Source organism: Cibotium barometz, chromosome 59 (genome assembly GCF_041138505.1).
Source record: "Cibotium barometz isolate CiBa-2024 chromosome 59, ASM4113850v1, whole genome shotgun sequence".
Lineage (NCBI taxonomy): Eukaryota > Viridiplantae > Streptophyta > Polypodiopsida > Cyatheales > Cibotiaceae > Cibotium > Cibotium barometz.
The window spans coordinates 7,655,059-7,727,147 of record NC_141104.1 but is presented as its reverse complement, the minus strand read 5'-3'; the positions used below and the strand labels follow the sequence as shown (position 1 = coordinate 7,727,147).

Sequence of the window (72,089 nt, the reverse complement as noted above, 5' to 3'; positions counted from 1 at the left end):
CTCTTGGCTGTCCAAATGAGTGAAAATCAGACCTTGACAGTCCCTACCACTGCACACAACAGTCCCGGACAGAAAATTGAGCAAAAGCCCCTTGACTGCAAGTGGATTTCTGAGTGTTCAAGGCATAAAAGTCTTCCCTGCTGCTTTGCCAAGCTCAACAAGCACAAAATCTTGAAAAGCCCCTTGATTCAAGATTAATTTTTGATCATGAATGGTACATTAATGCACATGAAGGCATCCAGAGTCTTCACAATGCTTCCCCCTGGCCACATATACATCCAATACATAAAAGCCCCTTGATTCAATGGCACATTGAGTGCTTGACAGGCATCAACACATTGCCCAAAGCATCAAATGCCAGTGCCTGCATGCAAATCAACCCAATTGGCACAAAAGCCCTTTGATTTGCACTCCAATTTCCTGCAATTTTGCCCCAAATGTGAGATTGCTCACATCATACAACATGTATGAATGCCCAATGGCACAATTACATCAAAAGCCCCAAATTTTGACATCCAATTTCCTGCAAATTGACGCGGAATGTGACCAATGTCACCTAATTGTTGCCAATTTTGCTCAAAATCTGAGAAATTTGGACCTGTACTTGCTCAATTGATAATTGTACCTGCTCAATTGCAAATCCCAAAAAAAAATTGAAGCAAATACCTCTGAAATTTATCTGATTTCTGTTGCAGAAAAAGGGGGGGGCTTCGTATTTGCTGCTTCGTGTACTGATGATGCTGCTGCTCTGCTGACTCGTGCTGATGCTGCATTCGTGCTGCTTGCTGGTCAGGCTTCTACAGTTAGTGCAACAGGGCACAGGTAGGTCGCTGCAAGAGCCACAGGAGGCAGCGACAGTCACAGCTGGCGATGGTGTTGTCAATGGGCGGCGAAGGGCAGCTGCCGTGTATTCGCGTATCCGCCCAACGCTTGCGTGCGCTTTTGCTTTAAGCTGCAAGTGGGCGTGAAAGCACCGGAGACGCCGACGACGATGACTTTCTTGCCGGCCGCGTTGGAGTGGATGGAGTCGAAGTCACGCCGGCGCCAGTTCAAAAAGGTGCTTTTACGTGTTCGCCTGAGTATGGACACCCTCCTGCCTGCATGCGCGTATCCACCCAGTTGAAGGGACTGGATGGCGGCGGCTCTAATATCGCTATTGGTCCTTGCTTGTTTAAGCGCAGACAGGCTGGCGCACTTCTCCAATGCTGGCGTACCTCGAGCTGGTTTGCCCTGTTCTGCACACAGCAGCTTCACATGTGCCTTAGCACCTACACAAGCTTCTGTCCACGCAGCACACCCAGGCGACCAGTTCTGATGCAGCACGCAGGTCCGTACAGTACACGCAGGCTCTGATACCAGTTGATGGGAGAGAATTAGGGTTTCATGTGGGAGACATACACAGAGAAGAAGGGAGAGAGAGAGAGAGATGTGGGGATAAGTCAACTCACAAAGTGTGAGTGTGTGACTCCCCTATCACACATGTATATTTGCTCTAGTACACATAGTGCACTTAGTACATTAAAAGTACTAAGTGTACTATGTACTATAAAACTTATGGGCTTGTACACACTACACGGGTGGGCATAATGCCTTTACCCTAACAGGTACATCATCGCTCGGCCTCCTGTCTGCCAAGAGGGGGTCTCTATGGCTCCTGAGCTCAAGTAGAAACAATCCGAGGCATCTCTGATCCTCAAACTCCATGACCCTGCGTAACAGCCCAAAACCCTCTCGGAAGAGGCAGTGATATCTCCCTCGGATCTCATAATAGACTGTACATCGGCAAATGTAGTGTTCCTCTGTCTCTACCTCCTGGTAGCATAGCTGACAAATGCGGTCATCCAAGATCTGATGCACATATCGCCCTGTCTCAATCCGCAGCTGGTGTGATGAGGTCCGGATCTATCCAATGGCACAACGTATCCCATGTGATAGGTGTACATCCATGTACGCCGGGCGGGTGATAAAATCATCCGGTGAGAGGTGTAGAAAATGGCTCTTGTAATGAGTCATTTTCGTGCCCAAGGCCTCAAGGGGGCTAGTCCATGTCCTCTCTGTGTCCACTCTGATGATATCCATCCTGATCACGTGGTTTTGCTCTGAGCGGGTGAGATCCAAAAATGGACAATCCAGACTGTACTGAAAGGGTGGTAGTGCCTCTATCCGCAAACCATGAAGGTCAAACCATGATCTCATCTGAGTGTACCAACAATGAGTATCTCCATCCTCTGTCAACTATATGGATGAGGTTAGTGCCAAACGGGAGTACCTCTGCTGAGGGAGCTCCCATAGCCGATGTAAAAAGGTAACTACCTGGAATAGGGCCTCGGTTACTACTGGTGGAGCACCCAGCTCAGCCCGAACAATCTCATGTGGTACTGATGATTTGCTCCGAATCATGCGGGCAATCATCATAATCAGTGGTCTCTCCATTTGCCTCCATCCCTCATCTGTCCCTCTCTGAGATTTGTGATGTATACTGGGCCCCCAAATTGGAGCTCCGTACAGGAGGGTCGGTGTGACAAGCGTATCAAATAGCCACAATTTGGTGCGTGGCTCTTGAAACTGTATGTGTGCACACTGTCTCTCAAGTGCCCCCAAGGCTGCATGCCCTCGAGCTAATCTAGCTGCTGCTGCCTCCTTCAGCGAGAAACGCAGTCCTGTGAAAGTAACTCCCAAGTAGACATATGACCTGACGTACTCTACCGGCTCCCCTCGGAAAGTGAACTGAGGCTCTGATCTCGTCACCCATGCCTGTGTGGTGTTAAACACCATAACCTTGGTTTTCCCAAGGTTCACTGTCAGATCTCTATCCGCAGTGAAAGCCTGTAATGCATCCAGGTGTCTCTGTAGTCCTCCCGGAGAGTGAGAGATTAGAACAATATCATCAGCATATAACAAGATGGGTATCAACACCCTTGCCAGGCATGCCCCTGGGCCTCCCAATCTGTCTACATAATCAGAGACCGCATCAATGTACAGTCCAAAGAGGGTGGGCGATAGCGGGCATCCCTGCTTCACCCCTATCGTGCTGGTCACCCTATCAGATAGTCCGCCTGGAGTTGGGACTCTGCCTGTCTCACAGACTCATACAAAGCATATATCCCCCACTGCATATCCTCGGGTACCTCAATGCTATGCAATCTGTGCATAAGCCTGGCACGTGGTACGGTATCGAAGGCTTTGCGGAAGTCCACAAAGCAGCAGTATATCCTTCTCTTCTGTGCCCTGCCCTCTTCAATAAGTGCCCGAAGTGTCAGTATGTGATCCAAGGTAGTAAATCCTCTCCTGAAGCCAGCCAGTCCATGTGCTCGATGACCATGCCTCTCTGCCCATCGGCTCAGCTCCGACTCCAATATAGAGCCATATAATTTGGCCAAGTAATGACCAATCATGATCGTCTTGTAGTTGCCTGGTGCCATGGGGTCCCCACTCTTAAAGAGTGGTACAATGATATGCTCTGTCCAGCTTGTCGGGAAACCCTCACAAATGGCACGATTAAACATATGTACGATGAGCGGAGCCAAAGTGTCTCATGCATATGAGAAGTGCTCTCCAACTAGCCCATCATGATCCTGTGCCTTTCCATTCTGTAACCTGTCTATCGCATCTAGCACCATCGGCATAGTGAAAAAGGTGCTGCTAGCCGGTCTAGCTCCCAGTGGAGGGGGGGTGGGGGGCTGTCCTGGTGCATCATATAGCTCTCTAGCATAAGTATGCCCTCAGGTGCAGTAATGGGAGTACCAAGCTGTCTCTCCTGAAACATCTTCCATGCCCTCTTGCTGTCCTTCCCCAGGAAGAGTTGGTAGATTTCCTCCTCTAGCTTAGCCAGATAGGCTCGTTTCTTCCTCCGCACAAGGCGCCGAAAGATCATCCTGGCCTGTCTATGTGTGTGAGACCCAATGGCAATCTCACGATGTAGCTGTGCTCGTGTCTCACCACACTCATCATCATACCAAGTGTTCTGTGGGGCAGTGCTGTGGGGGTGGGTGGAAGGGATCATAGTGCAGGGAAACACATATGAGGCGGATGCATGTAGAACACCTGCCAATCCTCTCGTGATCTAGTCCAGAGAGCTATGCGGGTCTAAAGCGAACAAGCCATCAGATACTGCATCCCGATAAACCCCAACTATCTCACGTGTAAACTGATATCTCGGGTACCTAGGTAGATGAGTGGCTGGCCCATCTCTCGGGGATCTACCTACTAGTGTGAAACTCAGGTATGCATGATCGGCTACTATGCCAATGGGCCTACTGAAATCGTGAAACCCCGCACATCAGGTATCAATGAAGGAGATCCCATCAAGTAGTCCACTGTGCTCGCTCCCCCTCTAGAGTTCCAGTGTGTGAGAGCATCTGATCCTTGCCATCTCAATAAGCCATTGTATATGACCAACGCGTGTGCACTCCCGAGTGTGAGAAAATGCCTGCCATAATCTGTAATCTCCCCCTCATCCTGTGTTGATCTCTGCAACCCTACATCCTCTGCCGTGATCTCCCGGTACATAGCCTCTTGAGTATCATACAACTCTGTCTGCTCTGTGCCTACATAGCCTCTTGAGTATCATACAACTCTGTCTGCTCTGTGCCTGTATGTGCATTAAAGTCTCCCAATAGTAATATGTCTCCCATGCTGGCAAACCTCATGATATCATCATATAGTGGTATATAGGGCGACTCTCCTGATGGTGCAAACCTGGAGGGGGCTGGGGGGAAGTAGCATACCGCCACAGATAGCTCGCGGAGCCCCCCTCTACATATTCGGACCCACATGTACCTCACATCTGCATCTCTATGTACCACATGTATTTTGTCACGAAGCTCCTCCCTGTAAAGTATTGCCACTCCTCCAGATCCTCTGGTACCTCCCACTGTGCGTGGCTGAGGGCAGAAAACTCCCATCTATAACCCCGTACGTCAGGAAGCCTCTTGTTTGTGCACTGATGGGTCTCTGTATACATAGCAATATCACTGTGTCTGAAAAGTATCCTCAAAGTATCTTGCATCTGTGGGCTCCGTTGCAATTCCACACCGTGAATCGGAAGGTCTCATAGGCCGCGCACCGTCAAGCAGGCCTCCTCTCCGTAATGATGACTCGGCCATCTCTATATACCGCCCATTTCCCGTCTTTCTTTGCCTCAAGCACACGCGGCATGTGTTCCTTCCGGTGTGCTATTTGTGCCGGTGTAAGGTCCTCATCCAAATAAATCTTTTCCCCCTTAAGGGCCATCCTTTTGGAGAGGAAGGCCTTCTTCTTCTCCAAGTCACCAAACCTGATGATCAATATCTTCGCCCTCGTTTCATCTCTGCCTACTCGCCATGCTTGGGTAATGGGTACATTAGTGGCTCCAATTTTTGTTGCAAGAGCTTTTGCATCCTCTTGGGGATTTCCCTTATCTTCCCACCCAACTACACGTACATGTAAGGCACGTGCCCGTCTCTTGGCTTCCTCTGCCAATGTAGCATTCATCACCTCTACTTTATTGACTGGTGTATCCTTCTGTTTTTTTACTACTTCAATCCATGGGTTGACTTCCTCAATTTGTTTCTTTGTGGCAGTGGCAATTTCAGCCCATGAATGCATTTCCTTCTCACCTGCAGCCACTTTTGCCTTACATGAATCCAAAGTGTTTTGCATTACTGTGATGTCTTTTTTGCGGTCAGCCATACATGTCTTCAAAGTGCCTTCGTACGATGCAACTGTTGTGCCAATCTCTCGGAGCATGTCATCCTTCCATTTCTGCATCTCTTTTTTCATTTCCGTGTGCATCAAGGCTTGGGCTAATTCCATTTCAACCCGTACTTGGGCTTGCATTTCTCCCCTCAATTGGACATATATCTCTTCCTTCAGCATTTCGTATATCACTTTCCTTTGGGCATGCATCTGCTCGGTCCATTCCTTTTCAAGCTCCTGTCGCATGGTGTTCATCTCTGTCCTTAATGTGAAGCTGTAGCTCCTCATAAAGGGCCTCATCTCGTCGGGCCATCTTCGTAAACCTTCGTGAGCCAAGGGACATGATTCCTTCCCTCAGTCTTCTGCGGTAGGCATTTGGTGCCTTCGTGGGGGTGTGAAAGGTTGTCTCACCATCCTGTTCCCCCTCTAGTGGTTGAGACATGTTTTCCCCTACTAGTTGCTGCCTTGGGGGACCTGAGCAAGGGTGGGTTGGAAAAGGAAGGCAGATGCTGTACCTTCTGCCCGACTGTACCTCCTGCACCTTACTGTTTGCACATGCGCAACCTGCCAATAGGCCTCCAGCCATCCATTCTGCGCTTTCTGCAACTACCTTCAAACCCAGGCGCCTCCTGCAATTCTATTTGCCTGCAGCCCAAACTTGGTAAGCACCTGCGCAGAAGGTGTGTGTGTCTGTGTTGGTGGTGTTTGAGTGAGCGCTATCGCCGCCACTGTGCATCACCGTGTCTGCTGACTGTGCAGCGCCGTGTTTGCTTCTGTGCGCTCACGTCTACAAGAATATCCACCAACCTGGACCGCACATATGGCGAAAACAGCAGCAAGGCAGAGGGCGAACACCTAGGACTTGTTGCCCATCGCTGAGCGCGCCCCTTGCTGCCACTTGTGCCTGCCCATTGCCCTGCTGTTGGTGTCGCACGTACCCAGCTACGCTTATTGTCGAAGAGAAATGAAATGTTATATTAACGTCTTCAAAGGCCAAAGTGACCTATGAGACCAAAGTTACAACCATGTGACATCTGATACACTGTCTGGAAAAGAGAGAAGATGTATGTTGTAGGCAATTTTCATCAAAGAGAGAGAATGGGCAGCATAGTAGTGGAAAAGTGGATGTGCTAAGGAGAGGGAGGGTGTTTTTTGTCGATGAGAAATGAAATGAAATGAAATAATATATTAACGTCTCTAAGAGGCCATAATGGCCTATGAGACCAAAACTGAGAGTACATCTGAAGTTGGTGTCTCATCAAAGAGAACAATTAAATGAGACTAAAAAGCACAATAAACTGATTGTCCTACAATTATAAGAACAGAACCGTAAGACTCCGAGATGATACTGAGTAGAAAATACTGGAAAATACTGAAAAATGTATATCAGGTAGATCCATGTATGTTGATCAGTTGAAGTGTTGCCCTCGCCTTAGATCAAGTATCTCCGCCATGGGACTGTCTAGAATGGAGAGGTCGTAGAAGCGAGGTAGGCGCCTCCGATGCCGAGCAATAATGGCTCTGATCTGCTGGCGATGGTGAGGATGCCGTGGTCGCGATCCTGGTGGGCGTGGCTGCTCTATGAGTGGCGACTCCGTGGGAGCGTGGTCGGTGCCCTGATGGCCCAATGGAGGAGGTATTAGGGTGTGGGGGCTGGGTTGCTGGTGCTGGTGCCAAAGAAATCTGTCAGGGTCCTCTGTCTAGGTACATCATGGCTCGGCCTCCTGTCTGCCAAGAGGGTCTCTCTGTGTCTCCTGAGCTCAAGTAGAAACAATCCCAGGCATCTGTGATCCTCAACTCCATGACCCTGCGTAACGGCCCAAAACCCTCTCGGAAGCAGGGATTTAATATTCACGTGATCACAAGATTTTTTGTGATAATAACACATGTGAACAAGTTATTCACATGTTCTCATGTTACCGTTCACAAAATAACAGGTCACTTGCCATTTGGGAACCCCTTAAAAGCTTGGCTACACATGGGAATAAGCTATTCACATGTTCTCATGTTACCATCTTCACATAATAGCAGGTCAATGGGCACCTAAGAAGATTTTTTATGCCCGACAAAGTTAATTTTTTTAGGCCCTTGTGAAAGCTTTGTGAATATAACATGTGATCACAAGATTTTTTATGTTATTAACATATGTTATTAACATGTTCACATGTTTTCGTTTACGTCAGTGAAATCCCTGCTCGGAAGAGGCAGTGATATCTCCCTCGGATCTCATAATAGACTGTACATCAGCAAATGTAGTGTTCCTTAGTCTCTACCTCCTGGTAGCATAGCTGACAAATGCGGTCATCCAAGATCTGATGCACATATCGCCCTGTCTCAATCCGCAGCTGGTGTGATGAGGTCGAGATCTGTCCAATGGCATAACGTATCCCATGTGATAGGTGTACATCCATGTACGCCGGGCGGGTGATAAAATCATCCGGTGAGAGGTGTAGAAAATGGCTCTTGTAATGAGCCATTTTCGTGCCTAAGGGCTCAAGGGGGCTAGTCCATGTCCTCTCTATGTCCACTCTGAGGATATCCATCCTGATCACGCGGTTTTGCTCTGAGCGGGTGAGATCCAAAAATGGACAATCCAGAGTGTACTGAAAGGGTGGTAGTGCCTCTATCCGCAAACCATGATCTCATCTGAGCGTACCAGCAATGAGTATCTCCATCCCGTGCCAACTGTATGGATGAGGTCAATGCCAATCGGGAGTACCTCTGCTGAGGGAGCTCCCATAGCCGCTGTAAAAAGGTAACTGCCTGGAATAGGGCCTAAAGAAAGAGAGATATATTAAGTGTCTAGTAAAGACCCAAGGGGCCTATGAGACCAAAGTGATTAAATAATGTCCATGGCATATCTCATCATGGAATGGAAAATAAAACAGAAACAAAACATAAACATAGCTATCTTACTGAGGTGATACAAAACTGTCCATGAAAACTCATCATGGAATACTAGGAACACAGAAACATAAGAGGAGCATTAGCTCCCAGTAGATGGTATACCACTCTCCAAAATATCAAGCATGAGGCTAATGAGTATGGCCGAGAGGGCTCCCTTAGCTACGTCACATGGAAAGGTAGCTTGATGGCGGTGGAGCATGTCCTGGATCTGGTGCTAATGAGGGGATCATGGCTGACATCCGGGGGGCCGGGGGAATCGTGCACTCTAGAATGCGGAGGCGTGGTTTGAGGTAACTCCTCTCGGGCGAGGTGGGTTCGGAGCAAGTTGAGGTGGGTCCACAAGATCCTCTGTATCGGTGTCCTCCACCTCTTGGGTCCAAAAGAAACTGGTGACGGTTGGCTGCCGACGGAGGGGGCAGCGTGGCTAGGGCCGAAGCTCTCTCAAGGTGTTCCTGTGTCTGCGGAGCTGAAGCAGGAAGAGGCCTAGGCAACGCTGATCCAGGAAGCCAATGATCCTGGAGAGTGGACCAAATCCCTCACGAAACAGGCAATGAAACCTCCCATGGATCTCATAGTATACTAGGTAGTGGCATATGTAACGCTCTTCTGTCTCAACCTCTGTGTAGCATAGTTGGCAAATCCTATCCTCTCTAGGTCTCCGTATGAGCTTCCTGGCTTTGAAGACACGCTCAACTCTACCTGTCTCCACTCCGAGGCGGTGGGACGAAACCCGTATCTGGCCAATCGCAATCCGCATGGCATGGGACATGTGAACACTCAGGTAGCCTTGCTGCTGCATGAATCCATCCTCATCCCGCAACACACCACCCTCGCCTTCGGCTATTTCTTCATCCTCGCCAATAGTTGTTTCTACCCTCTCCACCATCCGATCCTCAACAGTAGCTGTTTCTACCCTCTTCACCAACCCATCCTTGACATCAGTTGTTTCTTTCTTCTCCACATCCCCTATTTCCCCACCTACATCATTCTCTTTTGCTCCATCAGGTGCTCGGGCAACATCCTCGATGTGGCCGCTACCATCCTTGCCATCACCTCTACGATCTCCTTTGGAGGGCCAGCACTGTGTGGCCCCTCTCTCGGATCCCCACATGAGGTGATATTCTGTGTTGATCGAGAGGACACGGAACGCATCGAGCTTCCTGATTCCCCAGTCTTTTTTTTTTTCCATGAAAACATCCTTTCATTAGTTATAAAAAGAAAAAGGCCCAATGGGCTACAAACCCTCTCCTGCTCATAAGAAGGCAGAGCAGAGATCCAATCAAGGCAGCTAGGGAGACTCTCCCTAGGTGCAGAAAAGTACAAATAACTGAGAGGCTATATCATACAATAGGAGGGGGGGAAATCCAAACAGGTGGTCTATAGTGCCAGCGGGGGGTACCCGCGTGTAGAGTATAGAAAGGGCCGCTGCGCCAAGTGGTGTGGAAGGCCTGGCGTCGCAAGATCGCTTGATCCGAGTCGCCCCGGATGCGGTCATACTGGCCTCGCAGGGTGTGAATCAACTCCTACCAGATAGCCCGAACAGTCTCTGCTGGTGGCTCCAGTCTCCCCTCAAAGGCCTTGAAACAACGGGCTCTCCAGGTGAACCATATGGTGAGGCTGCTGACGAGCTCCCATCGTAAATCCCTCTCCTGTGTCCAGCCGCCTGTCGAGAAATCCGGTGAAGGAACAAGGCGAGGCTGGCCCCCAATGAATCTGATGGCCTGGCTGGCCTGCTCCGTCTCGTATCCCAGAGCTAGCCCTGACGAAGTCAACCAAGCAGCGGCTCCCCACGTATACATTCCCTCTGGAGAGAGGGGGGCCAAAATGCGCAGAATCCTCAGCCAAATCTGCTGTGCCTGTGGACAGTCCCATAGGCAATGTCGCTGTGTCTCCAATGGGTGGCCGCATCGGACGCAGGCCGGCGGAAGGCCACTGTAGACAAGCCAGGTGCCAACTGCAGAGCCCCTGTGGGCAACCAGCCACACCACTGGAAAGCCGAGATCCTGCGTGCATGTCTGCTAGCCCAGAGCCTGGTCCAAAAATCCTCCAGGAACTCCTGTGAGAGTCCCTATAGCCGCCAATGCTCCGATGCAGCCGGAGAGACCGTCCTCCTCGCAGTCAAAATATGCCTCCCCAACCGAACAGTGTACTGGAAAAAGGTGATCTCTGTGGCCTCGGGGGACGCATAAGGATCATGCCACTCGTACTACTCGCCAGGGTCCCACTGGAGCCGGGCCAAGGGACGTGCAGCATATGCCCATATGCACCAATCAGAGTCCACATCTGCAGGGTCTGGGTCAATATGCCACTTCCGAGAAGCAGTGGCCACTACCCGTATCCTCTAAAAGATGCACTCTGCAACCAAAGGCGACTCCGCCTCCACTCTCTGAAGTCTGCCCTCATCCTGTATCTCATAGTAGAGGCATCTACCATCCTCAGTGCAAGCTCTGACAGCAATCAGGATCTCCAACTGTGTAAAGGCTCCCATCCACCATGGGGCCGCTGGCTCAAAAGGCGTGAACCACTCCTCAGTGAGAGCCTCCTGAATGTCATCCCTCATAATCAGCCCCCCTCTGAAGTGACTCAGCCTCTCCGCCTGGATCTCCTCCGGGAGACTGCAAAAGGCCTGCCAATCTCCAAAACTGCGTGCTGGGCCTGCCGCCAATGGTCCCGAGGCTAGACGAGGACGAGAACCCAGCATATGACCCTGCTCTGTGCGTACTGCGGGGCTCCAGATGAGTGGCTGTCTGGCCCGCTCCTCATCACAAGTGGGGGGTCTCTGAGAAAGCCCCGGTCTTAGCAACTCCCAAGCTCGCAGGATACTCAAGGCAAATCTGTCCTCCCATCCTCTACTGAGGCCTGTCCTCCTCATCTCTGTGAAGATCCACCGTATCTCTGGTGCCCAAGTGCCCCCTGCTGGGGGAGCTCTAGCCTGCAGCCGCTGAAAAAGAAGCTCCTTCCAAGGCTCAGCGCCTGGAAGCAGCCCCCGAACAATAAGCTTCCCCAACAAGGCTCTACTCTGATCAGCTGGATCTATAATGCCCAAGCCCCCCCCCGGGCCAGCGGAAGAGTAATAACTGCCCAAGCAACCTTAGCCCGGGCCGGCTGACCATCCCGCCCAGACCAAAGAAAGTTCCTGATCAGCCTCTGTACCTGGCTGATGCAAGAGCTCGAGAAATTCCAACAAGACGTGATATACCACATAGTCGCTAAAAGCACCTGATTTGTCACCACCACCCTCCCAGCTAAGGAAAGCCAAGCTGTACTCCAATATAAAAGCTTCTTCCGAATACTCAGAAGAAGCGGGGCGATCTGCTGCTCAGGCGACAAATCAAGTCCAATCTGGCATCCCAGATACCGCACTGCTGTGCCAAGAGGAATCCATCTAAAACCCGGGTCTGGGCTCCATGCCGGAGCGGGGGCGCTACTGATCCAAAAAGCCACTGTCTTGCGCCAATTGATCAATGCTCCTGAATCCACACCAAAAACCTGTAGAGATTGCTCTGCCCTTTGTAGATTGGCCTCTTGGCCATGCAAAAACAATCCCGTGTCATCAGCAAACTCAGAATCAAGCAAGTCCTCACCCCGGATTGGAAGCTGGAGTCCTCTCAAACCAACCTCCTCTGCTGTCAGATACATGCTCATAGCCTTTGCAAAGAAAAGAAAAAGGAACAGAGCGAGAGGGCATCCCTGACGGACTAATCTGGTCAACTCAAAACTCGGCCCCTGTCCTCCTGCCATCAACACCTGGCTACAAGCTGTGGAATATAGAGCCGCCACCCCTCGAATCCAGTCTGGCTCAAAACCCAGGCGAAGCATAGTGCCCTCTAGAAAAACCCAGTCGACTCTATCGTATGCCTTCTCAAAATCGAGAAGCATAATGACCAAGTCCTCGCCGAGAAATCTAGCTCGGGCCGTCGCCTCCCAGAAGGTGAAAATGTTGTCAAGGATACTGCGCTCCTTGACAAATCTTGTCTGGGTAGCATGAATCAAATCCCCAAGGAAGGGCTGGATCCTCAAACTCAAGGCCTTGGCTAGGACCTTGTAGACAGTATTAAGGATCGTAATAGGCCTCCACTGCCGAATTTCATCTGACACTCCCTTCCCCTTGGGGATAAGAAAGATCAAGCCCTCTGAAAAACTCTGTGGCATCACCCCAGTGTCCAAAACATGCTGAAAACCCCTGCGGAGGCGTGGCCCCAAAAGGTCCCAATAGCGCATAAAAAAGGCAGGCGTCAATCCATCCTCCCCAGGGCAACTATGACGCGGGAGGGCCCTCAAAGCCTCGCCAAGCTCATCCTTTGAAAGGGGCTCACCCAAAGCTGTGCGCATACGATCTGTGACCCTCCTTTGAAAGGGGCTCACCCAAAGCTGTGCACATACGATCTGTGACCCTCCTTTGAAAGGGGCTCACCCAAAGCTCATCCTTTGAAAGGGGCTCACCCAAAGCTGTGCGCATACGATCTGTGACCCTCCTCTGCACATAGGCCCACACAGTCTGTCTGCAAGCATCACGTGCCTCCGTGGCTGGCTCCGCTGAAAGCAGGTCTCTGTAGAACTTAGTGGCAATAGCTCTAATCTCCTCAGGCTCAGTGGCTAACGATCCGTCCTGCCTCCTGAGCTGGCGTACTCCTACTCGAGCATGGCGGGGTCCGGTGATCTCAAAAAACCCCCCAGTCACTCTATCACCAAGCTGAGTCCACTGAGAGGCCTGGCGAAGATAGTAAAACTCGTGTCTCTGCTCCTCTGCCTCTCTAACCTCCTGGCGTGCCTGGCTCAGCTGGGACGCCACCCACTCACATGTAGGCTGCTGCCAGGAAAGCAAACTGTGACATGGAATAGGCGCTCTCCCTGCTCGGCCGCTGCTGGGTCGAAACCATGCTGCCAATGTCTGAAGAAGGCCCGACCGCCCGTGATGTCAAGGGGACTCATGGCTAGGACCTGGGCCACGCTCTGGGTTGTCTCGAACTCAATCTGGTAGTGTCCGCGGCCCAGTAACTGAATGTCCAGGATCTTGCCCACATTTGCAAGAAGGCGGGCCTAGAGAAGATCCTGGATCTCCCCTCTGCTTGGGCGAGTGCCAACTATATGGCAGATGGTGGAGTGTACCTGGAGGCGTTCCACCTCTGCGGCGAGGCTCGCTTCCTCTTCTGGCGAAAGAGAAAGCCTGATGGGGGTATCCTCAGGGGCGGGCGAGGGGGCTGCGGAAGAGTCCCTCTAAGGTGAGGCGGGAGGGGCCTCCATCAGAGTCTGAAGCTGAGTCGAGGGCGAAGACGGAGGGTCCTGCAAGAACCAAGCTGCACGAAAACGGGGGGAGGCGCGGGATCGCACCTTTCAGGCTGCTGACACCATCCACGGTCTCCAGGTTCAGGTGTCCACATTAGAGCAGCGCGTACAGGACACAGACACCCACCTCCGCTCTTTATCTTCCCACAGCACTGACGAGAGTGGTGGGATTACGTGATCTCGTGCAGCAGCAGAATCGGGAGCTGGTCTCTTTACGGGTCCAAGCAACTGAGTTGGATTCCCTCCAAGCATCTCTCGGCCCTCCAATCTGGTGTTCCCATGTCTTCAGCCTCGACCCATCTTGGAGGACATCCTTATCCTGCATCCCTCACCATCATCCTGAAGGACATCCTTCATACCACTTGTACCTTGTGTTTTGTCATCAGCTTGAGCTGTGTTGACCTCTGCTGAGTGTGCATGGTATAGTGAAGGACATGTATCAGTGTTCTCTAAGTAGTGCATGTCACGTGCACATCCTAATCCGGTGCCACGTAGACATGATTATTCCTTCAGCTACGTCAAGAGCAAAGTTAGAGGTCGTATATGGGCAGTTTGGAGCCAATTTGGTGGCCCTATAGGTGCCCAGAGGCGCCCAGGACATGCACCAATGGTTGGGACATATTATTGGCACAATATGAACACATTTTTGATGACTTTTTATGGCTTGAAAAGTGAAAACCGACCTGATTACGACTTGCTATCACTTTATAAAGGCAGGTCATGGGTCATTCATAATCATTCAAAGGCAGAGATTGCAGAGCCAAGACCAAGGACATGCAGTCTTAACTGTTTGGATCAGCCAATTACATCTCCAAATCAGCGTTTTCCATTAAGGCACAGTGGAGGACAGTAAGAATAAGTTCATTCATAGCATTCATAGTCACGATAGAATAGGGTGATTAGGGTTTAGCATGCTTTTGGAAGCCCTCATATAAGGAGTGCGGTAAGTCAGTGTATGCTAGGATTTTCACCAAGGGTAGATGTAGATGCATGCCTATGAAGGTTCATAGACACCCAAAGGCACATGACTCTTGAGAATGATCAAGACGGAACGAGAAGGCAAACTAAGGACAACACAGGACACTGACGGAAATGGGTGATGCTTGGGATAGGGGTGTTGAAGAAATCGTCCATGAAGACAAAGAAATCAGCCATGCAGAAACAAAAGGATGTGTTTTATGAAATCAGCCACAAATACCTAAATCCCATATTCGATGAGGCTTCTGATCGCTGTGGAGAAACCCCGGGGTACCCAATACAGCTACCCTTTGATCCCAGGGCTTCTATAGGGGGGAAAATGGTTTAAAAACCCTCCATGATCCTTGGTTGACAATTCACTTGGTCCCAATGGACAGCACAACCCCCACACCCCCAATACGGCTTGCAAGGTAATTGCTTTGTTGATAAGAGAATGAAGTTACAATGGATGACTGTCACTCTTTTACCTCACCATGCTCTCTGTGCATTACCAAACTGGAGACCACTGCAGAATTCTGCCCTCAGTCCAGTTCCATCCACACTTACAATCTGCTTTCTTCTCTAACTTTCCTTTTGGATCCGTCTGCTGTAAGGACGTCTAGGACTGCTCAGAAGGCTCTGGTAGATGTGTTTTTCTCAAGAGTGGGCTGACGTCTGGAATAATAATCAAATGAGGGTGGGGGACCCTGTATGTGCATGAATGATGCGTGTCAATTTTGGTTCTTTAAATGATCTTTTTTCATATTTACATTGTGTAAGTAGCGGATTCCACCAGACTCTCTGAGGTATGGCAAGCAGCCTAAAAAATATTTTTGTTTCTCTTTAGTTAAAAGGGCGTAACACAACTCTGTCCAAGGCAGTGAAAAAGCGAAGCAATGAAGGGAGTAGCCTAAACATTCTTATTGCTGCCACTGGCTTTAGGAATTCTTCTACGCGCATTTGCAGGAAGTGATCTTTTCTTTTTTATCAAGGAAAGCGACTTTGCTTCATGCAAAGCAGATGAAACTACTTGGCTCGTCTCTAGTCTTCTATCTTCCAATACACCTGTTATGTTCACACTCCCAAACTCTTAGAGATTAGGGACTACAAGATGTTTTGTTTGTGATGAGATTTAAATCTTTGATGATAAAGTATTAGCTAGGCTCAAATATACCCCTTTTTATGATGTTTAATGCTTTGCATGTGCAGGCATTGAGGAACGGATGCATATCTTATGGGATGTCATGGTGGTACGATATCAGCAATTTTCTTATGCAGTTTTGTACCAATATATGAACTCCATATTCTTGAACAAAGCTATTTTTTAACATGTGTTTTTTTGACTAGCACGCCTGTATGCATGTGCATGTGTATTTGCGCCAACTGAGACTTCCATAATAAGCTAAGAGTAGTATTTCTTATCCGGAAAAAACTCCTTCCATTAGTAAGAAAATAGGGCATTGTCTCATAAGCAGATGTCACCGGCCTGGATAGTTCCAATGTGAAAAGGGGTTTGGTGAATTCCGGGATGCCCATATATGCATTAATGTACAAAAGATCAAGTGCTTGAAGCTAAGAGTAGTATTTCTTATCCGGAAAAAACTCCTTCCATTAGTAAGAAAATAGGGCATTGTCTCATAAGCAGATGTCACCGGCCTGGATAGTTCCAATGTGAAAAGGGGTTTGGTGAATTCCGGGATGCCCATATATGCATTAATGTACAAAAGATCAAGTGCTTGAAGCTTGCCCTAGGCGTCTGAGATGGTTTCTTGGACACAGAAATGGGCATTGGAGCTCAAGTGTCAAGTCGAAAGCATGTCTGGCAAGCTCCCGAGGATTTGGGCGAGATCTAGCATTGAAACATGTTTCTACATGGTGCTCACATACATTTCTTATAAGGTGGAATATAAAGAAAGAGACTCCTAAAATCTAGGAGGGTTGGAAGCTTTACGCTTCCATAGGGGCATCCTTTGGCCAGGTTCTAGAGGTACCAATCCTCTCGAGCTCTCCCGCCTCAGCTCCCGCGGCCGTTACCGCCACTCTTGATAGTACGCCGCCAGATCCTCAGGAAGGCTTCCTGACGCCTACGCATGTGGTCTGAACGACCATGAAGTTTCGCCCACTGGCCACGTGTCCCTTTCTCGCGAACACTGGTGGTGAGCCTGCTTGGCACTATAGACCACCTGGTGGTTATTTCCCCCTCCCCCCATTGTATGAGAGAGGAATACCACCCACTTGCGCTCTTTCCAGACCTGCTCAGACCCGCTGGACATCCATATTTACTCTTCATCAGTAACAAGAGTTCCCTATGGAGATTGCAGGCAGACCTGACCAGTGTCGGATTTGTCGTCGACAGGGTCACATTGCTAGAGATTGTCCCAGATCGAGGGGCCATGCTAGGAGGCGGCGTGGTCCTGCCCATCAGAGGCCTTCTGCAGATGCCGAGACTCCAGCTGCTCCTTTGCCACAGCAGACCACACAGCGTTGGGTTGTGGTTAGGGATGGCCGGCACCCTCGGACCCCCGTACCTGCCCCTTCACCCACACTCCTTGTGGAGCACCCTAACCCCTATGCAGCTCTTGCCTCACAGGATGTTGATCCTTTTTTGGAGGATGAGGCCTTGCAGGCACATGATCTGGATCCCTCACAGGAGGATGCTGCATTACAATTACAGGATGATTGCACCCTTGAGGATGATGTTGCGCATTCGCATTGTCATGGTACCTCTCCAGTTCTGAGGACTAGCCCTGGCTTTTCCCCGGAGTGGGAGAGAGAGGTAAGGTTTACATCGTCAGATTTTCCCTCCCTTACCTATGCGAGACGTACTTCCGCCTCTAAAGGGGGTCCTTCGTCGACCACAAGATCTTGTCGTTCCCACTTTGAGTCTTTATGAGGATTGTCTCTTGGAACATTCAGGGTCTTTGGGGTTTTTTTCCGCGTCGACGGAAACAAATTGTAAAAACCGAGCTTCATTGTGCAGTCACAGGTGGACCTATGGATATATTGCTCTTGCAAGAGCATAAATTGGATGCTAGTCAGTGTGGGAGATCAGGCAAGCTTCTCTTGGGACACCTTTTGGTCACCGGCTGTTGGTACCAAGGGTGGTGTTTGTATCTCTGTTTCAGCTTTGATCTTGCCTTGCATCATTGGACATGGTGTCATTTTGCCTGCGAGAGCGCAGTGGATCCTTCTTATGCAGGGTACTACACGCATTCGTATTCTCAACCTCTATGCTCTTAACCATTTTGCAGGATGTTATTCATGATACCCAGAATGGATTCTTACACGGCACGAGCATCTTTGATAACATTTTCTCGTTTTGGGAGGCCGTCGAATGGGCTAAAGCGAGCAATCAGTCCTTACCTATTCTGCTCTTGGATTTTGAGAAGGCCTATGATAGAGTGGATTGGGACTTTCTTGGGGGTACTCTTAAGTCATACGGGCTTCTCTGAGAGATGGATCAAGGGAGTTTCATGCATGTATCGTGATGCCCACAGTAGAGTTCTTGCTTGCGGTGATAGAGGAGAGCGGTTTCAGATTTCTCGCTCAGTACGACAGGGCTGCCCATTAGCCCCTTTATTATATATCATAGTTGCAGAGGCCATGATCATCTTTCTCCGCTCCACTATTGGTATTTCAGGATTGAGGTTGCCTCTTCGTAGTCATGAGGAGTTGGTTGACTGTGAGTTAGCTGATGACACAACCCTGTTTTTGGAGGCTTCACATATATGCTTATGTTCCTTCTGGGTAGCACTAGAGGAGTTCTGTTTGGCACCAGGGGCACTCATTAATTGGCACAAATCTGTTGGTTTTTGGGTTAGTGATTCACCGAGAGTTGATTGGGGTGCAGAGCTTGGTTTTACTTGGAGCAGCAGAGGATGTACTGCTAGATATTTGGGATGCCAAGTTGGGATTCATATTTCTCCTGCACAGCAATTTGCTCCGGTACTTATGAGTATCCGGAAGAAGCTTCTCTATTGGAGCTCCAGGAGATTAGATTTAGCCTTTAGAGCTTTGGTGGCTAATCAGGTTTTGCTTGCCTCAGCTTGGTTTATTGCCTCTTGTTGGTGCTTCTCTCGTGCGTGCATTGGCCAATTGCGGAGATTGATCCGAAATTTTCTCTGGTCGGGCTTGGATGGCACCTCAGACACTCGTGCCAGGGTAGCTTGGCTCACAATTATTCAGCCCAAACGAGAGGGGGACTTGAATATTATCGATCCGGATGTTCAGTGTAGGGCGTTGCTCTGCAAACTTGTGGTCAGAGGTTTCCTACCAGGCGTTGAGCCTTGGAATGATTTTTCTTGTCTCAGATTTCCGGATGTACACCCAAGGTCAAGAGAGACGGGATGCCCAGCACGATTTTTGTTCACAGAGGCTGATATCAAGGCACCATCTTCCCCTCTTATTGTAGCCATTGTTAGAGCATGGAGAAGCATGAGATCTTTTTTGCAACAAAGGTTTCCTAGGTCTTTGGATGAGGCTGACCGACAACCTATTATGTGGAACGAGCTCATCAGGGATGAGGCTGGTCGGCTACTTGGTGCATCTCGTTATATGCAGTGGTCAGGATGGGAGAGATGTGCATACACAATTCTTGCTTGGAAGACCTTTAAGAGTCTTTCGGAGGATCGGAGAGCTGCATCCATTCAGCATCTTAGGGGCTCTCGTATTCGTATTGATCAGATTGATGCAACTATTCCGCATGAGTGGCTTTCTGGGACCTTTCACGGAGACTATCATCCGAGTTGGCTGGGAGTTTTTTCGAGGATAGGCATACCTCTGCAGGTCATTGCTCTGCCAGGCCAGGAGGATACAGATTTCCTCATGTATTCTATCATGCCTAGTGGGAGATTGACGAGATGTAGTATGGAGGAGATCATACCAAACACTAGGCTTAGTCCAGTGAGGATTGTTGGTCGCTCGGGGAAGCACTGGTTCATTGACCCTTCTCCTCAGATAGTGACTCATGGTTCTTGGTGTTTGTGGCTATATGGTGGCAGTCCTATCAGATATCTTCAGTGGGATCCAGGAGAGTGGGAGAAGATTGATGTCTTCGATTCTTTGAAAAGCCTTCCTTTTTTCAGTTTCACTGTTCGAAATGCCAGGCTTCTCCTCACTCGACAGATTACAGAAGGAGCCAGATCTCTCATTTCTTTTGGTTATTCTTACATGGTGGTCTCCCCACCAATCAGTGGAAATCAGTTTTCGGTGTAGCACCTTCCTGTCCTAGATGTGCGGCAGATTCTGAGTCCGTACAACATTGTCTATGGGAGTGCAGCATTGCACAGCAGATTTGGGGTCCTGTAGCCCAACTTATGGGCAAATTAAGTGGCCGAGCCATGCATGTGACTTGGGGGGCAGTTGCTTGGCTCTCCGAGTCCGGTCCGCAACTTTTTTATGAGAGCAGTGGTACAGATTGTGTTTTTTTCATTCATAGAGATATTGCCCAGCATGGTTTATTGCAAGATGTTCCTCACTGTGATTATGCACCCCCTAGATAGAGGATTGGCACCAGTTGGGAGATTATTGCCAGTATTACAGCATGGTAGATCTGGAGAGCTAGATGCACGGAGGCTATTGAGGGTGTCCAGATTTTTGGGTCTCAGTGCATTAGCACTATATGGGGTGATATCATCCACACTCTTATGGCTACTTGGGCTCGCATTCAGGGGCCCTCTCGTTCTGCGCAGGCGAAGCGTGTGATATTTATGCGGGAATGGGACCATGGCATCTTCTTTTCCTCTAGTACCACAGGTCTTACATGGCATCATGATGCTCCTCAGTGGTTGAAATCACCTTACATATTGGGGTGATTCTATTCTCTTCCAGCTTATAGCTGTGATTGTTGTATGTTTTTCTCATACTTAATAAAAGTCTCTTTCTGAAAAAAAAAAATCTAGGAGGGTTACTATTTTTGGACAATCCCCAATGGAAATTCCACTTGAGTCATTACGTCTAAGCAAAATGGGGGACTTGTTGAAGCACCTTTGACAGGCTTTCTAGGAGTTGAGATATTTTTTTAGAGATGAAGTTGGGGGGGGGGGGGGGGGATCATCTCTTAAATTGGGACATTTGGCAGGACAATGAATCAAAGTGAGACAAGTGGCCTCACACTCGTGACCTTAGTTCTCCACTTGTCATTATATATCACATGCACAGATGTGGACATACTTAACTCTCCTATTTTTTTTTGTTTTCCAGTAAATTGATCCTTCTATTTGTTACCAAGCAAAACAGCCATAATGGTTAAATACAAACTTAGCTCCATAAAGGGGGGAGAATGCTCTTCTCCTCCGGCTGGCGGCTAGAAGAGGTGGTTTACTGATGTTTTAGATTTATTCTCCCATGAGGAGGGTAAGGCTCTCAAAGCTTGTATATATATTTTTCTCCTAGGTAATAAAATACTCCAAGGGGGGGGGGGGGGTGGCCCATTCCGGCCTCTATGTGGTGTCAGATGTACACCTCTCTTTTTATTGTTTTGTGAAACTCGTGCCCCACAGAGAGTGTTGCATGACTAGGGGCTTGATAGATTGTGGATTCTTGAGGCTCGAGGACCACGAGAGCTAAAGTTAGAAGAAGGTCTGGATCAAGGAGTTTATGGTGGCACCATCATTCCCACAGTTTCAAAATCAACTTTCCCTAAGGAAGGGGATGGCATAGTGCTTTACACAGAAGAATCAGAACTACAGGACTGCTAGAGGCAATAGGTAGTTTGGCTTGCTCCATGGTACAGATCACTGCACTCCCAAGGAGCCTCCCCACAAAAAGGAAACCAAAATATAATCTTTTAAAGCCATTGGGTTGGGAGAGCCCACCACGGAAGGACGGCGTGTCAAGAAGCTTCCCCATATCCTATCACCTCCCCATGGCCAAGCCTAGGGTAGGATGAGTGGAGGAGCATAGAAACGCAACACGTGATGATGATGTCAAGCATGATCAAGAGTAAGCCATCTGAACCACATGACATTAGATATGTACATAGTTCGGGGTGGCAAGGGTGCTCACTTGATGGGGGTGTCTAGCTCTGTCCTAGTCTATGTGTCCCTATGAATGTTGTGGAGGCTCAGTGTTAGCAAGGGTACTTTGTTGGGGGCCCAAGATGTCAGTGATAGATGTTTGTGCAATATCCCACATGTCGTATTGTTGCGTCAATAGTCTTTGTCTTTGTAGTGCCTCAACTCTAATAGGTCTAGTCACAAGCATCTCTGATCTCTGTAATGCATCAACCATGACCAAGGGCCCAAGCCCCTCCCTAAAGAGATAGTGATAGCATCCGTGTGTCTCATAGTAGACAAGGCATTGAAGTTTGTAATGATCCTGAGACTTGATCTCCCTAGTACTACATATCTTGCAGACTCGTTTGTCTTCTTTGTGCTTTGCCTGTCTCAATCGGAAGGTTGTGTGACGAGACCCTCAGCTGACCAATGGCAATCCTCATGTCATGGGACGTGTTTGTGGAGATAACTTGGCCTCTCTTTGAAATTATCCCTAGTGACCCTCAAGAAATGCTCTTTGTAAAATTGAAGCTTTAGGGAAAGCTCGGCCGGGGATATTGATGTCCGGACTATATGAAGTCTAGTAAGGTCTAGACGAATGATGTAGTTGATCTCCTGCCATGAGAGATCAAGGAAGGGGAAGTCCAAGCTGTACTCAAAGGGAGGCGAGGCGGTCCATCCCAAAGCCATGTGATTAGACCAGTTGGTGATGCTTGCATAGCAACAACTTCTATGACCCTCCTATGCCAACTCTCTAGAGGACTCCAAGGAGGCGATCTCTATGTAGTGTGTAGATGTACTGCTGTATGTATGTGACGGCTTGGAAGATGGCATCTATGACAACGAAGGCTGATCCGAATTCAGCCAATACTATGGCATCTGGCACTGATGGCTTACTCCTAATCATGTGTGAGAGCATCTATGACGATAGAGGCTGACACGAACTCGGCCAATACTATGGCATGTGGCGCTGATGGCTTAGTCCTGATAGGTTCCTGGAAGTGGGCTTGAAACATTGTCTCTCCAAATGAGCAAGGGCAGCATATCCCCGCACCAAACATGCCTGGACTGCCACGTGCATGATAAAAAGCAAGCCAGTGAAAGCAGATATACATATGATTTGACCAACTCAACCTCATCTGCTCTCTATGTGAAAGATTATCTGGCTATAAATGGATAGGAGGTGTTAAAAAGCATAAACTTGGCCTTTCCAAGATTTACTATGAGGTCCCTCTCATAGTTGTCAGGTACGAAATGACGGTACTAGTACGGGACTTTTAAATTTTGGAAAATAAGTTCGATTGAGGTACGATCCACTTTTAAAAACACTTGAAAAAAAGATATTTGTACACATTTAGAGATGCAAAGTCTAGAGAAGTTGTAATTTGTCATAAACTAGTACAAAAACTCAAGAGTCATGAACAATGAACACTGAACATGCCATAAATAAGAGTCGTGGCCCACGGCCTACAATAGGAAATACAAAGAAGTGTGTTGTGACTAATCACAACACTAAGTACAAAAATCTCCAAAGTCTAGACTCTAGAGAGTAGAGTCTAGACTCTAGTCCTCCTCAGAGAAATCACTAGGGGAAGGAATGCCCTCGCTAGAGGTGCTCCCATCATCACAGGCCAACCCAAAACTACCCTCACTAAGGTCATTGCCCTCGTCATCGTACTTGGTCTCTCTGATGCTTGCAATAGGAGCATCCTCTTCTTCAACAATAGGTGCTAAAGTGCTCCTCGAAGTCGAGCCGGAGCCACGCCTCACATATGTAGCCACCGGGGTCGAAGCAGGGCTCCGAACAGTGCATCTATGGCCTCCTACTCGTGTGCCATCTCTAACTGCGCGACCTCTACGAGTACGAGAAACTTGACGGTCAATCTCCTCTAGCTCCTTGTAGAGATCGGCATATATGGCCTCATCTGGATCTTGCTCCTTGTGGACACTCTTAAGAGTATCCACTATCAACTTGAACTCGTCGACATTCACCTGAAAGCAAAGTTCAAACATTTATAAGTTATTGGACTTTAGTCATGCATTTATAAATCATCATTAATGAGTCAAACTTTGAACTCTGGAGATCTCTACCTGTTTGGAGATCTCCATGTCATGCATCTTCTCCACCATGTGCATGTTAGCACGGTAATATACAAGCCGCTCTAATTGCATGGTGCTGAGACAGTTTTGTATCTTTGTGTGTATGAGTGAGTAGGAATTCCAGTTCCTCTCACATGCCCCCGAAGAGCAATCCTATGAAAAACAAGAGAGTTAGAAATTAGAATGTAAGAACTAGCCAGTAGTTACGACTCTAGAGTATATACTATAAAGTTATAAACTTTAAAGTTAAGTCTTATTTGTTGGTCAGGACAACACAGCTTACTCATGGGCACTTTTTCCCTGTGGCTGGACACAGGTTTTTTCCCCGTGTGAATGTGAACACACTTATGTGTGTTGGGCACTTTGTCCTAGGCTATATTTTGTACTCATAGTACTTTTGTACAATCATTATCATAAGAGTACTTTCTAGCAACTAGCTCTCACTCACGTATGTGGTTCAAGCTTTGTGTGTGTGTGTGTGTGTGGTGGTGTACAGGCATGCTCTCCCCAACCCCAACATTGGTATTAAAGCCATTTAGGGTTAGGGTTTCACCCACCTGCTCTGTCAGGTTTAGGATTAGGGTTTCTTCATCTTGCTGTTTGGATTAGGGTTTCGTACACTTTTTTGCCCTGCATTAGGGTTTCGTACGCTTAGTACTGAGATTCACGCCGCCTTACATCAGCTCAGATCTGCGCCACCCTGTTCGCCTTGCCACCGCCCTTTTTCGCCCTGTGCCACCCTGCTGCTGTCCTCTGCATCTGTTCGCCGCCTCTGCACTGCCCTATTCGCTTTGTGCCACCCTGTGCTGCCAAGTTCGCTCTACGCCGCCCTGTTCGCCTTGCGTCGCCTGTACCTGCACCAGATCTACTACAGCGCCAACGCCCATCCTCTGAACCAGATTTGCACCACCGTACATGCCTTCGCCGCTTGTACCTAACTGTGTTCACATTCGTACAGATCCAGATCTGTGTCTTCCACGACTGCAATCGACTCCTCGAAATCAGTGCCACCAGTAACCAGTAAAGTTTTTGCTACTATTTCTAATTTTTGTCAAGCATTACAGAAATTGCTAAAAGAATTAGCAAATTGACAGCATTAATTTTGGGGCTTTTCATCATTGAGCCTGAAATTGCGACATTGGCATTGATTTCCTCGGATATGGTGCATAATTGCACTAAAAATTTGGGGATTTTTCAAAAATTAACACTATTTGCAGGGTTATCAGAGATATTTGCAGGCATTTTTGCTATTACAGGTACATTGCTTTGGCATTGGGACATTTCTCCCTATTTTTTGGGTGTTACAGCATTGGAACAGGTGATAAAGACACAATTGGGGCATTTCCGTCCATTTTTTGTGTGTCTCAGCATTGGATTGCAGATTTTGCCTTGATTCAGTCATACTACCTGTTTGTACGCATTTGTGACAGCCATGTCTGGGAATACTAGTGATTTGTTTGGTATGCTCTCCATTGATGATAAGTTGGATGGCACCAACTATCCTATGTGGGCATATATGATGAAACATGTACTAGTTGCAAAGAATTTGTGGGTCTATGTATCAGAGCTGATGTCAGGCCTATTGTACCTGCACGAGCAGCAAGTACTTTAGGAACCATTGATGCAAGTGATGATGTATCTTCAGGTGGTGCTACATCTTCTGCATCTTTGCCACCCACTCCAGAACAGCTCAGATGGGATGCCAAGGATGCTTAGGCACATGCTTTGATTGCCCTTTCATGCAAAAGGCAGGTTATACCGCACATTCGTTCATGCACTACTGCCAAGGTTGCATGGGATGTACTTGTTTCTTTGTATCAGGTTTGCAATGAGGCTCGTGTTGCCTATCTTTTCGCAAGAAGATTGAGTCTGAGCATATGGATGAGGGTGATTCAATGGACAAGTTCCTTACCCGCATCAAGGATTTGCGAGAGCAGCTCATCAACATTGATGAGGTCATTCCAGATGGTTCACTTGTATCGACAATGCTTCAGGGTTTGCCAGAATCCTATCAAGGTTTTGCTACTACTCTTCGACCACTCATGAAGGGTAATCCAAACTTGTATACCTTTGATGAGTTGGTGACTCTCTTATTGTAGGAGGAGCAGTCTCGTTCTAACAGGACTACTATGCTTTCTGCTAATCAGGCATTTGGTGCTTTTGATCGAACCATCTGCACCTACCCGCCATCATCGCTTCTCCAGCAGGCAAGAGAGAGGGTCGTCTCGCTGTTCCTCTGAAGAAAGGGGTAGTCGGCTGCAGTGGGTGTCTAGAGAGAGCCGTTGCCTGTTCTTTTTGGCAGTTGTATGTTCTTGTTGTGCAGAGAGCCGCCGTCACCTTTTCTCTCTGTCTATTTTCTGTTCCTGTTGGGTGTCGTTTTCTTCCTACTGGCTGTCGCCTTTTCTGGCTTCTTCTTCTACATCTGTTCTATTCCCACCTACTTGCTGTCACCAGTCCTTGTTCATAGCCGCCTTTGCTTCTGCTCTGCCTCTAGGCTTGTGTGTGTGTGTGAGAGAGAGAGAGAGTGTGTGTGTGTGTGAGAGAAAGAGAGAGGCTTTTGTACATGGATTTGGATGACCCGACTGCTGCTGTTGGTGGCATGGCTGCCAATAGCCTTAACATGGATCTTATTGAGGAGATGATCGAGAAGGATGTGGATTATGCTTCAGATGCCTCGGAGCAACAAAAACGTCAAAGGCTTGATGTTGATGCAAGCTACACTCCGGTGAATGTTGGAGAGAATGCAGAGGAAAGTTCTCAGGTACCTTCTCCGGAGTTTGCACGTTTGCTGCAGATCACTGGTGAGCTTCTGCAAGAATATGTGAAGGCAAATAGCGTGCAAATGGCTGCAGTAGATAATATGCAAAATATTCCTGCCATGCACAAATCCATATTGATATGGATGAATAAGAGTAGGAAGCACCTTCTGCAAGCGATTAGAAAAAATCTTTGTAAAGATTTTATACATAATACCCATAAGTGAGATCGGACGCCATTGAGCCAAAGAAGTAGGCGAAGGGACTTTGGGCAACAAACGAAGTATGCCCAACTTCCAATCGGCAGGCATATATCCCTCATCCCAAACCCTTTGACAAATAAGCGTCAAAGGCTCTGCAAGCTGATCAGCATATTTTCGGAAAAACTCATTTGTCAAACCATCCCAACCAGGGCTCTTTCCCTTGGGAAGTTTGGAGAGAACAGCTTCCACTTCCCCTTGAGTAACAGGAGCATCAAGCTGAACCGCCACATCAGGGTCAACTTGATATCGTAGCCGGCGAGACATCCTCTCGAGGGGCAAGCAAATCTTCATAAAACCTGATGCAATGCTGAATAACCTCAGAAGGTTGAGTAACAAGGTTGCCTTGGGCATCCATCAGCCTAACAATATTCTCACGCATATGTTTTTGATGCAACTTATCATAGAAGCGATGAGATTGACAGTTAGCATCCCGCAAAGCATCAAGACGTGCAAGTAGTTTAAAGCAAACATATTGTGCTTCCTGCACCCTAGATAGCTCCTTTTTCAGCCATTCTATGGCATCCACAACTTCAGCATCCATAGAGTCAGTAAACATGAACGCCTGCAAGCTCTTTAAAAGCGACTCAAGAAGAGCCACATGCTGTTTTTGTATAGAGGCATTAGCAAGACCATAATGCCGCGCTAATTTCCGAGTGTTGGTAAGGAACACTGGCCAAGCATGATAATCAGCCATGGACACTCTTGTGGAGAAATGTCGTATTAACTGACGCATATAAACATCAAAAACTTCATGCTCCAAAAAAGTGTGATTTAAGCGCAAAGGTAAGCCTCCCAACAAGCCTTTGTATGCATCCACAGGATGATAGACCATTTCAAACACAAGCGGCCAATGATCCGAGAAAACCTATTGCTGATCAACCATCATAGTAAGAACCTCTGGCAAAAAGAGATCTTGATGTAAAATATGCATCCTATCCAATCTAGCATAAGTGCCCCGAAACTGTTGTGAGGCATAAGTGTAATCCCTTTCATCTGGATGCAACCAAGACCACATGTCTTGTTTTAGCGACCTTGCTGCAAAAGCTTCCCACGCCATTCTCTCCGGGCCATCCATTACAGAATGAGGCGACGTGGCTTGCTCCCTGGAGACACACATATTAAAGTCTCCCATCACAAAGCCAGGATGAGAGATTGAAAGAGCACACAAGTCATTCCACAGCAAACGGCGTGCACGAGCATTATTTGGAGCATACACCCCTAACAACCATAAAGGCGTATCATCCCAAACAATCTGTATCACTAGAAATCTTCCATGAACATCTTGAATCACAAGAGAAGGCTGAAACTGCGAACGAACAGCAAACATAACACCTGACTCTGAAGCAGGATGTCCGCTGTAGAAAACATGAAACCCCTTATATACATAGGCTTTGCCAGCCAACTTATGCTGCTTATGTTCAACTGCACACAAAACATCCCAACCATGACAAAAAGTTGGCTTTGCCAGCCAACTTATGCTGCTTATGTTCAACTGCACACAAAACATCCCAACCATGACAAAAAGTTGTACGCCAAAGCTTGAACTGCTTTTGGCGCGAAGAAATACCCTTTACATTCCATTGTACAATTTTCATAAGCCTTCCCAGAAAAGGAATCAACAAGGCCGTGTACTAGGCCCAGGACAATCTGCCAAATCACGAACCTTTTGAAGCATTGCATTTTTAGACATGGTATTTGTGATCTCAGACTGCCCTTGGAGTTCCCGAGCACGTGCCAAAGGGTAATGACCATCCCATGGTGAGATGACCTCACCCTTCGAACCAAACACAAGAGGCAATTGTTGTTGTGCTTCTTTTGTTAGGCGACTTCTAATAGGATAGTGTTCTACTCTATCCCCCCCAAGAGCCCCTGTACCCTAAGAAAGTTGGCCTCCTGGCCTCTCAATCCTGGTGTGTTGCTGGGCACCTGAATCCAAAGGGCGACGAGCATATGTATGTAAGGGCCCCTGATGAGTACACAAAGGCCCCCGCCAAACAGTATCTGAGAATCCCCCCCGCGGGGCAACAAATCGTGTCTTTTTACCACGTACTTCCACCCATGGCTGCTCAACCTCATTCTGAACATCCACATGTACATCCATGTGTTGGGCATCATGTAAAGGAGCATCATGCTCATCTTCCACGTTTAACTGCCCATCAACGATATCCTTGGTAGCAACAACTTGTTCTTTCTTAGGACATTCGGAGACAAAGTGGCCCATCTCACCATATTTGAAACAGTGGCCAGAAAATGTATCCCACCTCAATTCATACATTAAAGGTTGCAACCCAGCCATATTGACACGCAAATGTGTCAGCCTAGGTCTCCCGGTATCCCACAACATGCATAGACGATTTCGGTTTCTAGATGTCATTCGAGGCACCACCAAGACATCACCGATACTTCGCATGAGACCTGGTAAAACACGCCAAAACATTGGTGGGACTTGTTTCACTTCAACCCAAACTAGGCAAGCCTGGCGCAACATATCTTGGTACCATAGTTTCCACGAGTTTCGGAAACGGGGGTGCGGAGCACGGCGGGAAACGGAGTTTCGGAGTTTCGGCCTTCGGGAAGAAACGGGGAAACGGAGTTTCGGTTTTAGGGTTTAATACATACATATATAATTAATAAAAACATTACAAAAGCTTGAAAAATACATCTTTGCTTAAGTTCAATGTCAAAGACTCAAATGATAGATCAAAATTCAGAAATGACAATTGTAGGCTCAAGGCTCAAGCCTCAAAAGAGTCAATACAAAACAAGATCCATCATCCATCATCCATAATCCATAATCCATATGTATAGACTATAGTAAATACAAAACATGATCAAAAAATATCCATGTGGCTGGCAGGCTGGCAGCAGCTGCTGGCATGACAAAATCCTAGAGCTAAGTGCTCCAAAAATCACTCATCAAGATCATCCATGGAGGAGTCATCCTCCGACTCATGAGAGTCAGGCTCAGATGAAGAAATGGTAGGATCATGGTCCTCTGCCTCTGCTGAAGTGGAAGCGATGGATCCCCCCCTCTGCCTCTGAGAATGGGTGGTGCAGCGGGTGTTGTGGCTCGGCACTGTCAGCTCCTCATAAAGCAAGGTGTACATATCACGCTCATTCCGTGGGATCTCTGGGATGAACCTCTCCCTCATGATGTCGATCCAAAAAGGATCCGGAGTCCGAGCCATGTTACTTAACTTACTTGTGCGGTTCGAGGTCGGAAGACTCGGAGAGATTCGAGAAGTGGAGGCTGTTTTTCTGGTCCTGCAGGCTGCGAGCAAGGTGTGACTCCTTCTTGCTTGGTAGAGCTTAGATGGCAAAGGTGGAGGCCCCAAGTAGAGAGGTAGAGGGCGTGGTAGAGGGCTGATGTGGAGGTAGAGGAGTAGAGGGCAAGGTAGATGGGTAGAGCAGCTCCAAACAGGCGGCGGAAAGAAGGCGCAAAATGCCGGCGAAAGAGAGCACGCGGGTTTCTAAACCCTGGAAAAAATGAAACTTGGAAACGCCGTTTCCGTTTCTGGAAACGTTTCCGAAACGTTTCGGTGGTCCAGAAACGCCGTTTCTGGAAACTATGCTTGGTACTCTGCCATAGGCTTCCACGGAACCACATGAACCAACTGCCCATCCAAAAAGAGTGGCACCTGCTCCAAGACTGCCCTACGGGCTTCCGAAGTGCGAAAAAGTATTTCATAAAAGCCTCTCGGACCATCATAAATCTCCTCAAGTGCCTCTGGCGACACCAAGCAGCCCAACCATGCTCTAAGACGGGGCAACAACGGAATACGTCCAGTAAAGAAGAAGATAGCAGCATGATCATGAAAATCTGCTAGCTGTTGCAGCAACAAAGGAGTCTCCATGCATACATCAGCCACACCACCAATATTCTTAATGTTCAAATTGGAGTCTCCTTTCTTGGCATGAAGTTCTACTATTGGCTCGGTGTGATCCTGGTCATGAAAGACTACTTTTGAACTCTTTGCAGTTCGAAACATTTGTGGAGTCGCGTGTCATTGTTTGGCTAGACAGAGATGCTTCAGGCATACGACTCAACCGCATGGTCAGGTTAGGCTTGGTTAGAATCCGAGATGCTGTGATACCTGGTCGTGAGACAGGCCATATTCGTTTCGTCGTATTCGGCAGCACTTTAGGGTTCCTCGGACATTTTAGCCACTATGGGTTGACATCATGCATGCAGTTGAGCCTTTTACTCCATTGCCTCGGCCATCTGCAGATCAGCCTTGGCTTGATTGGGCACTATGTAAATCTGGTGACTTGATATCACTTTTTTTTTTTTCCCGAGAAAAGATCCTTTCATTAGTTATGTAAAAACGCCCGTAGGGCTACAAAAGATCTCTCCTGCTCCTAAGAGAGAGAAGAGCAGTGAATACATCATGGCAGCCCGGGAGACTCTCCCTAGGTGCTGCAAAATACAAGCATCAGTGTAAAGAACTGAACGGCTAAATCATACAATAGGGGGGGGGAAGAGCCAAACAGGTGGCCTGTAGTGCCAACGGGGGGATCCCGTGTGTAGGGTGTAGAACGGGCCGCAGCGCCAAGTGGTGTGAAAGGCCTGGCGCCGTAAGATCGCCTCATCCGAGTCTCCCCGGATGCGGTCGTACTGTCCTCGCAGGGTGTGGATCAACTCCTGCCAAATCCCCCGAACAGTCTCTGCTGGTGGCTCTAATCTCCCCTCAAAGGCCGTAAAGCATCGGGCCCTCCAGGTGAACCAGATGGTGAGGCTACTGAGGAGCTCCCATCGTAAATCCCTCTCCTGTGTCCAGCTGGCGGACGAGAAATCCGGTGCCGGAACCAGGCGAGGCTGGCCCCTAATAAATCTGATGGCCTGACTGCCCTGCTCCATCTCATAGCCCATAGCAGGCCCTGACGAAGTCGACCAAGCAGCGGCACCCCACGTAAACATACCCTCTGGAGAGAGGGGGGCCAAAATACGTAGCATCCGCAGCCAAATCTGCTGTGCCTGAGGGCAGTCCCAAAGGCAATGTCTCTGTGTCTCCATAGGGTGGCCGCATCAGACGCAGGCCGCCGGAAGACCGCTGTAAACAAGCCAAGTGCCAACTGCTGAGCCCCTGTGGGCGACCAGCCACTGAAAAGCCGAGATCCTGCGGGCCTGTCGACTAGCCCAGAGCCGAGCCCAGAAATCCTCCAGGAACTCCTGTGAGAGTCCCTGCAATCGCCAATGCCCCGCTGCCGCTGGAGAAACCGTCCTCCTCGCCGTCAAAATATGCCGTCCCAGCCGAACAGTATACTGGAAAAAGGTGATCTCTGTGGCCTCAAGGGATGCATAAGGATCATGCCACTCGTACTCCCCGGGGTCCCACTGTAGCCGGGCCAAGGGGCGCGCTGCATATGCCCATATGCGCCAATCCGGGAGCACATCAGCAGGGTCGGGGTCAATATGCCACTTCCGAGAAGCGGCAGCCACTACCCGAATCCTCTGAAAGGTGCACTCTGCAACCAAAGGCGACGACTCCTCCACTCTCTGGAGTCTGCCCTCATCCTGAATCTCATAATAGAGGCATCTGCCATCCTCAGTGCTAGCTCTGACAGCAATCAGGATCTCCAACTGTGTAAAGGCTCCCATCCACCGTGGGGCCACTGGCTCGAGAGGTGTGAACCACTCCGCTGTAAGTGCCTCCTGAATATCATCCCTCATAATCAACCCCCCTCTGAAGTGACTCAGCCTCTCCACCTGGGTCTCCTCTGGTAGACTGCAAAAAGCCTGCCAGTCTCCAAAACTACGAGCTGGGCCTGCCGCTAAAGGTCCCCAGGCTAGACGAGGCCGAGAACCCAGCATATGACCCTGCTCCGTACGAACCGCTGGGCTCCAGATGAGCGGCTGCCTGGCCCGCTCCTCAACACAAGAAGGAGGCCGCTGAGAGAGCCCCGGTCTCAGCAGCTCCCAAGCTCTCAGGATACTCAAAGCAAATCTGTCCTCCCATCCTCTACTGAGGCCTGTCCTCCTCATCTCTATGAAGATCCAGCGAATCTCTGGTGCCCAAGTACCCCCTGCAGGGGGCGCCCGAGCCTGCAGTCGCTGCAAGAGGAGCTCTTTCCAAGGCTCAGTGCCTGGAAGCAACCCCCGAACAATAAGCTTCCCCAATAAGGCTCTACTCTGATCGACTGGATCTATAATACCCAAACCGCCCTGAGCCAGCGGAAGTGTAATAACTGCCCATGCAACCTTTGCCCGAGCTGGCTGACCGTCCCGCCCAGACCACAGAAAGTTCCTGATCAGCCTCTGTACCTGGCTGATGCAAGAGCTCGAGAAAATCCAGCAAGACGTAATGTACCACATGGTCGCTAACAGCACCTGATTTGCCACCACCACCCTCCCAGCCAAGGATAGTCGAGCTGTACTCCAATACAATAGCTTCTTCCGAATGCTCAGAAGAAGCGGGGCAATCTGCTGCTCAAGTGACAAATCGAGGCCAATCTGGCATCCCAAATACCGCACTGCTGTGCCTGGAGGAATCCATCTAAAACTGGGGTCCGGGCTCCATGCCGGAGTGGGAGCACTACTGATCCAAAAGACCACTGTCCTGCGCCAATTGATCAATGCTCCAGAAGCTGCACTAAAAACCTGGAGCGACTGCTCTGCCCGAATAAGATTGGCCTCTTGGCCATGCAAAAATAAGCCCGTGTCGTCTGCAAACTCAGCATCAACCAAATCCTCCCCCCGGACTGGGAGCTGAAGTCCTCTCAAACCAACCTCCTCTGCCGTCAAATACATACTCATAGCCTCCGCAAAGAAGAGAAAAAGGAAAGGGGCGAGAGGACACCCCTGACGGACTGATCTGGTCAGCTCAAAACTCGGCCCCCGACCTCCTGCAATCAGCACCTGGCTGCGAGCTGTGGAATACAAAGCTGCCACCCCTCTGATCCATCCTGGCTCAAAGCCCAGGCGAAGCATAGTGCCCTCTAAGAATCCCCAATCAACTCTATCGTATGCCTTCTCAAAATCGAGAAGCATCACGACCAAGTCCTCGCCAAGAAACCTAGCTCGGGCCGTCGCCTCCCAGAAAGTAAAGATGTTGTCAAGGATACTGCGCTCCTTGACAAATCCTGTCTGAGTAGCATGAATCAACTCCCCCAGGAAGGGCTGGATCCTCAAACTCAAGGCCTTTGCTAAGACCTTGTAGACAGTATTGAGGATCGTAATAGGCCTCCAATGCCGAATGTCATCTGATACTCCCTCCCCCTTGGGGATAAGATAGATCAAGCCCTCTGAAAAGCTCTGCGGCATCACCCCAGTGTCCAAAACATGCTGAAAGCCCCTGCGGAGGCCTGGCCCCAAAAGGTCCCAATAGCGCATAAAAAAGGCCGGCGTCAGTCCGTCCTCCCCTGGGCAACTATGTCGCGGCAGGACCCTCAAGGCCTCGGCAAGCTCAATCTCTGACAGAGGCGCACCTAGAACTGTACGCATATGGTCTGTGACCCTCCTCTGCACATGGGCCCACACAGTCTGTCTGCAAACATCTCGCTCCTCAGTGGCTGGCTCCGCTGAAAGCAGGTCACTATAAAAAGCAGTGGCAATGGCTCTGATCTCCCCGAGCTCAGTAGCTATCGATCCATCCGGTCTACCAAGCTGGCGGACTCCTGCTCGCGCATGACGGGGTCCAGTGATCTCAAAAAACTCCCCAGTCACTCTATCACCAAGCTGCGTCCACTGAGAGGCCTGACGACGATAGTAAAACTCATGTCTCTGCTCCTCTACCTCTCTAACCTCCTGGCGTGCCTGGCTCAGCTGGGACGCCACCCACTCACATGCAGGCTGCTGCTCCTGAAGGCGCTGTAGCGAAGCAAGGCTGCGTCTCAGCCGTTGCTCCCGCTCGCGAATCTCTCCCAGTCGTGTCAAAGCTGCAGCGTGTAGAAAAGAGCTAAGATCAATGAGTCCCTGGGCACACTGGCCCGCTGCATCCTGGTCAGAGCACTGACTATCATGCCAGATCCTCTCAATGTCCTCAGCGAGACTGGGATCTGCAAGTACCCTCTCTGGGATCCTCAACTGCAAGCTGGGCTCCCGTGTCCCCTCCTCCAATGTCAATATAACTGGCACAGATGTTGAGCACACCCAATAGCTCATCATGCATCCTCAGAATGACATACTGTGCTCTACCAGGCACAATGATCCCTCGATCCACAATGGCGTGCCACCATACATCTGCAATAACCATGCATACTCCTCCCTGTCCACCCAAAGGACCAAACCCTGCAGACCAAAAAGTGTCCCATCTACCAGGCATCACCGAACCATATCTCCGGATCCTGCTCTCACCCAAGTGGTGCTCCTGCATCATCAAAATGTCAATGCTGCCACCAACCAGGCATCTCTGAAGCTCCTGCCTCAAGCAACCTCGATAGCGTATAAAGTGCGCTCCGCCAAGGCCCTATACATTCCATGAGATGATCCTCATGGATGCCCTGCTGAGGTGGATGCTGTCTCAGCCGTACGACGGGCCTTCGCAAGCGGCTTGGATGGAGAGTAGTCCCCATCCGAACGGCTGCGAATCTGCCCACCCGGTGTACTGCAAGAATCCCGGATCAGGCGCCAGTGGCTGTGGCCCATGGCGACTGCCTCCTGCTCTGACAGAGAAACCTCGTGTATACTCACATATCCAGGGTCGCGTGCCAAGTCTGCCACTATGCGCACGACCAAATGCCGAATCCCTGAGGTATCCACACTCCCGGGATCCAAGAAAAAATGAGCCAACTCCCAAAGTCGGCCTATCACATCAGTCACCTCCAGGTCGCTCATGTGGTGAGAAAACTCAACTGCTTGAGTCTTCAAAGTGCTGAGAGCGAGCTCTAGAGTCCACTCCCGATCACAAGGTCCACATAGAGGGAACGAGAAGGCCACTGCTGAGTCTAGTGCCTCCTCCCCGCGGGCCGGAGGTATCACTACATGAACTCGAATGGGTGCTGGCTCATGGGGGCCCTCTGCTCCAAAAAGCCGTGTAAAGGTATAATCAAAGGCCTCCGAGCGCTGTCTAATGCCAAGGCGACTCAGCCGACTGCGGATAGATGAAATCCGTGAAGCCCTAATCGGCATAGGTCTCCTCTGTGATGCTCGAGCGAGGTCAGTGCTCAGCGCTCTCCGGACTGCAGGTGAGCGCCAGGGAACTGCCAGGGTCTCCCGGGAAGGTGGGGCGGGCGGAGGGGGAGGCGAGGGAGGTGGAGAGGGAGCCGCTGCCGAAACCGGAGCGGGGGCGGGAGGAGGCGAAGGTGGAAGCGAGGCGGTGGGAGGGGACGGGGGTGGGGGGGGTGAAGGAGGGGGAGCTGGCATCTCCTGGTCCTCGGTCGCTGCAGGGGTCTCCTCCTGAAGGGGAGCAAAGCTGTTCCTCACGGGAACCCAGTGAGGCTGAGACTGTGGCTGCTGTTGCAGCGGTCTCTGTGCGTGCTGCTGTGGCTGTCTCCCTCGGCGGCGCCCCTGTCCAGGCTGCCACTCCGAGGTCTCTGTGGCCTGAGCAGGTGTCCCTGAGGCTGCCTGCCGAGCCGAATCTGTGGGCGGGCCATCAGTAGCCTGCTGCTGTGGTGAGGGTCGAGGTCTCCTGCGAGGGCAGGCCTTGGCCAGATGACCGACCTGCCTGCAAATGAAGCACTGGTTCGGGAGCCCCGAGAACTCCACTCTCTGATCTATCCACCCCCCCCCTATCCTAGCTAGCTGAATGACCTTAGGAAGGGAGGAGATGTCAGACACCAACACTCTGACCGAAGGTAGCCCCGCTGCTCTGGCCACCACTGAAGCTGCTGAGGGGCCCGTCTCTAGTACCGAGCCCACCAATGCTCCGAGCCTGGAGAGGAGCGGAAGATACTCCCGGCGGAGACCAGGGAAACAAACTGTAATATGGAAGAGGCGCTCTCCCTGCTCCGCCGCTGCTGGGTCAAATCCATGCTGCCAAGGTCTGAAGAAAGCCCGAGCACCCCTGATATCCAGAGGACTCATGGCTAGGACCTTGGCAACGCTCTGGGCGGCCTCAAACTCGATCTGATAATGGCCCCGGCCCAGGAGCTGTACATCCAGGATCTTGCCCACATCTGCAAGAAGGCGAGCCTGAAGAAGATCCCTGATCTCCCCTCTGCTGGGGCGAGTGCCGACTATACGGCAGATGGTGGAATGAGCCTGGAGGCGTTCCACCTCTGCAGTGAGGCTCGCTTCCTCTTCCGGCGAAAGAGAAAGCCTGATGGGGATGACCTCGGGGGCGGGCGAGGGGGCTGCGGGTGAGTCCCTCTGAGGCGAGGCGGGAGGAGTCTCCATCAGAGTCTGAAGCTCAAGCGAAGGCGAGGCGAATGCGGAAAACCTGCAAGAAACGGGCTGCACCCAAAGAGGCGGAAGAACGGATGAAAATGAAGAAAAACAAAACCCCCAGGGGGTGAACAACAGCACGAAAGAGGCGGGAGAGGGGGAAAGCGAAGGAGAAGCCCTGAGGGGGGGGCGGCAGCAAAGCGAAAGGGAGGGGAGGCGGGGCGCTGCTGAAGGGGGGCGGGCGCGAACAGGCGAACAGGCGACAAAGGGGAGGGGGGGGCGAACAGGCGAAGAGGGGGTTGGGGGCGAAAAAACGAAGAGGCGGAGACGAAATGGCGAGGAGGGGGGAGGCGCAGCAGCGAGGCGGAAGGGGGCGCAACAGCGAGAAGAGGGGAGCGAAGGCAGGCGGGGGGTGAAGAGGCGAACAGGCGGAGAGGTGGGGGGCGAACATGCGACAGAGAGAGGGGGAGCGTACAGGCGGGCGCGCAGTGCAGGGTGGAGGCGGGAGCTTCAGCGAGCTACGGGTTATGTCATGCTTGAATGTGTCATGACTTGATATCACTTTCAGCTAACCAGGTCTATCATAAGCTCGTATCAGAGAAAGATTGGGTTTCAGCCAACGCCAATAAGGTGTGGGGATTGCACAAGTCTAAATCATGGTGGCAGAAAACCCTTATGCGTGGTTGGCAGTCTAAACTCCCTTACCAAGGTAAGGTTTTCATTTAGAGGATGTTGGTGGGAGGGTTACCTACACGGGATCAACTCAGCCGTCGTAAAATTACATTGGCCTCTTGCTTCTTCTGCACGACATGCACTGAAATAGTTATGCATCTGTTCATGAGTTGTCCAGTGGCCCGTCAGATTTGGTCTTTTGTCTCTCGCGTTTGGGAGGCAGTAGAGAGGTCTACTGTTTCGGCTCATCAGTGGATATTTGGGATTTGTCCTCAAGTCATTACTTCGGACAGTCACCTTGTGATATTCCATTTCCTTAGATGGACAAGAGTTTGGCATATTTGGACTACATGGAATGGGTTCATCTTTGATTCCTTGTCTGGAATACATGGGCACATTCTACGTATCCGCGGTTTGCTGCTTTGGCAGTTTTCTTCTCTTCTCTCAGCTCAGCTACTGGATGCAGATGTTATTTCGTTATGGTCTACGGCGGCTCTGCTGGCTCATCTTTGATGCTTTTATCTGGGATGCTTATTTGGCTAGGAGGCTTTCTTATTAGTGTACAGGTTTGCATGGTCATGATCCTTTAGAGGATCTTTTGTGGGGGGTTTTTTGGGGCCATAGGTTCTGTGTGAGCCATGTGGCTGATGTACATTTTTTACATATAATATAAAACACCATTTCACGAAAAAAAAAGAGAGAGTAGAGGGAGAGGCTAGAGCCTAGCCTTAGGTACTAGGTAGTAGGCCCTAGAGGGCGGGACTCGAGAGAGAGAGCTTGAGAGCTTGAGAGCTTGAGCCTTGAGGCTTGACCCTTGAGAGGGAGAGAGAGAGAGAGAGAGAGAGAGAGCTTGAGAGAGACTTGAAAGTTGAGAGCATGAAGGATGAGAGAGGGAGAGAGCTTGAGACTCGAGAGCATGAATGATGAGAGAGGGAGAGACCTTGAGAGCTCTTGTACAAGCATGGAGATGAAAGGGATCCAAGGCCATGGCACATGCCCAAACGGCTACAACAAACGGGTGAAAGAAACAAGAGAAAAAATGGGCGCAAAAAAAAAAAAAAACAGGCCAAAAAAAAAAAAGACAGTAAAAAACATCCATTTTTTTTTAAAGGACCGTTTCACATTCGTACCGTACCATATGGTACGAATGGTTGTTTCGTTTCGTTTCGTTTCAACGAAACGTCCGTTGGCCCAGAAAAGCGTTTCGCCAGTGTTTCGCTCCAGTCATTTCGCCCGATCTCCCGTACTTTACGTATGGGTGCTGCGGTACGTGTCCCGCAGACAACTATGGTCCCTCTCAACACAAAAAGCCTGCAATGCATCTAGATGTTTTTCAATCCCTTGTTTGAGTCCAAAATGAGGACTATGTCATCTTCATATAAGAGAATGGGTATCATCATCTATGTAGAGAGAGATATACATATATATATTTTAAAGGTCTACTAAAGACTCAAAGGGTCTATGAGACCAAAAAGATGTTACATATAATCCATGTGTAGATTGGATGTCCGAACACAAAAAACAAAAAGATGCCCCCTCCGTGTTACGTTGGTCCCTATGTGTACAAATGTAATTAGACATGGAGAGCTCAAATGTCCGTGGCAGACTGGGGCTCTCCATCCGTGTCTCTTTGTGAATGAACTGAGCTCTGCCTCTAGCACCAATATGTAGAGTTTGGCGAATGTGTGGGTAATCATGATCATCCTGTAATTAGTGGGATCAAGTGGATCTCGGGCCTTGAGGATGGGGGTGATGGTGTTAGCGGACCAAGAGGGTGGAAATCCTTCACAAAGAGCTTTATTGAACATATAGGCTAGTAGGGGCGTCAGGGTATCATCGGCATGTGATGTACTCTGCAGTGAGTCCCTTGTGATCCGGGGCCTGCCCATTACGTAGTCTACTGATGGCCTTGAGGACCATGCCCGTTGTGAGGAAGTTGGAGGCGGTGGGGGTAGAGGTGGCTGATGGGGGATATGATAGAGAGAGAGTTGTATTAAACGTCTTCAAAAGACCCAATGGGTCTATGAGAACAAAAGTGGTAGAAGAGTCGTGCAAAAGACTAACAAAACTTTAAAAAAAAAACTCTTACAAAAAGCTAGACTAGTTGTATGTCTATCTTATCATCATCATCATCAGCATGAGCACGTGTCTACAAAAGACCAAAGGGTTTATGAGACCAGAAGTATTACAATGAACCATGTGGTATTGGGTCATGGAAAAGAAAAAAAACTCATAGTAAAGATAGAGTAGTTGTATGTCTATTTATCATCATCATCAGCATGAGCACGTGTCTACAAAAGACCAAAGGTTCTATGATACTAAGAGTATTACAATGAATTTATGAAGTAAGTGTATCATCTTGGAAAAAAGAAAAAAAAATAGCTACTAGATAAAATCATCATATGAGAAACCATATTACCCTGCAAATGGCTGAGACGTGGAGTAATTGCTCTTAAGATTCTCTTCATGTTTGGCAATTGTCTGGGGTTACATAATACAATAGGTGATGAAAGACATCAGGTTAACACGTGGGAAAAAAATGTAGTCTAGTTATGTTATGAGAGAGATATTAAGGCAATAAACTTAAGTTCTTGTGGGAACATGAACAATGCTAGTTTGAGTATGCTTACATTGTTATGTTTCATCTTTACTTTCAGAATTCTGGGAAGATAACACCAATGGACTATGTGCGAGTAACAAGCACTGCATGGTGTGTGGTCTATACTTAATACTTACAAACCTTTTTCTTCACATTTTTCAAATCAAGAAATGTTCCCATAATGAATGCTGTCTTTTCTTCCTCAGCTTTTGAAAGTGATTCAAATGATCAAAAAATGCATTCAGTTTAAAAGATCTTTGAAAACCGTGTGCAGTGCCCAAATATTCAATATTTATCCAAGAAAGGGAGCTATAATCCCTGGGTCAGATGCTGATATCATTCTATTGAACCCTAATGCAACCTCCACTATTAGTGCTAACACTCACCATTCAAGGATCGACACAAATATTTACGAAGGCTGGACCATGAAGGTAATTATCTTTGCTCTTCTTATTACCTCACTTGATATGAGAAGTAAAGTTGATGAAGACATTGAGTGACACGGGGATATGCAGATTTGGCCCCTACTTGAGTGACAGTGCTTCTAGGCCCATTTCCAGGAGCCCAGGATGAGGGTTGGCTCTTCAACACTCTGGTCACACTAGCCTTGATGTATGGAGCACCTTTCTGGGTACCAGATCTGTCAAAGCAGGATTGGCAGCGTGTGGAGAGGCCCTAGGTCATGATGTTCTCTCGCACAATTTGCAGCAAACCATCAGTCCCACATGCGATCATTTAGGCAGAGTTCGCTGCAGACCCCATGATGGTGGACGCAATTTTTCAGACAGACAGTCACCTACTGTTATGATCCATGTTATTTGATGGACAATAGTCATGCTCATTTATTATTTGACAGGGACGCCCGAGTATTTTTACTAGTCAGTAATGGATGGATTTCTATGTGTGGGTGGACTCCCACGTGTATGTGGTGACATTTTGGTATTTGATTTATATTTTTTATACTGATGCCTATTTCTCATGAACGTGTTAGGATTGATTGATGCGATGTCAATTGATTGTCACTGACGTGGTTTATGTTTATGAGTTTAGGTGATGAGGTGTGCAAGGGTACCAACTTAGGTGTTGCACAATGCGAGGGTACTAATTTAGGTGTCACACGGATGGTGGATTGAGCCGTGGTGTGTGGACAGGTCTCATTATTATATTCACAATATTATGTGGCCGTATGATGGCGTTTGATATTATTTTGACATCATTGTGATGTGTGTGCACGCATGTGTCAATTTATTGTACAGTGTACGTGCGAGCACTAGTTGATTTATTTTGTAATGTGCATATGTGCACAAGTTAGATTATTGTATTAGAAAATTGTGCAAACGTTAGAAGACTTGAGGACACAGGCTAATTTAATGGCAAAGTCCAAATATGGATGTGTGCTCTATTTTTGGCTCAAGGCTTACTTTTGGAATATCACACAAATACCCACGCGAGAAGAAGCACTCACGTTGGTGGGGGAGATTGCACCCAGTCTTGTGTTCTTGATCTTTCATGCTTTTGATTCATGCTATGATGTTATGGTTTAATTTCTTTTATTATTGAATTTGTGGAATAATTTAATCTCCATGTACCATGGTCCTATAGCAGTTGATACCACTATTACAGGACCATGGTACATGGAGATTAAATTATTCCACAAATTCAATAATAAAAGAAATTAAACCATAACATCATAGCATGACACGTGAGTGGCTTCTTCTCGCATGGGTATTTGTGATATATTCCAAAAGTAGGCCTTGAGCCAAAAATAGAGTACACATCCATATTTAGGCTTTGCCATTAAATTAGCCTTTGTTCTCAAGCCTTCTAAGGTTTGCACAATTTTCTAATACAATAATCTAACTTGTGCACATATGCATATTACAAAATAAATCAACTAGTGCAAACACGCACACTGTACAATAAATTGACGCGTGCGCACACATATATCACAATGATGTCAAAATAATATCAAACGCCATCATACGGCCACAAAATATTGTGAGTATAATAATGAGATCTGTCCACACGCCACGGCTCAATCCACCATCCGTGCAACACCTAAATTGGTGCTCTCACACTGTGCAACACCTAAGTCGGTACCCTTGCACACCTCATCACCTAAACTCATAAACATAAACCACGTCAGTAACAATCAATTGACATCGCATCAATCAATTTTAACGCGTTCATGAGAAATAGACATCAGCATAAAAAATATAAATCAAATACCAAAATGTCACCAAATACACCTGGGAGTCCACCCACACATGGAAATCCATCCATTGCTGACTAGTAAAAATACTCGGGCATCCCCGTCAAATAATAAATGAGCATGACTGTCGTCCATTCAATAACATGGATCATAACAGTCCCCCCTGTTGGGAAGCAACTGTCGTCAATTGTGCAATCAATGAGTGGATGGCTTCATGGCACAAGTGGAGGACAAGATCATCACATCAAATAATTTTGAAGACAAAACCAAACAAGTGAACGCATGTGAAACGGATCTAAGTGTCTCATTTCATAGAGGTACCTTCCACATACAAACACCAACTGGTGAAAGATAGAAGACATAGATGCGTCTGGTGTAGCCATGTGAAACCAATCTAATGTCCCATACCATAGATTAATCACTACCTTAAGAACAGAAGTTTGAGACGGAGTAGCTAATTCCCTCTGAAACTTTCATTCCAACACAACTTTTCTCTATCCTCAAATTTAGACTACAAGTCTTATTCCAAAAATGAATTAGGTCGAAATGGAAATTCTAAATCAACTAGTGCTCGCACGCATACTGCACAATAAATTGACACGTGCGCGCACCCTCATCACAATGATGTCAAAATAATATCAAACGCCATCATACGGCCACAAAATATTGTGAATATAATAATGAGATGTGGCCACATGCCACGGCTCAATCGGGGATTTGTTCTTGATCTTAATCTTGTAATTGTCTAACTAAATTCAAATATACTTGCACGGGAAGAGTAGAATCTGTAGCGAGAGTACAAGGCTTTGGACAAGGACACAATTCATCTAAAAATCCACGAGGTAAAGAAGAGAAGGTATGGAAAACCTTTGGGCAAAAGAAGCTATGTTTATGTGAATTTTGTGAGCCATTAGATCAAATAACATGGATCATAACACCTACCTCCATCACATCAGCACAAAGAGGCCCCACAGATACCCGAGGCTTGCCCTGGTGTCCACAAGGTAGCTCGCACTTGAGGGTACATCCGAGTTTCCACCTGGTTCTTAGGACACAGGCTCCAAATGGACCACCTCCCATCTCTTCAGTACAACCTGGACTCCTATTTTCTCCAGCTCTCCCATGAGGACGTGAACCGGACTATCCGGTTCCACCTCCTTAGCCTCCACATTACACAACACATGGGTTGCATCTTTGGAGCTTCCACGGAAGATGCACTTCTACGGAGAGTATTTTCTCAGGCTCATAGAGGATGGCTTCATCCAATTGCCAGGCTACCTGGGTTTCACATGTCACATGCCATGCGGATCACGATTGGCCAGCTACAGGTATCCTCCCACCGCCTACGGGTGGTGACTGGTCGGGCAAAGCACATATTCAGAGGTGGAGAGCTCATACGGCAACCTCGGGAGGAGAGAATTTGCAGATTATGCCACAAGGGTCGAGACAGAGGAGCACTATACCTGTCACTACCCAATGTACTATGAGATCTGTGGGAGATACCATTGTCTTGTTCGTGAGGGTTTTGGCCCATTATCTAGGATCATGGACTTCCTGGACCAGCGCTATCTGGGACTCTTCCTACTGGAGCTTCACAGAAATAGTGATACACTCCTAAGACAATGTCGCCACAGCCACCATCCCTCCTTCCTCACTGGCCGACCATCACCAGTTTCTTGGAGAGGATATCGGCATAGTGGACCTCGCGGGTCCACCATATGATACCTCAGCTCTGCCGTGTCCCCGAGGAGTCACCTCAGAATGGACTTGCACGCTTTGATGTGTTAGACATCCTCCTCCTCTCAGATTTAGCCGAGGGGCTTCGAAGACATTTGGATGCCTTACAAGATTTTTGCATTCAGTGGGACCTCACTGTTAACACTGTTAAACCAAGGTAATGGTCTTTCATACCTCCTTTCCCTACACATCCAGATTGAGTTTCACATACAGAGGGGATACTATGGAGATTGTCTGCCTTGGTGTGACTTTCAGTGGCCCACACTTCACCATGGTTCGTGTAGCACATGCTAGAGTGACACAAGGATATGCATCCTTGAGCTTACTTGACCGGCAATGCTTTGAGGCACATTTCCAACAGGCCAAGACGAAGGGTTGGCTTTTTGACACCCTCGTCACACCAACCTTGATGTATGGAGCAGCCTTCTGGGGGCCAGGTTTATCCGATGAAGATTGGGAGTGAGTTGAGAGGCCCTAGGTCATGATCTCCCGGCACGATCCGCAGCAAACCATCACTCCCCTCCAGATTATCCAAGAAGAGTTTGTTGTAGCCCCAATGGTAGTGGATGCACTGTTCCAAACAGTCACATACTTCCATCACATCAGTCACATGGATTCCCACAGGTAGCCGAGGCTTGCCTTGGAGTCTTCGAGACAGCAAGCACTCTCGAGGGCCACCTTGGAGTATGGTATGCCCGAGTTTCCACTTGGTTCTCAGGATATGGGCTCCGCATGGACCGCCTCCCATCACTTAGGTACAATTCGAACTCCCCTTTTCTCCAACTCTCTCATGAGGACACCAACCGGTTTATTCGGTAAGATCTTTTCATCCTCTACACCCAGTGTATAAGGATCACACCTTAGGAGCTTCCACCGAAGATGCACTTCTACAAAGATCACTTCCTCAAGCTCATTGAGGATGGATTCATCTAGCAGTTGGGCTACCTGAGTATTCCCGTGTCCCATGTCATGTGGATTGTGATTGGCCAGATCCCACTGCCTCAAAGTGGAGAGAGGGAGAGCTGAGCCTCTCTTTAGAGCCGGGGGGCTCATACAGAGACCCAAGGAGGAGAGGATCTGCTAATTATGCCATACAAAGGCTGAGATAGAGGAGCATTACATATGTTGTTGCCCGATATAGTATGTGATCCGTGGGAGGTTTCACTGCCTGGTCTATGAGGGAAGGGCTCTTCTTGCTCAAGCTTCGCAGACACAGGAACACCTTCTTCAGAGAACTTCGGCCCTAGCCACCCAGACCCCTCCCTTGCCAGCCACCATCACCAGGTTTTTTTGGACTGAGGCGGAGGAGAACACCCGTACAGTGGATTCCGTGGACCCGCTCAGGTTGTTATGGACCCACCTCACCTGAGAGGAGTTACCTCAAACCGGGCCTTTGCATTTTAGTGTGCCGGACGCCCCTGGCCCTCGGGACGTTGGCCAGGATCCCCTCATTAGCTCTAGATTTAGGACATATTCCATCGCCATCGAGCTACCTTTCCAGATGGTGTAGGTAAGGGAGACCTCTGTACCCATCATAAGCAGAATGTCTTGTATGCTTAGTACTTTTATGGAGAACCCCTCTTTTGAAACTCACAAAGAGTTAATGTGTCACCATTTCTTTATGTTGGATAAAAGAAAAAGGCATTCTTCCCCATAGGTCTGGCCTCACACAATTCAGCTTGCAACAACTCAATAGTGTTTAGAAAGTTTGCACATTCACACTTCAAACTTTGAAGATAGGTGGTGATGGAAGATGGATCTAAAATTTTCAATGCATGATATCGGAATCGCACTTTGAGTCTACTAACATGAAAGACAGGATGATTCGTTATCTTGAGGAAGTTCTAGGCGATACGCAACATCACTAATCTTCCTTTCTGGCGATGAAACCTGGAAGACAACTTATAATGTTTGCCTGTAGGCATAGTACTAGAATCCTTAGGTATTCCAATGTCAAAGACCCTGGGAGAGCTTTTTTGGCTAGCATAAGTCTGAGCTCAATTCTGAGCTGTGATTACACACTCCTTGGCGAGGTTAAGTTTCTCTTGCATATTCTGCAAGAAATCTCTCACCTACCGATCTTGGATTTTACCCAATCTTGAAGGTATCACTGACCGAGATTAAATACCCTACATAAGCATAAAAGAAACTGAAGCATGTCGTGGAATGCTTATAACTGTTTTATGCGAATTCCAAGTTGTGGAAGGTACCTTCCCCACTCCAACTGCCTTTTTGAAACAAAGGCTCTCCAAGGTGATTAGTACATTCAATTTGACCATCACTCTCCAGTTGACCAGAGGAGGACATACTTAACCTAGTTTCCAATTTAGCAAACACCACTTGCCAAAATCGTGCAGTGAATTTAGGGTTGCAATCACTGACTATCTCTTCAAGTAAACGAGTAAGCCTGTATAAACTTCTCTACGAAATAAGTAGCCAGCTAATTGTAGACCGTGTTGGGAGAAACCTTGCCATCTTTGTTAGTCTATCACAACTACCCAGATAGCATCATGTCCCTGATTCGTTTGAGGTAACCTAACGATAAATCCATTAAGGTACTTTGCCACTTGGCTTCTAATATCTCTAGAGGATGAAGTAAACCACCCTGCCTAAGGCAATCAGCCTTATTCACTTAGCACTGGCTCCACTTCTTTACATAATCCTCCATATAGGACTGCATCTATGGCCAAATAGAAATATCTGTTGAGTATTGCAAGAGTTCTTGAATGCTTGGGTGCTGTGCACTTTGAGCATCATGACACTCCAACAGAATTCTCCTCTGCATATCATCAACGTCCGGCACACAAACTTTATCTTTTCACAATCGAACAATCCATCGCGAATGGAATACTGCTGAATTGTCCTCTCTTCGTCCTCACGGCTTATCTGGGTATCCGGATTTCTTAGATCACTTGAGCTGCCACCATCTGAACAAGATGCCTCGGTCTTTCCAAAGAAATGATCTCCTTGGCAAAGCCCCTTAAGAGAAAGATAGGGGTCAGTCCGTATCTCAGCGAGTGACAATGCATTAACCTCTGGAATCTGAGTAAGGGCATCTGCACATAGTGCAACATTGTATTTGGGGGTGTAGAGCTAGCTGCTCAGAGGATTTGGGGCTCTCTAGCTCAGCTTATGTGCAGATTGAGGAGAGAGACCATTTATGTTACTTGAGGCTCTGTTGCTTGGCTCACTCAGTTTGGTCCACAAATATTTTTTGAGGGCATGGATCAGGATACTGCCATAATGATATGCAGAGGTGTGTCCCAACGTTGCATGCTACAGGATGTTTCTCATAGACCACCGCTCATTGCCAGTATCACAACTTGGCAGATTTGGAGGGCCAGATGCACAGAGACTATTGAGGGCACTGAGATATACGACACTCAATCCATTTGTACTATATGAGGAGATATTATCCATTCTTATGGCCACATGGGCTCGTATACTGAGACCTTCCAGATCTGTGCATGCAATGCGCACTGTGTCATGAGGGAGTTGGATCAAGGGATCTTTTTCTCAACGATCAACCTACCTTTTGGGATGAGGTTTTGTTTTGCTTTGGGTTTCAGCCATGATTTTGTAATGAATAGAAGTCTCCTTTTGCCAATATATATATATATATATGTACACGGTTGCGAGAACCCGTGCGATATCGTATCTCAAGATCAAACTATTGCATGAGTTCAACCCACCTTGCTTTGTGAGATATACGACATTGAGATATACGACACTCAATGCATTTGTACTAAATGGGGAGATATTATATTCACTCTTATGGCCACATGGGCTCGTATACAGAGACCTTCCAGATCTGTGCATGCAATGCGCACTATTTTCATGAGGGAGTCAGATCAAGGGATCTTTTTCTCAATGATCAACCTACCTTTTGGGATGAGGTTTTGTTTTGCTTTGGCTTTCAGCCATGATTTTGTAAGGAATAGAAGTCTCCTTTTTCCAATATATATATATATATATATATATATATACGGTTGCTAGACCCCTTGCGATATCGTGTCTCAAGATCAAATTGCTGCATGAGTTCACCCCACCTTGCTTTGTGACTATGCAAATTGCCTTGGTCACAAATGTATTTTGAGTAATGTTGGTCAGTCCACGCAACAAACTTGGAACCGTAGAGATAATGTCTCCACTTCTTGAAGGCATGGATGATTGCAAGAAACTCTTTCTCCTATGAAAACATTGGGCGAATTGGTTGTGAAGCTCTAAGCTCCCCCTCATCCCTGCGCCCCGCGGCCCCCCCTTTCCTTTGCATCCTCAGCACCTGCCCCCTATCTTCTTCCGTCCCCTGCACCTCTTCCTCCCCCCGGCCCCCTGTTTCCGCCACCGTCCTCCCTCCCTTCCGTGCGTAGCTGCGTATCCCTTCCGTGGCCGCCTCTCCGCTCCCCTTTTGCCCGTGTGCCCTCTATGCCCTCTGTCCAGCCCGCTATCCCCCCCTGTCCTACGCACTGCCGCCCTGCCCCCTGCTTCCGCCAACAACCCCCTCCCCCCCTTTTTTTCTTGCTTCTCTTTCCTCCTTCCTTGTTTCCGGTACCCTCTCCCTCTGCTGTTTCCAGCAGGTTTGTTTTCAGGTCTTCGGGGTGTTTTTCTCCGACAAGCCTCGGCATTTTCTGGTCTTTCCCTCATGAGGACTCCATGGCAGCCGCTCTGTCATCCCCAACCGAGGCCGCCGTTGCTTGCATATCTTTCTCCGAAGTGGACCTACAGATTCTCGCCCACGATCATCGCATCACTAGAGGCCTCCACCTTGGTCTGCAAGATTGTTGGTAGCCGCCCTGTGCATGAACAACTCAGACAGGCAAGCATCATTGAAAGATCACCAACATTCACCCTCTCACCTAGTGTTCTGACAGGCCAAGCAGCCTCTCTGAGCCCCCGACGGGCCCCTTCCCTCAGCTTTCCACTCCGCCCCTCCACCCTCTCTCGCCGCCTCCCCCGCCTCCTCCCTCAATCCTGACACCGACTATACCTGCCGCAGTGCACTCCTCCCCACCTTTATCGTCCGACCCCCCCCCCCCCCCCCTTCTGCCTCTCAAGAGCACTCTTGTCGTCCCCCAACAGCCCCTGACCCAGAGCACAGGCAGCCGGCGGGATCAGTACGTCACTTGATTCCTTGATTTTTTGAGCCGGTAGAGATGACCATTGCCGCCTCCCCGGTGAGGGCTCTTCCAGGTGGGGCTCCTAGGATCTTGGGACAGCCTGTGGTCTACAGTTTCTTCCGGTGTTTGGCGACGGAAGGGACCGACGTGTTTGAGAAGGCAGTAGCCCCTGTTGGGGTATGTGTGGTTTTTCACCACTCCAAGCCCTCTATGCCAAATAATGGCGTGATGATCTTCTCTTTCCCCTTGAGTGCATCCCCGGGGAGAGAGTGGGATCCTGAGTTGGTGGCAGTTGCCATCCAAGGTCAGGCAGTCGAGCTCTCCACCATCTCCACGATCTTCGCATCACCGACATTCTCACCTTTTTTGGCCTCTAGCTAGGATGGAGCTTGGAGGTTTAGCCCATCGAGGCCAGAACGGGGAGATGGTAGTCTCCAGTTTGGAGGTGCTGCTCTGTGTGTTCATGCATACTTCTGTTGCAGTACCTCGTCCCCCTCTTACAGATACCTCCACTGTAATTAATGGAGTGCGAAGCATGCATATGCGCATGCTCGTACAGAGTGGCATCACATGGAGGACAGGATTAGTACCCACCTAGTGCGCCTTCGCCCCCGCACGGATCGTGATTATTCCCTGTCTAAACCCTCGGAAAAGGCTCTTCGAGTGGATGGGTAGTTTTGCTAGTGCCGCATCACACAGAGATTGATAAGCAGATTGTTTCATGGAACATTCAGGGTTTAGGGGGGCCTCAGTGCTTTCATGGACGAGGCGAGATTCAGAGGCCATAGTGGGGGGACCCATAGACATTCTTTTCCTCCAGGAGCATTATCTCTCAGAGGGGCGCACCCGCAGATGCAGGAAGATTCTTCTAGGCAGCGTCAAAACTTTTTGGTCCCCATCCTTTGGCCCCTCAAGGATGCAGGGAGGGGTTTGTATATCTGTCAGTGAGCAGATACTGCCGGCAATGACTGGCTCAAGCGTCATTGTGCCAAGGCATGCACAATGGATTACCATTACTATTGGAGAGGATAGCGTTGGCTTCCTCAACATTTATGCTCCGAACACTGCTGTAAGTAGAGCCCTCTTTTGGAGCTCAGTACGGCAGACCCTCCCTTAGGTTGACTTTTGGTGCTTGGGCGGTGACTTTAACATGATAGAGGCAGCAGAGGACAGACTTGGAGGTGGCACGGCCACAATTTCAGGAGCAGAGTACTCAACCTGGGAGGATGATTCTTCCAGTCAGGGAACAAGACCCTTGGCATCTTCCAGAGTTAAGGTGTAGCCCTAGGAGCCTTTGCTTCTCGAGATCGAATAGGAACAGCACCGGCCCCAACCTCTCTAGACTTGACAGGTTTTATGTTGATGAGTGGGCTTGTAGCCGAGGGGGTATGATTGGTATTTTGGCAGGTACTTCATTTTCTGATCACGCCCCGAGTATTTCGTCCTTAGAGGACCCCTGGAGGCATGACAGGCATGTGAGCTTGAGGATTCTGGACAGCCTTACTTAAGACCCCGAGATATGCAGCAAGATAGAGCAGATATTGGCAGGATTGGATTGTCTTTCAGGCACTGTTGCGTGCACATTGGATGAGAGCTTAGGAGATGACAACAGTTTCTTGCAAGAGGTAGCCCAAAGCCGATTAGAGGGTTTTCGGGAGCAGGAGAGGAGTTTGAGGAGGGGTCTTGCCTCTTTACAACGGCTTCAGGAGAGGTCCCCGGATAGCCAGTGGATCGAGAGTTGGCTTGCCACCGCTCGCACGGAGATTAGATCCATAGAGGAGAGGAGGGTGGAGTACAGGTATCATGCCAGGGCCTCTTTCTGGACTCAGTCTGGCGACAAAGTCACATGGGATTTCTTTGAGATAGCCGGCCCCCATAGGAGGAGAGACGGTACTCGTAGGTTGTGTGGCGAGGATGGAGCTATTGTTTCAGATCCCCACTAGGTGAGAGCCATCACCACGGACTTATTTCGATCCCTCCTCACTAGTGCCCCAGCATCTCCGCAGGTGGTGGACTCACGCGAGAGGGTCTAGTGGCATACGAGGGAGGTGGTTCCCCCTTCTCTTCAGTCATTCTTATTGAGGCATAATTTTGGATAAATTTCTTAAAGAAGCCCATAAAATCCAAAAAGGATTTTACCTTTTGTATAGTCCGCAGCTCTGGTCACTCAAGAACTTGTCTCACTTTGTTTGGGTCTAAATGTATACCAACCTGAGTTATGATATGACCCAAATAAAGGAACTATGTTTTAAAAAGTTACACTCGGATTCCTTTGCATAGAGCTTCTTCTGTCTCAATAAGTGCAAGTCAGTCCTTAAATGCCACACATCTCAACCTCTATGCTCCTAACCATAGAGGTTAGAGGATTGCCTTTTGGAAATCTCTCACTACACTGATTCCTCTTGCTGACCATTGGATTATTGGTGGGGATTTTAACATGGTTGAGATGCCAACGGATAAAAGAGGTAGACATGAGGGCTTGGTGCATCCTCTTGAAAGAGCGTCACAGCAGAGATTGTTGGCATGAGGATGACATTTTGAGGAGACCATCCACTCTTCTTTATTCATGGTCTAACAGGAGAAGAGATGCAGGATGTATTTATGCACGGTTAGACAGATTTTATGTGGATGATTGGGTGCATGACAGAGGTATTCATTCTTTTATTGCTACAGGCACCTCTAAATCGGATCATTGCCCAGTGGTTTTATGTATTAGAGATTCGAATTGCCATGGATAAGCACCCCATGTACGCATCCATGATCATTTATTTTCAGATGCAGAGCTACGCGTCGTATGCTTGATATTTGGAGATCTCATGATTTCTCACAGGCCTCTCAAAGCCTGGTCTCTTCTCTCTGTGATATTAGTGACTTTTATCACACATGTGCCCTGTCTAAGAGGCAAGAGGCCTTGAATTTAGAAAGGGCTATTAGACGTAGATTGGCTGCCTTGCAGAAAGAGCACGAGAAACATCCTCATGCTCAATGGGTTGCAGATTCTTTATGTATTGTTAGGTCAGAACTTCATCACTCTCTTGAGCAGCGCGCGGAGTACCGTTTTCATGCCTAGGAATCCTTTTGGACACAGATGGGTGGTAGATGTAACAAACATTTCTTTGCTACTCACGGCCCATCTCATGCTAGAGATAGTGTTAGGCAGTTGTAGGATTCACATGGCACTCCTCACTCAGATCCTCTTATGGTTAGACAGATTGCCACGGATTTCTATCGCCAGCTTTTTAGTGCTGAGCCGCACTCTAATTTGAGACATAGGGCACAGAGGTTTGGAATGCATTGCCACATTTGATCACTGAGGAGATGTGTGCCGCTCTGGATGCCCCTTTTTCTATGCTGGAGTTCAGCCATGCTCTTCACAAATCATGTCTTACCTCATGGTAAGTGTCCAGGGGAGGATGGCCTCTCCCGTGTTTTTTTCATTACTTTTTGGGATGATATTGGGGCTGAGATCACATCGGCTCTGCAGGAGATGTGGGACACAGGTTCTATGCCTTCTTCTCTCACTGAGGGGCTTATTTATCTTATTTCTAAGAGTGGGGATAAGACATTGATTGGCCAGTGGAGACCTATATCCTTACTTGGGACTGCATATAAGATTCTTGCTAAGGCAATGAGCATCAGATTGTAGCTAATTTTGTAGGATGTCATTCATGATACTCAGAATTGATTCTTACACGGCAGGAGCATCTTTGATAACATTTTCTCGTTTTGGGAGGTTGTCGAATGGGCTAAAGCGAGCAATCAACCCTTAGTTATTCTGCTCTTGGATTTTGAGAAGGCCTATGATAGAGTAGATTGGGACTTCCTTGAGGGTACTGTTAGCCATATGGGCTTCTCTCAGAGATGGATCAAGGGAGTTTCATGCATGTATCGTGATGCCCACAGTAGAGTGCTCGCTTGCGGTAATAGAGGAGAGCGGTTTCAGATTTCTCGCTCAATACAGCAGGGTTGCCCTTTAGCCCCATTATAATATATCATAGTTGTAGAGGCCATGAGCATCTTTCTCCGATCCACTACTGGTATTTCTCGATAGAGGTTGCCTCTTCGTAGTCAAGAGGAATTAGTTGACTCTAAGTTAGCTGATGACACAGCCATGTTCTTGGAGGCTTCACATATATGCTTATGTTCCTTCCAGGTAGCACTAGAGGAGTTCTGTTTGGCAGCAGGGGCACTCATTAATTGGCACAAATCTGTTGGTTTTTAGGTTAGTGATTCACCGAGAGTTGCTTGGGGTGCAGAGCTTGGTTTTACTTGGATCAGCAGAGGATGCACTGCTAGATATTTGGGATGCCAAGTTGGGATTGATATTTCTCCTGCACAATAGTTTGCTCTGGTACTTATGAGTATCTGGAAGAAGCTCCTCCATTGGAGCTCCAAGAGATTAGATTTAGCTTCCAGAGCTTTGGTGGCTAATCAGGTTTTGCTTGCCTCAGCTTGGTTTATTGCCTCTTGTTGGTGCTGCTCTCATGCGTGCATTGGCCAAATGCAGAGATTGATCCGCAACTTTCTCTGGTCGGGTTTGGATGGCACCTCAGACACTCGTGCCAGGGTAGCTTGGCTCACAGTTACTTAGCCCAAACGAGAGGGAGACTTGAATATTATCGATCCAGATGTTCAGTGCAGGGCGTTGCTATGCAAACTTGTGGTCAGAGGTTTCCTACCAGGCACTGAGCCTTGGAATGATTTTTTCTTGTCTCAGATTTCCGGATGTACACCCAAGGTCAGGAGAGACTGGATGCCCAGCACGATTTTTGTTCACAGAGGCTAATATCAAGGCACCATCTTCCCCTCTTGTTGCAGCCATTGTTAGAGCATGGAGAAGCATGAGATCTTTTTTGCGACAAAGGTTTCCTAGGTCTTTGGATGAGGCTGACCGACAACCTATTATGTGGAACGAGCTCATCAGGGATGAGGCTGGTTGGCTACTTGGTGCATCTCGTTATATGCAGTGGTCAGGATGGGAGAGATGTGCATACATAGTTCTTGCTTGGAAGACCTTTAAGAGTCTTTCGAAATCGGAGAGCTGCATCCATTCAGCATCTTACAGGCTCTCGCATTCGTATTGATCAGATTGATGCAGCTATTCCGCATGAGTGGCTTTCTGGGACCTTTCATGGAGACTATCATCCGAGTTGACTGGGAGTTTTTTCGAGGATAGGCATACCTCTGCAGGTCATTGCTCTTTGGGCCAGGAGGCTACAGATTGCATCATTTACTCTATCATGCCTGGAGGGAGATTGAGGAGATGTAGTATTTTGTGGAGATCATCCGAGATACTAGGCTTAGTCGAGTGAGGATTGTTGGTCGTTTGGGGAAGCATTGGTTCATTGACCCTTCTCCTCAGATAGTGACTCATGGCTCTTGGTGTTTGTGGTTATATGGTGGCAGTCCTATCAGATATCTTCAGTGGGATCAAGGAGAGTGGGAGTGGATTGATGCCTTCGATTCTTTGAAAAGCCTTCCTTCTTTCAGTTTCACCGTCCGGAATGCCAGGCTTCTCCTCACTCGATAGATGCATAGGATCCCTACTCTCAGGCCTCATTGGGAGAGCTATGATATTTCTCTAGTGATACAGTGCAGATATTGGCGTAAACTTTGGCACTCGTACAAAAGAAGCCAGATTTCTCATTTCTTTCGGTTATTCTTTCATGGTGGTCTCCCCATCAATCAGTGGAGATCGGTTTTCAGTGTAGCACCTTCCTGTCCTAGGTGTGCGGCAGATTCTGAGACTGTACAACATTGTTTATGGGGATGCAGCACTGCACAGCAGATTTGAGGTTCTGTAGCCCAACTTATGGGCAAATTGAGTGGCCGAGCCATGCGTGTGACTTGGGGGGCAGTTGCTTGGCTTTCCCAGTCCAGTCTATAGCTTTTTTATGAGGGCAATGGTACACAGATTCTGCTATTTTCATTCGTAGAGGTATTGCCCAGTATGGTTTATTGCAGGATGTTCCTCACTCTGATTATACACCCCCCAGACAGAGGATTGACACCAGTTGGGAGATTGTTGCCAGTATTACAGCATGGCAAATGTGGAGAGCTAGATGCACGGAGGCTATTGAGGGTGTCCAGATTTTTGGGTCTCAATGCATTAGTTCTATATGGGGTGATATCATCCGCTACTTGGGCTTGCATTCAAGGGTCCTCTCGTTTTGCGCAAGCGAAGCGCGTGATATTTATGCGGGAGTGGGACCATGGCATCTTCTTTTCCTCTAGTACCACAGGTCTTACATGGCATCATGATGCTCGTCGGTGGTTGAAATCACCTTACATATTGGGGTGATTCTATTCTTTTCCGGCTTATAGCTGTGATTGTTGCATGTTTTTTTCATACTTACTAGAAGTCTCTTTTTGAAAAAGAAAAAAAGAAAAAAAAAGCACTCTTACTTTAGTTTTGTTCTTTTTAAAAGCTGACCCTTAAATTAAGCCCCCTTCTGCTTTAGCACAAAGAAACTCACTTATGCTTTTTGTAACCCCTAGCTTTTCCCTATTTTAATAATCACACCTCTTTTAGCCTTGTTCGTCCCACACAACCCTGTACAACTTTCTGCTCTACTCGCTATCCTCCTGCACGACCGCCCAGCTTCTCCCGCGTTGCACAGTCTGTCTGTGCGCACTGCCCAGATTGCTGCTACCTGCTGTCTAGACCTTTGCCCGTTGCCCATTGCCCGTGCTGCTGCATTCCAACCTTATGCATATGTCTAGGCGGCTGCCTTTCAGCAGATGGCACTGCTTTTTATGCATTGCAGCATGGCTGCCCAGGCATCATACATGGCCTGAACTCGCTTTCCTGGCTGCGCCTCTTAACAGGCTGCCCTAGCCACCTTGCAAAAAGCCATGGTCGCCATGGCCCTATCCCTCCATGGAAATTCCACAACTCAAAGTTAGAGTGCTTCTCTTTGCTCCCCTGGCCACTCACTCTACCATCCCTACGTGCAGACAAAGGGCAAATCTTTACGGGCGAAGAAGTCTACTCCCAGATGAGGAACAGCCCATGCTTTCTTTGAGCGCTCCTCTTTGCTCCCCCGGCCACTCACTCTACCCCTATCTGCCAACAAAGGGGAAATCTTTAGGGGAAAAGAAGTCTACTCCTGGGATGAGGAACAGCCCACGCTTTCTTTTCCCTTCCTCGGAGAATCCATGGCTTCCTAGCCATGCCCTTGACCACCACGTCCACAGTTCCCTTTTGCGTCTATACGCTCTGACACCAATGTAAGGTCATCCATGACCAAGCCCTGGACTTTCTGACATGGAACCATGTAGGAGTGAGGCTTAAAGTTCACCTCCCAGCCATAGAGTCCTCCGGAATCACTCCCGAGCTGGAGCAATAACTGCATCCTTGGAGAAGCTCCCCCACAGTAAGACGTGTAGCATCCCATATTACATACTAAAGATTTTGTCTCGCAGTAAATATCCCCAATGGGCCATGCTCAACGATGTTCATGCTGATGGTCATTGTCAAGCTGAACATTCATGTCCATCGCACGATCGTTATGTGCTTCATCAGCCATGATAAATCCCAAGGTGATATGCTGCTGGCCAAGGGAAATCTCCCATGCTAGAAATATTTGAAGGTTTTTTAAAGGCTAGAAACAGGGAGAGCCACAAGCAAAGAAGAAAGAAAAACACAAAAGTTAAAAGAACAAAAATCTTGGGGGTGGCCTAAATTTTAAGTATAAAAAGAGGGTCTCCACTCATGGTTTCTCCACCCACAAAGTGCATGATCTCCCAGGTAAAGAGGCGGCCAGATTCCAAGAACAGGATTTGTACTTGTGTGCATGGGAGACTCGAGAGAGCAAGATTTACCAGCTCTTCATCTCTATATACACTAGTGAAAAAACATGTGGTTTCTCTCTCAAAAAAGACAGCTGCTTTTACTCTCAAAAATGTCCACTATTGCTCCAAAAAAACGTTCAAAGCTTTCTAATGGCCTGTTTTTTGCACACATGTTGTGGGTGATGGCTGCACAACAGCTGCCCCTCCTTTCGCCATGGTATGCGCTAGTCATGGACTGGTGTAGGTTGCCGGCCTCCTTGCTAGGCTACGCCACTCAGCTGTGGGGCCAGGATAGCCATGCTTGGCTTGTCGATGTGAGCCTTGGGCCTGCTCAGCCCTCTATACCACCACCCGACCCCCTTTCCATAGGGTTTTCAACCCGCAACCTACTCTATGGGTACTCGCACCTTAGCCAATAACGCTTACAAAAGAAACAGCACGTCTCTCTCTCTCTCTCTCTCTCTCTCTCAACACCACACATTCCTTTAACGCTAGCAAATCCTTGTAAAAAACAGACTTTAACAAGGCAATGTCTTTAGTGAAAGAGAAATGATAAGAGTAATACTTGGAATCCCGACATCTATGGCTAGATAAGCATAGCTGTTTAGCCTCACGTTAGGTTGCTTTGATACCAACTGTAAAGTCCTCCACAAGATCTACCCTAATCACAGGTGAATCAAAGGTTAGTACAAAACCAAATCATGGCGTAGCAGGCTAGCTCACCTCCCAACCACGACCGGCATCCACCGGTCCAAAGCTAGGGCTCCAGCATAAAGGCCCATGTCTAACTCGGGCATCCCATACCACTGAAGCATGCCCAAAGGCCTTCGACATGCCAACCTATGTACTCACCATGTGCTTAGCATTTGCATCCTCGTCCAAGCCAGATCTCATAATAACCAGGGCCCCACTTATATAGTGATAACTATGCCATAAATAGCTAACATGCTATACTGGTTTTATCAATCTAGGAGCCCTAGCCCAAGTATCAGCCTGCTGACCCTTAATCCTGGCCCCCTAACCCCATTGGATTAGGTCCCTAATCCATAGATTAGGGTCCAGGCACATAACATTTAGTCTTTTGACTCATCTCATTCTCCAAAAGTGTCTCACATAAATCCTTATACGTAAGAGACAGATTCTTAACTTGAGAATTCAAAGAACTGACAAGACCATATGATTGGGGTAGGATCCTTATGCATTTAGATGAAAGATCTTGGGTCATAATTGTGGTCCCAAATAGCCGCTACCTGATCACGCAAGTTCTTAATCCTTGTGATTAATTGCTCCACTACTTGTGTATCAAAGATCTAATACAAAGCAAGCTGATTCTGAAGGTTTTGAATCCTTGTTTGTTTAGTGGTCTCATATTGGTTCCTTAGAATGAGCTAGGCTTCTACAATGTAGACACATGGTGATGTAGCGTGGTAGCAAAATCATTAACACCTGTGCCAATGGAACACAGAGTGTCTGCAATGCTTTTCCTTTAGTCCAAAACAAGAGCAAGATCCTATGAAATTGTTTTGGCTTTTATCCTCGAGATCGGATAATGCAACCAAAATTTCACATGAAGACAAGATTTCCTTCATCTTAAACTTTCAAAGAGTGTAATTGGTCCCATCCAACTTTCCTTCATTGCCAAATAGTGGTGGTTGAGCCCGAGGGGCGTTCCCTATGAGCCATTTCTCCAATCACGCTTCACATAAAAATTTGCCAAAGATCCATGTTTAGAGCCCAACCTTTGATATCATGTAAGATTTTACAACTTGTGTTAACACAAAAATAATGGGACCTTCACAGAGAACAAGATCTAGCAAGATAGAGATGGAGGATAAATTGGATCACTGTTTTTTCAGCAATATTATAATTGATAGCAGTCGCCTTTCATCCCCACACTCCTATGAGGAAAGCTTAGATGGAAATATGAAAAGACAGTGAGATGGAGGCTGTACAAACCGTGAAAGGCGGGTTCACAAAGCAGTGAAGGTAAATCTTAAAACCAATGATCTGAATATAGGAAAGCTGTCAAATGCTTCTATATGTGGTAAGGATGGTTGATGATAGGTTGGCCCATGTCGGCCACTCAACATTGACCGAACTAACAACATGACCGCTTGGGGTAATAATAGACTAAACATAAGACCTATGGTCTTGGCACAACTTTGAGTTCCATTCCAGGTTGTTTGGTGCCCATTCGGACCTTGCAACCCAAGGATAATGTCCCAAGAAGATCTCCCTCTATCATTAGTGCAGTCCGATAAGGGTATATAAACCCACACTTGCATGTAGCAGATTTGGCTACATATGGCTCCACTCCAGTGTCCAAACCGGGCTCTGTCAGTGGGCTCCTGTGCTACTCTGCCACCAAGCAGCTTCTCCTCATTTAAGGGGGCCTTACAATATAGAGCTAGCCGGCACAAACAACATGACGATGGTGGATCATTGATTTCGATACACAGCCCCTCAAAGGAGGAGGTTCTCACTTGCCTCTGCAACTCCAAGGTGTATACACGAAAGAACTTGCAGCCATAGCAGGCAGAGTACTTGAGTAGGAGGCATGAATCACTAATTCATCATACTCAAAACATCTCTAGCCTTCTTGTATCACCCATGATGGACATCCTGGATGGGCCCTTGTTGACATATAGGGTTGATTGACTATTTTTATTCAGCTCCCATATCCCATCACTTATTGTACCCTATACTTGGCATAGTAGGATATAGATTTTTCATCTTGTATAATCTATGTTGCTTTTTCTTATTTCATCCATGATGAGATTTCATGGACACTATGTACACATCATTTTGGTCTCATAGACCCTTTGGGTCTTTTGAAGACGTTAATATAACTCTCTCTCTCTCTCTCTCTCTCTCTCTCTCTCTCATGTACCTAGATCAGATTTTAAAATTCTAGATTTTTGTTCTCTTTCTTTATTACTATTTTGTACCTAGGATGACGTACCTCATGGATATGATGTAACCTTTTGGTCTCATAGGTCATTTTGGCCTTTTGAAGACGTTAATACAACTTTCTTTCTTTCTCTTGCACATGTTGGAAGGTCGTGGCTGGCCGCCTACATCCCACATGCATAGAGTCCCAAGCAATGGGATCATCAATAAGTAATAGAAGACTACGGCCATTCTCACCCCTCCACCAATTTTCGTGGCTTGGAAGGGATTAGAGTGGTGGAGGTTAAGCGCATAGTGGCGTGAACAACCTCCCAGGAAGTGGCCCCCAATTTCCGACATGGTATCAGAGCCAGGGAGGGCATGTTAGGATGTTGTTAGCGGAGCTGGTTGACTTGCCAATTCCTCTCGACGGAGCTAAACGAAGGCCAAATGCGTGTATGAGCAGATGGACAAGCTTGCTGACATGTTGGGTGTAGTAAGGTGTTGTTTGGATGCCCCCTACATCCTTGCCACCAAGGGAGGGTGTTGGAAGGTTGTGGCCTGGCCGCCTACATCCCACGTGCATAGAGTCCCAAGCAATGGGATTATCTATAAGTAATAGAAGACTAGGGCCATTCCCATCCCTCCTCCACCAATTTTCGTGGCTTGGAAGGGATTAGAGTGGTGGAGGTTAAACGCGCAATGGCGTGAACACTAATGGGATGGGTGACCTCCCGGGAAATGGCCCCCAATTTCCAACAGCATGCGTTCACAAACATGCACACACACACACACACACACACCCCTTCATGCACGCATGTGCACATAAACATTTTTCAATGGTGAACTAGTACGTAATAATTTCTTTTGACCATGAATTTTTCTTGATTTTGAGCACAGGGCAAAGTTGAAATGACAATAAGTAGAGGAAGAGTTGTTTGGGAGAATGGGAAGCTGAATGTTGATCTTGGTTCTGGAAGATACGTATCCTTGCCTCCTTTTGGCTTCTTATTTGATGGGCTTGACAAGATTGACTTGACGTATGTGTCATCTCTCAAAGCTCCCAGACCACATGCAGCATAGATTTGTCATGGGTTATATATATCCTTGGGGGTTTAACTCAATGTCCTCAATTCACGTTACCACTGACAGGGTTTTGTTAATTTTGTACTTATAAATTTGTAAATTATACACGTAGATTTTTATTGTTCATGTACATTATATAATATACACATAAGTGCAAGTTTGGCTCACATGTAGATACATGATCACAAATGCCCAAATAAATTGTCAGACCTGACAAATCTTTGGTACTCAATTGAAGAATGTAAAGTTATTACAGTTCCTAATCATCTATCATTGCCATGATAGTACATTTTTTATTTAAAGGTACTGGTGGAGTATTTCAAATTTTGCATGGTGCTTCTCTCTTGCATGGGTGCTTGCTTAGCGTGTGAGCCCTCAATTTATTGACTAATGAAGTAAGGTATAGCAGATAAACTAGAACTAAGGGCACGAAAGAAGTGCCAAGAGAGGGGGATGGGACCAATTTTATTGACTATGGTTTTTACAGAACTCCCACAGGATGCATGCCTCACTAATGTTAGCAGGAGTGCCATTGATGCCCCTCACTAATGTTGGCGGGAGTGCAACTTGATTTTACAGTCTTTTCTCCAATAGCACTCCATCGGCAGCTTCAGCAAGTAGACCTTTCCCACTAGCTGCACCCTTTTGATCATAGTTACATCTTTTGATTGACAGTGGCAAGCACATACTCTTATGGAAATAGATTCTCTTGTGTGCACTTTCCATGGAGTCTCCAAAACCTTCCTTGGTACAGTAGCTCTTTCACAAACACAGCCAAACAAAATAGCACATACTCATAAATTCTTGTCTTTGGTCATGTTTGGCTACCCATTCTACTTGAGGTTTCAGATGATCAAGGAGAGGCATCTACCCATCATCTCAGAGGGAGTCACCAACAGATTGCACAGATTGATGTAGCTATACCTAACCACTGGATCACTATCCTTAAACGAGTATCACCACTTGTGGCTGGGGGTTTTTTGTGGGACAAGCATGCTCCTTCAGGAGATGGGACTCCCAAAAACCAGAGGATGTTGCCTTCTATTCCATTCAGTGTGGATGGAGAGATGTGATGTACAGGTGATCACACTTGGCTTTGTGATCCGTCCAACGATAGTAGTGGGTCACTCTGGGAAGCGTTGGTATATTGACCCTTCCCCAATGATGGTTACTCATGCTTTGTGGTGCCTATGGCTATATGGTGGATGACCTATCGGATATCTACATTGGGACACTTGTAGGTGGGAATGGACTAATGTGAGGAGCATACCTTTCTTTAGCTACACTGTGTAACGCCACGTTGCTGGTGCTTGGACAAACACACACAGTTTCCACTCTTAGGCCTCACTGGGAGGCATATGACATTACACCTCCCATTCAGAGGAGATTATTCTAATAGAGACTCTGTTGGCACTCCTATAGACCCATGCATCCCACTTCTGACTGTTTCTACACAATAGGTTGCCCACCAACCAATGAAGATCTATTTTTGGCATGGACCCCTCTTGTCCTAGATGCTTGACTTCATCCAAGATACCACCTTCACTGAGTATTGATACCATCTCCTGCTTTTACGATACATACCACCTTCGGTGAGCATTGATACGACCTGGGAGATTATTGCTAGTGGCTTTTATGGGAGCATAACGTCCTTTGATTGGTTTTGATCTCCCTTTGTGTGATATTGTTTGACTTTTCATAGAAGTCTCTCTTTGAAACAAAAAAAAAAAAGTTAAAGCCATTTATGTGTGACTAGATTTCTTGAAAAATGCTAACAAGGTATTGACCAATGACTCTAATGCAATGACACATCTATGTGGAAGCAAAAAAAAAAAGGTGGCAACTTCACATGATGATAGCAAAACAACTTCACCACCAACCTTGTTCCTAAAAACCTACAAGGAATCTCACATGGCGATGGTTATTTTCTTGGTCTTTTTTCTCTCTTTTTTCTCTTTTCTTTTTTTTTTCTTCTAAATTTTGATGTATTTTTTATTTTTTATGTTTTCTCTCCAACTCTTAACTTCATCGCATCTACAAAAATATGAATCTGCTTATTCTTTTTATAAACTCTCACAATGGGTGAAACCCATTCACTATAGGCTATCAAGATGAACCCCACATCTAGTAACTTAGTAATTTTTGCTTTAACAGGCTTTGCATACATTGGATTTGTCCTTCATGCTATCGTCAGCATAGTAGATAGGATGTACATGTGGCTCTAGGTCAATATAGTGTTGGCATAACTCTAGGTTAATTCCCTTTAAGTCCTTAAACGTCCATGCAAATACTTCTAGGTGTTTAACTAAGACACTTTAGAGACTCTCCAAATAACATACCAGTAACATAGACCCAATCACAAATGACTTTCCTTCAGATACTTCAAACTTTGTTAATTTGTCACTAACATCACCTATATAATTAGATTGAGGTTTCCTAGGAGACTTTAGAAATATCATGGTGATACACATCAATTCTCCTTCTTTGCCTTAACTATCTCTTTATCTTTGTCGTTTGTGTGACGAAGGTCTCCGGTGCATATGGCACAATATCACAACATTCATAAATAATTAGAATGAGGTTTCCTAGGAGATACTTTAGAAATCTCATGGGCGATACACATCGATACTCCTCCTTCGCCTTAATTGTCTATTTATCTTCGTCGTTCATGGCAAAGGTCGTTGGTACATAGGGCACAATATCACAACACTCATAAAATTCCTCTTCCTCACTTCTGCAATGTGCCTATTTTTCCTTTTTGCAGCACGATTTTGTTGTTGCAGAATGTACCTACATGTAAAGTATCTCTTGATTCTATTCTTTCTCAAGAAATCACTGAACGCATTGGATAAATACTCTCTCCCACCATTTGATCTTAGGCATTTCATTCGTATTCCTTTTTCCTTCTCTCGACCAAGACTTTAAATGTCTAAAAGTGAGCAAACACCTCACTTCTCTCCTTCATGAAATAAACCCACACTTTCCTAGTGTGATCATCAACATAATACCTACAACCTACAATTGTTGCAGTCTTGGTCAGTCCCCATACATCTCAATGTATAACATCTAATGGCCTTGCATTGACGTGCTTTTCATGTGGGAAAGCATGTTTAGCCTTCTTACCAAGCTGGCATGCTTCACATACTTTATACATATCATTAACCTTAAACTTTGGGAAGCTTGCAACAATATTTTGGGCCTACATAGACTTCATCCCCACTGTATATTCACATGACCAATGCTCTTGTATATTCACATGACCAATGCACTTGTGCCATATGTCAATATTTGTAATGACACATGTTTCATACACAAACATGGATACCTTTACTTCAGGAATATTTACTTTCAAAGTAAACATCCTACCGTTTCTGTTACCCTTTGTAACCAAGCGACACTGATTTTTAAAAATCTTTCACAAAATATCCTTGAGATTTAAACCTCACTTGGCAAACCGTGCTCAACCATCTATCCAACAAAAACTAGGTTCTTTTTACTATTTGGAACATGAAGTACATTTACCAACAAGTACTTCATTTTGCCATCTTGCATAAACAATGACACTTTACTAACATGTACAATGGGATGCACAGTATCATCACCCGTTTTCACATAACCTAGTTTTTTTATTTTTTGCATGTCTCTAAATCACTCATCGTGACTAGGCATGTGGTTAGAGGTTCCATAATCCACATATCATATATCTTTAGATCCTAACAAATCTCGTGTTGTGGAATTAAGCATGTGCTACATCACACAAACAGCTTCTCACTTCTATCTCATTACCACCATGTCTACTAGATGATGCATAGTTTCCTTACTGTAACTTTCCTCTTTCAATTTCATTCTGCTTTTTAAAGCAGTCCTTTGCCATGTGCCTTGGATTGCCATAATAATAGCACTCTATGTTATTTGCACTCTGATTTCTTTTGCCACCACCTTGGCCCCTCTAGCCCCCCTTCCTCTAAACTGGCATCTTCCACTTGTGTATGATTGCTACTACTATTGTGAATCATTGGACTATTTTTGTCCATAATTCTGGTTTCCATGTCAACCCACCACCTTGGCCTTGACCACGACTTCTACCTCTGCCTTTACCTAAATTAGAGTTGACGGCATGTTTTGATGTTCTTGCTTTGTGAAGAAGAGTCCTCACCCAAAGACTTTTCTTCTATGATCGACATAGATATTAAGTCCCAAAAGTTGGGAACATTCTCCCTGATTGCATTGGAGGTCTTGAATGGCTTGTACTCTTTATCGAGCCCATTCAGACAAATGCACACTAATCATCTTCTCACTAATATATTGATAGACCCAAGGGACTCAACAACGCCCTTGATCTTTAAAGCATACTCATTGATAGACATGCTTTTCTTATCCACACTATGTAGCTCTTTTTTTAGCTACAATTTTCTTACCTTTGTGTGGATCTAGAACATCTCCGCCAGGTTTTTTCATGCAACTGCTAGAGTGTTGGCATCATGTATGTGTCCTATCATTGTGTCTATGACATTGATTGAAAATCAATACATTACTTTCCTTGCACCTTGGTTCTAGTCCTAAAATGCCTTTACATGTGCTAGAGTGACATTCTCTTCAGGAAACTCTAGAGGCTCCTCATTGTCTTCTTTGACATAGTCCCATCAGGAAATTGGACTTTCTAAACTTCCAAGCATGGAAGAAGTTCTTGTCCAGATTCTCACTCACACTCTAATTGAGTCTATCACACATATTTCCCTACCATAGTCCAGAAACCTGCAAACAAATAATTTCTATATGTAACCTCTAATACAATAGTATCTTTTGACTGTCACCATAGGCAGTACTTCAGCACAACCTGTATATCACCAGATGTGACCAGAATACATGTACATACACCCAAGATCATGCAAACACTAATTGCACTCCCAAAATGCACTGCTTCACTGTAATAACCAGGTTTTGAGCAGAGACAATTCTCAACTAGAGTGTCTCAAAACTACCCAAAAATAGCTTGCAAGAGACCCCGAACGGAGACCAAAACGCGTCGTTCGAGACATAAATCTAGGCACAAATGTGTGGTACAAAGTACTGCACACCACACATGCACCTCCACACCCACAAGACAGCTCCTCAATCAGAGATGTGTAGCTCTTGAAGCTACCCAGGGGGTGTCATACCTAAACAAGAAGAGGAAGAGATGATGATGCTCTTTGCCTGCGAAGACAGCTCCTCAATCAAAGATGTGTAGCTCCCAGAGCTACCAAAGGGGTGTTGTACCTAAACAAGAAGGGGAAGAGATGATGCTGCTCTTACCCATATACTACTTCATTTGCCTTTGAAGCTTCCTTTTCTTGCCAACTCAGCTCCTTATCTTGAACCAAGCTTTGATACCATAAAGAGAATGCGGGGGAGAGGGAGAGCTTGAGTTCCTTACAAGCAAACACACACACAAGAGAGAGATGGATGGCTAAATTTTCTTCTATCTTTTTCTCTTCTCTACAAACATACAACTAAAAAGATAAGAGTACATACTATGAGAGAAACTACTCTCCTACAATAACATAGTGTGAACTCAACTATATGAGCACTATAACTATGATAATACTCCAAAGCTGTTGTCACATAGTCTGCCATACTGGCAGCATATCAACCATAATCTCCCCAACCATGCCAATGGTGTAAGTGCGGAGGCTATCATCCAAGCAGGTCATCAATGTCTGCACCACTAGTTGAGCTCAATATCTCAGCATTTTCCACACCAAATATTTGACCTAGGTGGGTTCTACGTGCTAGTAGTCATATTTTGTGGTGCTACAACATATACCCTTTTTTCTTGTGGGCATACCATATTAAGAATCTCTTCTTTAAATTTTCCTAACAAGTTTGCTACTATCACAATAACTTTATCTTCACTCAAAGATACCCAAGGAGTAATCATTTGAACCATGTAAGCTAGTGTGGACACATAAGGATTGTAGGAAACATAGCCAGATGGGTTTATCATGGCTTATCCTTGCACACTCGTTCCACGCATATTGGCCATCCCATATTTTTGTGGTGGCTCCATTGGCGTAGTTTACACAAGATAAGATGGTTGCGAGAGCTTAGGGTCTTGCAACAATTTGTGTCATGTTTGTTGGCTTAAGATAATGGATTCCCATGCTAAGGCAAGAATGACAACCATGAAGGAGGTATGCAAGTTGTAGGACTTGGAAATCAAAAATATGTAGAAGAATCTTGGAGAAATACCACAAGAAAATGAGCTTATGTGCACGTGGCATGCCTCCATGCAAGAGGAAATGGATAAATGGAAAGCAAAACTAAATGCCTAGATGAGATAATTAAAATGAGGAAATGGAGTAATGCACAGAAGATCATGGATTCCCATGCTAAGGTGGGAATGATAGCCATGAATGAGGTATGCAAGTTGTAGGACTTGGAAATCAAAAATATACAGAAGAAGCTTGGAGAAATATTACATGTAGACAAGCTTATGTGCAAGTGGCATGCCTCCATGCAAGAGGAAATGGATAAATCGAAAGGAAAACTACATGCCCAATTGATGAGACAATTAAACGAGATGCAAGGAGAATTAATTAAGATGGTGAAAGCCAAAAACAGCCAACAAGCTTTGCTCATCATGGGGTTAGAGGCCCAAGTTGCCGCACTCAAAGCAGAAAACAATAATCTGAAAACATGCATGCAAAGGTAAAACTCAACCATCTCTTCAATGATGAGTTGAATATGCCTAGGAAGCAAGTAAAGAGCCTCCAAGAGAAGGAGGAGAAAATTGCCAATAAGGCAACCACATGGGCTAAAATGATCCAAAAGACATATAGGTAGGTGGAGGAAGCAGGTAATTGGATTAAGGTTGCCTAGAAACAATGAAACCCACCCTCAACCTTGAACATCATTAATGACATGCTTAAAGAGGAGAAGAGATGGAACATCTAAGCACCACATGTGAGAGTGGTGGGATGGAAGGAAGTGGCCTCACCGAAAGAAGATGTCATAGCACTATGCTAGAAGATAGGAACTCTTGACAGCCCCTTTAACGAAGCATGGAGAGTGGAGGAGACCACAAAGGAGTGCACACTCACCCTCAAGTTTGATGGTTTGGAGGCAAAGCAGGCATTCCTCACCAAAAGGTGGACCTTAAAGTAGGAAAAGACTTTTCTTGAGGATTACCCCACACCAGCCTAGGTCGCACATAGGAGGGAGTGCATGCCTTGCTATGAGACCATGCTAGAGATTGCAGTCTTGAACTCCAATGGCCGCACTATATGAATACGGACAAATGCGAGCTTGTTTCAGGAAACATTTAGAGGGTGTGACATGGTCCTATATACAAAGATACACCAATTCCAAGGGAGCCAACTACCCGAGGTGAGGGGATATAGATGGGAGTCCCATCGCCCACAACCACACACAGTAGGAGGAAGTAGAGGCTCAAGAGGAGTGGCCATATTATATAGAGAGGAGCTACAACATGTGATATAGGTGGTTAGATAGGATGAGGATGCACAATTTATGTGGGTGAGGATCATGACAAAGAGAGCCCGAGAGATCTACCTTGTAGTGTGCTAGCCACATCCAGCTATGCCACTCGTGGGGGGGGATGATATTATGAAGTTCTCTATCCTAGGGGATATCCTCCTTGCTAGGGACTTCAATGCTGCACTGCCAGTGCATAGGTTCCCTTCTTTGAGACATGATCCCATGTACTAGGAGATTGAAATCATGGTGGGCATGGATCTCGATCAGACATCATAGTACATGGCAACCCGCAAGAACTATGGGGAGTACTTCGTAGCCCTTGGTGAGGCTCATAGACTAGCCATTTACAATGGCCTAGCCCAGCAGCCTAGTTACATCTCTTTCACTTGATACCCCTTTGGACATGGAGCCAATATAGTGGACTACTTGGTGGGCTCTCTCTCCTTGATACCACTCATCCCAAACTTTACCATTTTTCCCCGCCCCATTAGCTAATCACACGTACTTAGCCTTCTCCCTCACATGTTAGTACACCACTCAAACACCTGCCCTACCACACCCACCATACCACTTCACCGAGGCCTCTTCCGTCATGACTCTGCCCACATTTTCTGCAACCTCTCTGACCTCGACCCACACATCCCTTTTGATGTGAGCTTACCACACAGCTCATAGTCACCCTTCATACATCTGCCTACCTTCCCACATTTTATGCACCCTTCATACATCTGCCTACCTTCCCACATTTTATGCACCCTCTCCGACCTCAACCCACACATCCCACTTGATGAGCTTACCATGCAGCTCATAGAGCCACCCTTCATACATCTGCAGTTGCCTTCCCATATGCCAGAGCCACTCCTCCCAAACCACTAGGTGGGACTATTCCAGAGAATAGATGGTATGATGAGGAGTGTCGTGAGACCCATGCCTACTTGTAGCACATTTCTCTAGGCTCCACCACTCACTGACAGGTGCAAAAGGTCTTCCAATGTCTCACACAAAGGAAGAAGTGATCCTATCTAGCCAATCTTGAGCATAAGCTATACCACTTATTTCTGGGCTTATTTCTGGGATGGGATTACAAGGAGGCCTAGAGGATCTTCTAGGATCATCGCCTACTATTGACCCCGATCACCTCACCTGACATATGGCATACCTATGTCACCTTGCTTTACCACATCCTCTAATAGCTACCAGGATGCATGCCAAGCGTTTCTCCCATGCGAGGGATGTGTTGGCTCCACTTTTTGTTCATATGTTTAACAATGCCCTATGTGAAGGCTTGCTTGCTAGACTTGGTCTTCTAATACCATTGTGGAGGCAAGTGACCCCATGGACCCCACGGGAGTTGGTCTTGTAATACCATTGTGGAGGCAGGTGACCACATGGACCCTGAAAAGATGCAGGGGAGAAGAGAGCTTGAGCTATTGCAAGCACACACACACTCACCACAAAACCCTTAAAAAGAACACACAAGGTGAGAGGCTGAAATTCTTCTTCTTCTTCACACAACACTCAACATACCATATACAAAGATAAGAGTTCACACAATATGAAAAGGTACTCAACCAAATACATACTAGGGTTCTCTATAGTGTGAACCCAACTAAATGAGCTGGCGCTATAACTATGCCAGTCTCTAGAATGGCTGTCACACAGCCTGTCATCCCACTGGCCACATATCACCCATGATCTCACCAACCATGCCAATGGTGTAAGTGTGGGGCCTATCCCCCAGGCGGGTCATCAGTGTCCACCGCCTCACTAAATGAACTCGATATCTCAACACTCCCCCTCGAGCTCAACTCCATCTCATGTACACCAAGCGAAGCCCTGAATCTGCGGAGCTTCTCTGTACCCAATGCTAGCAACCTGATCCTGTGTGGTGCTGACATAAACAAGGTCAATGTCTCCTGCCAAAAACTTCTCCTCAACAAAATGGTAGTGGACCTCTATTGCTCGTGCAAGCATGAAAAACTGGTTCCTGACTGTATACTGCTAATGTTGTCACAGAAAATGACAACTTGTCTATCCACTGATACACCCAAATCTGCAAGTAGCTTTCTCAACCAAGCTACCTCACATGCTGCCATAGCAGAACCTCTGTACTCGGCCTCTGTACTGGATAGAGCAACCGTAGGCTGCTTCTTGCTGCTCCAAGTAACAACAGCACTCCCCAAAGAAAACATGAAGCCACTAGTAGATCTTCTATCTGAGATACTACTAGCCCAATCAGCATCTGTGTACCCATGTACACATATCTCTGTCCCAGTTTCATAAAATAGTCCACAATGCAAAGTAGACCTCACATACCTCAGTATGCGTCTCAATGCATCCAAATGCGGCTTCCTAGGAACTTGCATAAACTGACTCACCAACCCAACAGCATAGCTCAAATCTGGCCTAGTGATCGTCATGTAGATCAAGCTTCCTACTATGCGCCTATACATAGTAGGATCCTCCAAAATCTCTCCTGAATCTACACTCAACTTGCCATTCTGATCCAATGGCACTGAGATAGGCTTACAGCCTGTCATACCATACTTGGACAACATGTCCAAGCCATACTGTCTCTGCAGTAATCCAATACCATGTGGTGACCTAATCACCTCAATGCCCAAGAAATATCTGAGCTCCCCCAGATCCTTCATCTCAAACTTCTGTCTAAGCAAGATCTTTGTATCAAAGATCTCTGCATCATGGTCCCCCGTAATAATCAGGTCATCTACATAGATGACAACAAGCACAACCCCTCTATCACTGTGTCTCACATACAACAAGAAATTTGCATTGGCTACATAATAGTGACAAGATATTCAGAAATCTTGTCAGACCATGCTCTTGGTGCTTGTTTTAAGCCATACAAGGCTTTCTTCAACCTGCAAACATGCTCGGGGTGACTCACATCCTCATAACCAGGTGGCTGCAACATATACACCTCTTCCTACAAATCCCCATGCAAGAATGCATTCTTTACATCCATCTGATGTAAAGACCATTGCTTTGACGTAGCCATTGCTATCACAACTCTCACTGTTGCCATCTTGGCAACTGGGCTTCCTCATAATCAATGCCATATGTCTGCGCATATCCTTTGGCTACCAATCTAGCCTTGTACCTGCTTATGCTTACATCACTGTTATGTTTTACTTTTGTACACCCACTTGCATCCAATGGCTTTCTTGCCTTCAGGCAATTGCACTGAATCCCAAGTCTCATTTTCATATAGTGCATCCATCTCCTCATCCATAGCTTTCTCCCAACACACATTTCCAATAGCCTCATCAATGCATGTGGGCT

General features: G+C 47.3%; 1 protein-coding gene across 1 annotated transcript; it reads left to right on the top strand.

Annotated features, from left to right (window-relative positions):
- The first annotated feature begins 15,998 nt into the window (after positions 1-15,998).
- PYD2 (pyrimidine 2) lies at positions 15,999-61,610 on the top strand. The gene is made up of 4 exons (XM_086793155.1): positions 15,999-16,076; positions 40,531-40,583; positions 40,747-40,903; positions 61,122-61,610. Exons 1-4 carry the CDS (start codon positions 16,050-16,052, stop codon positions 61,302-61,304), a joined length of 420 nt encoding a protein of 139 aa, XP_086649281.1. The 5' UTR covers positions 15,999-16,049; the 3' UTR covers positions 61,305-61,610.
- The last annotated feature ends 10,479 nt before the right edge of the window (positions 61,611-72,089 follow it).

What these genes read in the sequence shown, in the direction of transcription:
- PYD2 (XM_086793155.1), top strand. Translation starts at nt 16,050, where the DNA reads ATGCATATCTTATGGGATGTCATGGTG. An exon ending in CGAGTAACAAGCACTGCATG is followed by an intron (nt 40,584 to 40,746) that starts GTGTGTGGTCTA and finishes AACCGTGTGCAG; the next exon opens with TGCCCAAATATTCAATATTT. An exon ending in ACGAAGGCTGGACCATGAAG is followed by an intron (nt 40,904 to 61,121) that starts GTAATTATCTTT and finishes TTTTGAGCACAG; the next exon opens with GGCAAAGTTGAAATGACAAT.